Here is a 62,511-nt window from a genome sequence, read left to right on the forward strand (position 1 = left end):
ATCTCATAAGCTCGTAACCTTGGTGTTATCCTTGACCCCACTCTCTCAACCCACATATCCAATCTGTCACCAATTCCTGTCTGTCTCACCTTCACGACATCAGCAAGATCTGCCTATTCCTCTCCATCTAAACCGCTACCATGTTAGTACAGTCACTTATCCTATCCCGCTAGATTACTGCATCAGCCTCCTTTCTGACCGCTCAACCTCCTGCCTCTCCCCACTCCAGTCCATACTTCAATCCACTGCCCGGATTATCTTTTTACAGAAACATTCAGGGCATGCCACCCATCTCCTCAAAAATCCTCAGAGGTTATCTGTCCAACTCCTTATCAAACAAAAACTCCTCACTATTGACTTCAAAGCTCTCCATCACCTTACCTCCTCCTACTTCACCTCCCTTCTCTCCTTCTACAACCCAGCCTGAACAATTCACTCTTCTGGTGCTCCAATGTGCCTCAGTCTCACCTGCATCACTGCCAACCTTTGGCCCACATCCTATCTCTAGCCTGGAATGCCCTTCCTCCTCATATTCGCCAATGACTCTCCCCTCACTTCAAAGCCTTACTGAAGACACATCTCCTCCAAGACTTCCTAGACTTAAATGCATTTTTTCTCATCTCCCACTCCCTTCTGCGTTACCCTGACTTGTTCCCTTTACTCTTCACCCCTCTCCCCACACCCCAGCACTTATGTATATATCTGTAATTTCATTTATTTATATTGATGCCTGTTTACTTGTACTGATGTCTGTCTCCCCCTCTCTAGACTGTGAGCTTGTTGTGGGCAGAGATTGTCTCTCTTTATTGCTATATTGTACTTTCCCAAGCGCTCAGTAGTGCTCTGAACACAGTGAGCACTCAGTAAACATGACTGAATGAATGAATGAATTTTAGGATCATAGTCCCAAATGTGCCCTGGGGCGAGGCTGGCCTGAGAGGGGAAGTGGGAGGAGGGGGACTGAACACGCTCTCTGTGACCTGTCATTACTGTCTGGTGGCTGTTTCATAATTCTCTGTCCACAGCCCACAAGTCTCAAAGGGTGGATGGAGCCAACCACAGGATGTAAGGAGATGTCCCAAACCTCCGGAGATGAAGAATTGGATAAATTCATATTAACCTGAAAAGCTTATATCAACCTGATAAGCCTATATCAACCCCAGTGCTTAGTGCAGTACCTGGAACAGAGTAAGTGTTTAAGAAATACCATAAAGAAAAAATGAAATGAAAGTAAAAATAAACTGGAGGTTCTCACAGGTAGGGGTAGCTGTGTCCTGTAACCTGAGCTCAGATATCAGTTCCCTGGAGCGCAGAGGATCGTCAGAGAGCATAGCTTGGGCCATCAGAGTCGGGGATGGATGTCCAAGGGGGAAGTGGTCTTACAGTTCCGCTAAGGGCTTTTGGAGCTGGACTGGAGAGAGAACACTGAACTGATTGGATGCTTGGTCTGACTCAAGATGTCATTGCAGCATGGCGTAGTGGATAGAGCATGGGCTGGGACTCAGAAAGTCATGGATTCTAATCCTGACTCTGCCACTTGTCTGCTGTGTGACTTGGAGCAAGTCATTTCACTTCTCTGGGCCTCAGTTACCTCATCTGTAAAATGGGGATTGAGACTGTGAGCCCCACGTGGGGCAGGGACTACATTCAACCCGATTTGCTTGTATCCACACCAGTGCTTAGCATGGTCCCTGGCACATAGTAAGCTTAACAAATACCACTATTGTTATTATTTTCATTATTACTGCTGTCCTTATTTTACTAGGAAGGGATCCCAACAGATGCCACCCCCAATCTGTAACCCCCAAAAAATAGGTTACAGTGATCATACGTCTTGCAGAACTGCGCAAAACACAAAGGATTTTTTTATTTTTAATGCCCTGTCAAATCTGTGGGATGCACATGACAGAGAGGTAGATAGATATATGATCTAAAAATGTCCTCTCCTTCTTGCTGTATTACTGTGCATTTATTTTCTGCTGTTTTCACTCATCCATCTGTAGGCTATCCCTCCTCCCTTTTCTTATTCTTATACAGTGAGCCCCTTGAGAGCCAGAAATTTTGTCTAATTTTCACCTACACAATTTTCCCAGACACTTAGTGCAATGTTCAACATTCCATTAAGGGCTCATTCAGTACCATTTCTATGACTAGTCCTATGACGATGTTGACTAAATGCTTTCTCTCTCTTTATCACACCCTCTCCAACTCCTCCTTTACACTCCCCTTCCTCTATCACTCTCCGCCTCCACTTTGTTCTATAAGTTATTGCCACCGGTTTTAACTGAATATTGAAGCCAATGAATTCCACTGAACTCTCTTTTGGGATGGTGATTCTCTTGCAATTCAGCCTTGGGCTATCGGTGAACGTCTTCCTCCTCCTGTTCTATATCCGTGTGGTCTCCACCAGCCACAAGCCCAACTCCTCTGACCTGATCCTGGCCCACCTGGCCTTGGCTAACACCATCATCCTCCTCACTGGTGGAATCTTAGAGACCTTGTCAGCTTGGGGCCTAAGAAATTTCCTGGACGATGTTGGATGTAAAATCCTTATTTATCTCTACCGAGTAGCCCGGGGTCTTTGCATCTGCACCACCTGCCTCCTGAGCATCTTCCAGGCCATCACCATCAGCCCCGGCACCTTCTGGTGGGCAGGAATCAAAGCCAAATTGCCCAAGTGCATCCTCCCCTCCTGTGCTCTCTCTTGGGTCATCAATCTGCTCATAGACTTGGATATACCCATATACATGAGAAGCCCTCAGAACAACAGTGGCAATGTTCGAACCATATTAGATCTCAAATACTGCTGTGAAATCATCGAAAGTGCAGAAACCACCTTGGCCATTACAGTCATGCTCTCTTTCCGGGATCTGTTCTTCATGGGGCTCATGAGCACGGCCAGCAGTTACATGGTGTTTGTCCTGCACAGACACCACCGGCAGGTTCAGCACCTCCATGGGCCCGGACACTCCCCCAGGGCGATGCCCGAGGTCAGAGCGGCCAAGAGAGTCATCGCCCTGGTCACTGCCTACGTCCTCCTCTACGGAAGACAGACCATCATGCTGAGTGTTTTAGTCAACATGAAAGAAAAGTCACCTCTGCTCGTGAAGAGCCACTTGGTATTTCTACTCACCTTCTCTGCCTTCAGTCCCTTCCTGATTATTCAAAGCGACAGGAGAATAAGGACATTCTGGAAAAGGGAATCACCTGCTCCCAACCCGGATCCCTCCTAGCTTTCGAGGATAGTTGCCTGCCCTCCCCTAGGTCCCCCTGTGAGCAACATGGATGAGTGGGTAGGGCATGGGCCTGGGAGTCATAAGAGCCTGGGTTCTAATCCCAGCTCTGCTACATGCCTGTTATGTGACCTTGGGCAAGTCACTTCACTTCTCTGGGCCTCAGTTATCTCATCTGAAAAATGGGGATTAAGACTGTGAGCTCCATGTGGGACAGGGACTCTGTCCAAACTGATTAACTTGTATCTAGCCCAGCACTTAGAACAGTGCTTGGCATATAGCAAACACTTAACAAGTACCATAATTACAATTATTAATTTAGTGGATGTGAGAATCATATCATCCTTGGTTGCGGGTATCACTTATTCCATGTGTTTATTGGTATATAAAATAGCAATTTTTAAATGAGTGACTGGTCTGAACTTTTGTGCTCCTCTTCCTGGCCAAATTCCAAACCCATCTACCCGATCAGTGCATGGATCTCTGTGGATGACGGCTCCCCAAGTTCTTCAGCCTGGAGACATCCTCCAGGACCAGATTCCCCCATGAAAAAGATGGCAGTAGAGACAGCAGGAGTCAAGGCATCATAGGTGATAGGAAGGCTGACCAGAGGTTATGGAGTTTCAAATCACTCACTGGCTCTTTGCAAATGGTTCAGAGCTCTCCTTTGCAGATAAAGGACGTTGTGGAACTTCCCTGAGGGGCTCCAGCTTCCCCACATTCAGTCAACAGTGGAACGTACTACCCAATTTCCCTGGAGACGTCTCAGCCTACCTGAAATCTCTTTTATCTCTTTTATTGTCTGTCCCTCCCAGCTAGAATGCAAGCTCCTTGATGGCTGGGGTCATGCCTACAAAATCTAATGTGCTCACCCAAGTGCTTAGTGCTTTTCACACAGTCAATAGTATTAGGATGTAATAATAATGTTGGTATTTGTTAAGCACTTACTATGTGCAGAGCACCAGAGATCCTTTAAAACCACTCTAGTAGAAACTCCCAAATGCTTAATACGGTGCTCTGCACATATAAAATACTCATTCAGTACCCTTACATTATAAGCTTTTTGTGGGCAGGGATTGCATCTCCCAACTCTATTGTACTTGCCCAACCACATAATCAAGAATTTAGCACATACAGTGGGCATTCAGTCAAATATGATCAGTTGGTTGACTCACATAGCTTAGTGCAATATCCTGAGCACTTGGAAGAGAACAGAAGAAGTATCTCCTTTCCTCATGGGTCTTAAAATTTAAAAGGAGAGTCAATTTGTAAACTCATTTGCAAATTGCGGGAACACAAACTTGAATAAATAGGAACAGATAGTAAGGTAAATATATCAGGATAAACAAATGTTGGAATATACAAAAATGACTAAAAGTACTCGAGTGCTTAGGACTGTATTCTGCACATAGTAGGTGTCCAATAAATGTTATTGTCTGACAGTTTAATTTAGCTCATGAGTATTTTCTTTTAATATGTACTGTATCATTTTACACTTCCTCTAAATTTCCTAACGGCTTACCTCAGCATTCAATTAGTATTTTTGATGGAGATAATGAGTAGGAGGGCGAGTGAAGTGATGATGATGATGGAGGGGAGTGGAGCCAAGAAATAGCATGTAAGAAAGTTGCTGATTCTTGCCACTAGCCTGAGGAGCGGCTTAAAAAAGGGCATCCCTTGAGGAGTGACACAGACACATGAATGAGACACTGCCTTAGTTTCTGGTAGCCACAGATCCAAATTTTTAAAACTTTGAATTTCACATTTCTTCTCTCCTTCTCCATCCCTACATCGATCCTCAGGAACTTCAATATCCACATTGAGTTTCCCGACAACCTTCCCTTGGCCTGCCTTCTCTTACTCCTCAGCTCCAACGACCTCCAGCTCCACCCCACCTCACCCATTCATCAACCTGGACACACTCTCGGTTTCATCATCTCTAGTTATCATACAATCCCTAACCTTGCTAATTCTGAAATGCCACTTGCCAACCACGACCTCCTCTCCTGAATTCCCTCCCACACATCCACTCCCCATAAATCTTACATCTTCCTACACAGAGAAGGCCATTTTCCTGACTCCCTACAATGTTCCAACATTATCATGCCCCATTTCGTCTCCATTCCCACCTACTCTCCCTTGACAAACAAATCAATGTGCACCAACAACTTAAACATAACTTGTCCTAAACAGGAACCCCTCATATTCCCAATCAAACCCTGTTCTCCACAAGACAGACTCATAACTGAGACTACATCACTATCCTCTCTGCCTAATTACCAGTAAACGTGGCATTATCCTCAACTCATCTTTCTCACTCAACCCACGTTTGGTGTGTCACTAAATCCTGTTGCTTTTATGTCACAACATCTCTAAAATGTATTCCTTTCTCTTCATCCAAACTGTTACTAAGCTGATCCAAGCATTTATCATATTCCTGCATTGACCATTCATTCAATAGTATTTATTGAGAGCTTACTATGTGCAGAGCACTGTTCTAAGCACTTGGAATGTACAATGCGGCAACAGATAGAGACAATCCCTGCCCAATAAGGGGCTCACAGTCTAAACCGGGGAGTCAGACAGCAAAGCAAAACAGAACATAACAAAACAAGACAACATCATCAATATAAATAGAATCAAGGAGATACACACCTCATTAACAAAATAAATAGGGTAATAAATAATATATACAAATGAGCACAGTGCTGAGGGGAGGGAAAGTGGGAAGAGCAGAGAGTGGTGGGGAGGGGAGGAGAGGAGGAGCAGAGGGAAAGGGGAGCTTAATCTGGGAAGGCCTCCTGGCGGAGAGGAGCTCTTAGTAGGGCTTTGAAGAGGAGAAGAGTTAGTTTGGCGGATGTGAGGAGGAAGGGACAGCAGTAGGACGTGGGCCAAGGGTCGACGGCGGGACAGGCATGAACGGGGGACCGTGAGGAGGTGGGTGGCAGAGGAGCAGAGCATACGGGGTGGGCGGTAGAAAAAAGAGAAGGGAGGTGAGGTACGAGGGGGCAAGGTAATGGAGAGCTTTGAAGCAAAGAGTGAGGAGTTTTTGTTTCGTGCAAATGTAGATAGGCAACAACTGGAGGTTTTTGAGGAGTGGAGTGACATGCCCAGAGTGTTTCTGTAGGAAGATGATCCGAGCAGCAGAATGAAGAATAGACTGGATTGGGGAGGGACAGGAGGAAGGGAGATCAGACAGGAGGGTGACACAATAATCCAGTAAGGAGATTATGAGAGCTTGTACCAGCAAGATAGCCGTTTGGATGGAGAGGAAAGGGTGGATCCTGGTGATATTGTGAAGGTGAGACCAGCAGATGTTGGTGACGGGTTGGTTGTTTGGGGTGAATGAGAGACTACTTCTGCATCAACCTCTTATATGACCTTCCTGCCTCCCGTCTCTCCCCACATCAGGCCTTACTTCAGTTCTCAACTTCTTACAACTCAAAATCTCTACTGGCTGCTCTTCCACCTCCACCTGAAGCTAAGTTCAGCCCCTCAGCACCTGACCTTCTCCTTTAAGACCCTAAATCTCTCTTCCTCCTACTTTTCCTCACTAATCTTCCACTACAGCCCAGCCCACACACTTTACTCCTGTAATGTCACTGTTCTTCAATTTTGACTTTCTCACCCTGACGTTTTGCCCACTTCCTCCCTCTGGCTTGGAACTCTTTACCTCTTCATATCCAACAGGCTACTCTCCCCACATTCAAAACCAAACTAAAATCACAGTTGCTCCCAAAGACCTCCCCTGACTATACCCTCAAGGGCTTGGGAATCAGAAGGATCTGGGTTCTAATCCAGATTCCACCACTTATTTGCTGTTGACCTTGGGCAAGTCACTTAGCTTCTCTGTGCATCAGTTTCCTTATCTTTAGAATGGGGATATAGACTGTGGGCCCCACGAGAGACAGGGACTGTGTCCAACCTAATTGAATTGTATCTACACCAATGCGTAGAACAGTGCTGGACACATCCTAATACCTCATACCATCATCATCATTAACATTATTATTACCCTGACTTCTAAGTCATTTGAGTCTGTACCCTTGAACACTTCATTTTCACCCTATGTAAATATCCTCCTGCCACTTTTTTTTTTCTCCCCTTATAGTCTGTAAGGTTCTTGTTGGCAGGGATCATGTCTACCAACTCTATTGAACTGACCTCTCACTCTCTTAAGCACAGTGCTCTGCATATACTACAAGCAAAATAAATATCACTGGTATGCTGACTGATGTAAGAGGATTGGAAATATGAACCAAGGAAACAACATCACGGAAGACACAGACTTGGGTCCTGGTAAAGGTGTGGGTTGTCCCCTGGACTGCTGAATATGACCCTGGGACTGCAATATCTTTCCATGGATATCTCTGATGGTCAATTAACAGCAGGTAATTAAGGGGAGAGATCTAGGCTCATCATCTCCCAGCTCTGGGGGCAACAAGGAGGGGGAGGCTGAGTGTTTCCAAATGTCCCAGAGAGTGCCAGAGTGGATTAATGCTCAGGGAGTCACACAAACACACACACACACACACAAACACACTAATCACTCCCTGAGGGAAGGGAGAGGTGAGGAAAGCAGATGATAAATGCTGCCTCAACTGTGTCCTGCTAGAGTCTGACTGCCCATGAGCTGCCCTCCCAGCCAGCAGGACCAAAGGATAAGGGGTGAGTAGGATAAGGCTATCTCTCTGTCAATGTGATTTCATGCTTTCCATAGGAACTCTGCAACTTTGGACTGGAGCTCTGGAGAAGCAGCCAGGGCTGGTACCTTTGAAGAACCTACTCCCAGGGTTCCTACTTTCCCATTTCCAGAACTTTTGGAGCAGAAGTCCCTCAGTATTAGACTGGATGCCCTCCTGGCCAAGGTCTAGATAAAAAATCAGTTTTAATCTCGATACGTAGAAGTCAAAATGTTGCCATATAGATAATAATAATAATGTTGGTATTTGTTAAGTGCTTACTATGTTCTAAGCGCTGGGGTAGATACAGGGTAATCAGGTTGTCCCATGTGAGGCTCACAGTTAATCCCCATTTCACAGATGAGGAACTGAGGCACAGAGAAGTGAAGTGACTTGCCCACAGTCACACAGCTGACAAGTGGTAGAGCCGGAAGTCAAACCCAAGATCTCTGACTCTGAGGCCCAGGATCTTTCCACTGAGCCACGCTGCTTCCCAATAGATGGGAAGCCAATAGATGGGCATTACAAGTTCAGAAGAGCTCCCGGTTAACCCTCAGATGTCAGTTGGCTGAGAGGACTGGGGCTGAGAGAGGTGACTACAAAGGACTCATCTCCCTGTGCCCCACGGTTTCCCTCCCTCCTTCTACAGCTGTGTTTTTCCACGTAGCAGGGCTGCGGTGACCATGGCCTGGGAGAACCTGGTCCTTGACCCCTCTCAGACACATTCCAGGACACCCCTGACCGAGCATCGATTCCAGCTCCCATTGAAACAGAAGAGGTGGTTGCGGGGAGATATGTCAGGGTTGCAGAGATCTCTTCAGCCCGGGGGTGCCACATTGGAGGTGGAGGCAGCAGAGAACAATCACTCATCCTATCTGACCGGATTACTACATCAGCCTCCTTTCTGACCTCCCAACCTCCTGTCTCTCCCCACTTCAATTCATACTTCAGTCTGCTGCCCCGATTATCCTTCTACAGAAACGTTCAGGGCATGTCACCCCCCTCTTCAAAAATCTCCAGTGGTTGTCTATTAACCTCTGGATCAAACAAAAATTCCTCACTATTGGCTTCAGAGCTCTCTATCCCCTTGCCCCTTCTTACCTCTCCTCCCTTCTCTCCTTCTACATCCCAGTCCTCACATTCCACCTCTCTGGTGCTAACCTTCTCACAGTGCCTCGATCTTGCCTGTCTCGCCACCGACCCCTGGCTCACTTCCTACCTCTGGCCTGGAGCACCCTCCCTCCTGAAATCCACCAAACAATCATTCTTCCCCACTTCAAAGTCCTACTGAAGACACACCTCCTCCAAGAGGCCTTCCCAGACTAAGTCCCCTCTTCCTCAGTTCCCCTTCCTTCTGTGTCACCTCAACTCACTCCTTTTGCCCTTCCTCCCTTTCCCCACCCCACAGCACTTACATATATAAGTTTATATCTATGATTCTATTTATTTATACTGATGGCTGTTTATTTGCTTTGATATCTGTCTCCTCCCCTCTAGATTGTGAATCTGTTGTGGGCAGGGATTGTCTCTCTTTATTGCTGTATTGTACTTTCCAAGCATTTAGTACAGTGCTCTGCACATGGTAATTGCTCAATAAATATGATTCAGGGAGTCACACAGACACACAAAAACACGCTAATCACTGCCCACGAACTGTCCTCCCAGCCAGCAGGACTAATGGATTAGGGGTGAGTAGGATAAGGCCGTCTCTCTGTCAGTGAGATTTCAGGCTTTCCATAGGAACTCTGCTGCTTTGGACTGAAGTAAATGAACAGAGCAATTAACCCCAGTGTGTTGCCTGTTCTCTTGTTTCCTGTGTGTTTCCACCTCTCTCTCCTAACTGAGCACCAGCCTCTCACTCCATCATCCTTTCATGCTCCAAACATCCCCACTCTGCCCTCCATCACTTGTCTATTCCTTCCCTGGAGAAGCAGCATGGTGACGTGGATAAAGTCCTGGCTTAGGAGTCAAAGATTCATGGGATCTAATCCTGGCTCTGCCACTTGTCTGCTCTGCGACATTGAGCAAGTGATTTGACTTGTTTGGGTCTCAGTTACCTCATCTGTATAATGGGGATTGAGACAGTGAGCCCTATGTGGGACAGGGACCATACCCAACCCAATTTGCTCGTATCCATCCCAGTGCTTAATATAGTGCCTGGTACCTAGTAAGAGCTTAACAAATACCACAATTATTATTATTATTACTATTCCCTCATGTTGTTCTTAAGTAACAGAATCAGCTGAGCCTGTCCCCCTTGACTATACATCCCAGTGAGTGTGATAATCCCACATCTCAGACCTGTGCCTTTCTCTTAGAGTGCGGTGCAGAGAGGGAGAGTCTAGCAGGGGCATCCTCACCAAAGGGGTAGTGTAGAGGAGGAAGGGTCTTTCCTCTAGCATTAAAGTCCCAACTGTGGCCTGGGGCAAGGTTGGCCTTATGGGGAACTGAGCATGTGCAGCTTAGTGGAGAGAACCCGGGCCTGGGAGTCATAAGGACCTGGGTTCTCATCCTGGCTCCGCCTCATGTCTGCTGTGTGACCTTGGGTAAGGCACTCCACTTCTCTGACCCCTTGGTTTTCTCATCTGTAAAATGGGGATTAAGATTGCGAGCCCCCTGTGGGACAGGAACTGTGTCCAACCTGGTCAACTTGTTTGTACCAAGAGTTTAGAACACTGCTTGGGAAAAGTAAGCACTTAAAAAGTACCATAATTAGTTAATTATGATTAATGCTCAGAGTGCTCCGTAACCTGACATTACTGTCCAGTGGCTGTTTTTTGTGCTTAACCGTCCACATCCCACAAGCCACAAAGGATGGATGGAGCCTACACAACTGCAAGGAAAGCTCCCAACTCCCCGGAGAGGAGGAACTAGATAGATTGATATCAGCCTGATTGGCTTATATTAACCTGATCAGCTTATATCAACACCAGAACTTAGTTCAGAACCTGGAGCATAGTAAGCTCTTAAGTATCATAAAGGAAAAATTAAATTATATTTTAAAAATATACACTTCCAGTTCTCACTGGTGCGGCTAGTTGTGCCCTGTGACTTTTCGGGTAGAAAAGCAGCGTGGCTCAGTGTGGAAAGAGACTAGAGCTCAGATATCAGTCCCTCTGACGGTAGTGGATTGTCAGAGGGCATTGGTTGGGTCATACACTCTGGGATGGATGGCCAAGAGAGAATGGTCTCACTGTTCCTCTAAGGGTCTTTGGAGCTGGATTGGAGAGAGAGCCGTGGGCTGGTCTGATGCTTGGTCTGACCCAGGATGTCATTGCCGCATGATTGAGTGGATAGGACACGGACCTGAGAGTCAGAAAGTCATGGGTTCTAATCCCTGCTTTGCCAATTGCTGTGGGACCTTGCATAAGTCACTTCACCTCTCTGGGTCTCAGTTATCTCATCTGTAAAAGGGGATAGAGACTGTGATCATCAAGTAGGACAAGCACTGTGTCCAAAGTGATTTGCTTTTATCCATCCCAGTGCTTAGTATAGTGCCTGGCACATATTAAGCCTAAGAAATACCACATCTATCATTATTAAGTATATATGTATATATATATATCTGTATATGTATATACAGATATATATATATATACAGTTGAACAGTAAAAACTGAAAAACCGGAGGAAAGAAATGTGTGTACATAAAGATGCTTTAACAGATGTCCTACCCGTCTTGCTGTAAATATCGCTGTGGATTTCTTTCCTGTGGTTTTTCAGTTTTTACTGTTTAACTGTCATCCATCTGTAGGTTATCCCTTCTCTCTTTCCTGATTCTGAGATTGTGAGCCCCTTGAGGGCCAAGAACTGTGTGCATTTTTCACCTGTGCAATTCTTCCAGACATTTAGTACAATGCTCTACATTCCATTAAGGGCTAAATCAATACCATTTCTATGACTACTTCAAATACGATGATGACTAAATGCTCTCTCTCTTTATCTCACTCTCTCCATCTCCTCCTTTACACTCCTCTTCATTTATAACTCTCCTCCTCCATGTCGCTCTACAAATTGTTGCTACTAGTTTGAACTGAATATTCAAGCCAATGAATTCCAATGAGCTCTCTTTTGGGTTGGGGATTCTCTTGCAATTTAGCTTAGGTTTCTTGCGGAACATCTTCCTTCTCCTGTGTCATATCCATGTGGTCTCCACCAGCCACAAGCCCAGCTCTTCTGACCCGATATTCACCCACCTGGCCTTGATTAACACCATCCTCGTCTTCACCAGTGGAGTCTTAGAGAGCTTGTCAGCTTTGGGGCTGAGAAATTTCCTGGTTGACGTTGGATATAAAAATCCTTATTTACCTTTACCGAGTAGCCCGGGGTCTTTGCATCTGTACCACCTGCCTCCTGAGTGTCTTCCAGGCCATCACCATCAGTCCCAGCACCTCCTGGTGGGCAAGATTCAAAGCCAAATTGCCCAAGTGCATCCTCCCCTCCTGTGCCCTCGCCTGGGTCATCAATCTGCTCATAGAATTGAATGCACCACTATACAAGAGAAGCCCCAAGAACAGCCGTGGCAATGTTCAAACCATATTGGATCTCAAATGCTGCATCAAAGTCATCGAAAGTGCAGAAACTAACTTTGCCATTACAGTCATGCTCTCTTTCAGGGATCTGTTCTTCGTGAGTCTCATGAGCGTGGCCAGCAGCTACATGGTGTTTGTCCTACATAGACACCACTGGCAGGTTCAGCACCTATATGAACCCAGACGCTCCCCCAGGATGATGCCTGAAGTCAAAGCAGCCAAGAGAGTCATCACTCTGGTCTCCCTCTTCGTCCTTCTATATGGAAGACAGACCATCATGCTGAGCGTTCTAGTCAACATGAAAGAAAAGTCACCTCTGCTCGTGAAGAGCCTCCTCACTCAACTTCTCCAACGTCAGTTCACTCCTGATCGTTCAGAGTGACAGAAGAATTCGGACATTCTGGACAAGGGAATCACCTGGCCCCAACACGGATCCCTCTTAAGATTCTAGGATAGTTGCCTGCCCTCCCGTGGGTCCCACTGGGATAGGGTGACCAGATGGCCTGATTTGGGCAGCACTGTTCAGATGTTGGGGTATCTGTTCTGAGTCCCCCATGGGCTAAGGGGAGTCCAATTAAGGGTGATGATAATGGTTGCTTCCCTCTCTTAAAATCCTTCCTTGCCTTCAAGGGAGCCCTGAACCTAGCCACCTCTGCCCATTCCCCACAAAAGCTCTGGGATAGCTGTGAGACAATGCAGATTGGTGGTATTTGTTAAGTGCTTACTACATGCCAGGTACTGTACTAACCGCTGGAGTGGATACAACCAAATCATGGCTGGACGCAGTCCCTGTCCCACATGAGGCTCACAGTCTTAATCCCCATTTCACAGATGAGGTAACTGAGGCACAGAGAAGTGAAGTGACTTGTCCAAGGTCACTCAGCTGACAAGCGAAGGAGCGAGATTAGAACCCAGGACCTTCTGACTCCCAGGCCCATGTTCTATCAACTAGGCCAAGCTGTTTCTCTGTTGCCACTGCCCAGATCTGGCTAGATAAACTTCATGTGTCCTAGCTGTGGTGGTCCCTACCTAGAACACTGTTGAGTCTGGGCCCCTGATTGCCCTAGGCCTAATGAAGAGATCACGTACCTGGGATTCAGGAGTGCTAGGTTCTAATCTTCAGTCTGCCACTTGCCTGTTATGTGATTTTGGGCAAGCCATTAAACTTCTCTGTGCTGTAGTTTCATCTTCTGGCAAAGGGGGATTCAATATGTGTTCTCTGTCCTTCTTTCACTGTCCACACTGAATGGGGATTGAACACCATCTGATGATCTCATATATCCTCCAGTGCTCAATCCAGGGCTTGGCACAGAGTAAGCACTCATCAATTATCATTATCATCATTATTATTATCACTGTTACTACTATTATTGTTATTATTACTGCCAGAATGAGTACAGGGTTTTTGATTATCAATAAATTATTTCAAGGAATGTGTCTTGTGCCTTCCCCAGTGTGACTTAACAGCTGTACATATTATCAATTACCTGTGATTTGTTTCGTAGTCTGCCTTCCTGGCTAGAGTGTGAGCTTCTTGAGGAAGAGGGATCATGTCTATGAATCCTATTGTATTCACCCAAACACTTACTACAGTGTTCTGCACAAAACAGGTCATCAACCAATACTTCTAGAAGATTAGTTTCTTGAAGGCAGGGATTGTGTTTCTTATCCCTCTTGTACTCGCCCAAATGCACACAGTAAACACTCTATAAATAAGGCCGACTGACTGATTGGTATTTGCTGAGCATCTACTCTGTACAGTGTTGTACTAAGCATTTATAAAAGTATATATAAGTTTACTTATAAAAGTATTTTGATTTCATCTATCTCACTGATGACCTCTCACCCACATCCTGCATCCGGCCTATGCTATTGATGCCTGTCTACTTGTTTAGTTTTGTTGTCTGTCTCCCTCTTTCTAGACTGTGAGCTGTTGCCAAATTGTACTTTTCCAGTACTTAGTACAATGCTCTGCACACAATAAGCACTCGATAAATACGATTGATTGAATGAATGAACGTCTTCCCTTTCCATATCTGACAAATACCCTCCGCATCTTCAAAACCTTATTGAAAGCACATCTTCTCCAAGAGGCCTTCCCTTACTAAGCCCTCATTTCTTTTTCTTCTCTCTTCTGCATCGCCCTGACTTGCTCCCTTTATTCATTACCCCTCCCACCTTAACAGCACCTATGTACATATCCATAATTTTATTTATATTGAAGTAGGTCTCCTCCTCTAGACTGTAAACTCGTTGTTGGCAAGGAATGTGTCTGTTATACTGTACTCCCCTAAACACTTAATATATTGCTCTGTACACAGTAAGTGCTCAATAACCATAATCAGTTGATTACTAAGTCATTATTTTCTGTCCTCGAAAACAAAGCAATCTGATAGGGGAGACACTCAGACAGAACTGATGTAGAGTTTTAGAACAAGTAGTTTTATAAAAATCGATTGCTATGTGACATTGGGCAAATCACTTTCTTCATCTATAAAATGGGCATTAAATTACTACCTGTTCTACCTCCTATTTAGGACTATAAACCCCATGTGGAACAGGAACTGCGTCCATCCTGATCATCCTGTACCTACTCTTTAGTGTTTAGCACACAGTCAGCATTTGACACATAACACAATTACTTTATTTTCATCTCTGAGAACTCCACGGTTGTGGCAGGCACTGCTGTGCCCTTGCTCTTTTGGTAAATTGGGATAGGAATCCAGGTTTTCTGACTGCCAGTGCAGTGTTCTTTCCTTTGAACCACCCCGCTTCCTCCGCCCCCCCATCTCCATGGAAACGCCCAGGGGTGGGGTAGGGAAAATAACCTCAGCCCAGCTCCGGAACCCACTCCGGGCTCGGAAGTGGATTCCAATCCCAGCTCCGCTGTATGTCTGCTGTGTGACCTTGGGCCAGTCACTTAACTTGTCCGGGCCTCAGTTTCCTCATCTGTAAAAATAGACTGAGTGTGACCCCATGTGGGACAGGGACTGTGTCCAGTCTGATTGACTTGTATCTACTGCAGTGTTTACAACAGTGTTTTTGGGACCTTGAAGGTTGGGCCTGGCGGTGACATCATAAAGAGGGAAGAGTGGGCACAAGAAAACATTAGCCCCCCTGGTCCATCCATTCGCCCTAAGGGATAAGTCGACTGAGCATCCTGTGGGCTCAGTCCAGCCCCACCCCTGCCCCTCACCCCATCCCACACCTCTGTCAGGAGTGCGGGAGTGAGTGGCCACTGAGTTGGAGAAGCCTCTGGAAACCTAGAGAAAACACAGAAATTGACAGGACCCACTTCCAGTCATTATGGGTCAGTCTGAAACCGCAAGTCCATCCCAGGAATCACTGAATCAGCCCTGGCTCTGGAGTGGGATGGGGGCTTCACCCAAGGGAGCTTCCGGGAGGGACTTAGCCAGAGTGGGAAAGGGGAGGGGGCTTCAGTGTGGGCTCCCAAAGGGATACCTTCCACAGCCAAGGGAATTCAGATATGGGGGAGACTCAATCCCTGACCCCGACTCCGACCCCGGCCCGGCTCCTGTCTGGGCAGCGATGCTCCTGGTCAGACCTGGGTCTTTCTCTACAACCGGGGCTCCTTCCCCGGGAGTCCAGGTTGGGAATTCTCTCAGAAGGGATTGGGGGTAGGGATGCTGTCAAGTCAACATTTGTTTCCTTGGATCTCCAGCACAAGGAAGAAATTCCTAATTGTGCTATTGGAAAACCCTGACTTCTAGTGATCCCCCTTGCAGCCATTCAAGGCCTTCACCCCTCCACCTTTCCCAACCCCCTTCCCCAACCTCTGCTACCTCCACGGACAGTCTGAATTACCCCCTTTTTCTTAGTGTTGTGTCCTCGCTTAGCTCTCACCCTCCAACTGAGTGTGGTAGGATAGATGTGGGAGCTCTGAGCCACCATAATAATAATAATAGCATTTGTTAAGCACTTACTAAGTGTCAAGCACTATTCTAAGCACTTATCTAAGATAATCAGATAAAACACTGTCCCTGACCCACATTAGGTTCACAATCTTAATCCCCATTTTACAGATGAGGTAACTGAGGCCCAAAGAAATTAAGTAACTTGCCCAGATCACCCAGCAGACAAGTGGCGGAGCCTGGAATAGAACCCAGGTGCTTCTGGCTCCCAGGCTGATCCTCTATCCACTTGGCCAAGCTACTTTTTTCTGTCTCTGTGATTATTAATACTTCTGGTGGAAATATCACAGGCTTGGGAGACCTGGGACCTGGATTCTAATCCCTGTGTTTCCACCTGCCTGCTTTGTGACCTTAAGCAAGTCAAATAACATCTTAGTTTCCTCATTTATGCCATGGGGATTCAATATGTGTTTGTTTTTCCCCATAGACAGTGAACTCCATGTAGGATGGGGATTGGGGCAGATTTCAATCAATCAATTAATCTTGTTGATTGAGTTCTTACTGTAACAGGCACATTCCTTTCCCACCACAAGCTGACAGTCTAGATATGATTTAGCTTTATCAACCCAAAGGAATATTACAGTGCTTGATACATAGTAAACACTTAATTAATACCACTCTCATAATTATTATCATTATTCATTCATTCATTCAATCATATTTATTTAGTGCTTACTGTGTAGAGAGCACACTCTACTAAGCACTTGGTAAAGTATAATACAGCAATTAAGAGAGACAATCCCTGCCCACAACGAGCTCACAGTTTAGAGCCAGCTCTACCAGTTGTCTGCTGAATGACCTTGGACAAGTCACTTAACTTCTCCATGCCTCATTTCCCTCATCTGCAAAATAAGGATTCGATCCCTGTTCTCCCTCTTATCCAGACTGTAAGTCCCATGTGGGATCTCATTTTCTTCCATATACTCCAGTGCTTAGTACAATACTTAGTACATAGTAAGCGCTTAAATACCATAATTGTTATTATTATTATTATTCTCTCCTGAACACCTTAGAAACCAACTTAACAGGGATTTCTAGAGCAGATGGACTTGTGACCCACACAGAGCACAGCCAAGCTGGAATGACCCATCCATTGTGTGGGGACAATGACTGCAACATAATGATGATGATGATGGTATTTGTTAAACACTTACTATGTTCCAAGCACTGTTCTAAGCTCTGGGGTAGATACAGGATAATTAGATTGCCCCACGTGGGGCTCACAGTCTTAATCCCCATTTTACAGATGAGGTAACTGAGGCCCAGAGAAGTTAAGTGATTTGCTCAAGGTCACTCAGCAGAGTTGGGATTAGAACCCAGTTCCTTCCGACTCCCGGGCCCATGCTCTATTCACTAGACCACATTGATTAGACTGCAAGCCCGTCAAACGGCAGGGACTGTCTCTATATGTTGCCGACTTGTACATTCCAAGTGCTTTGTACACTGCTCTGCACATAGTAAGCGCTCAATAAATACTATTGAATGAGTATGTACCGACTGCCAACATGTGCCATGTCAAAGAAGCAGAGTGGCCTAGCAGATACAGCACGGGCATGAGAGTATAAAGGACCTGGATTCTAATACTGACTCCACCATAAATCTGCTGTGTGACCTTGGATAAATCACTTTACTTCTCTGTGTCTCAGTTCCCTCATCTGTTAATGGGGATTAAGACTGTGACCCCCATGTGGGACTTGGACTGTATCCATCCTGATGAGTTTGTATCTCCCCAAGCACTTAGTACAGCGCCTGACACATAGTAAGTCAGCATGGCTCAGTGGAAAGAGCACGGGCTTTGGAGTCAGAGGTCATGAGTTCGAATCCCGGCTCTGCCACTTGTCAGCTGTGTGACTGTGGGCAAGTCACTTAACTTCTCTGGGCCTCAGTTACCTCATCTGTAAAATGGGGATTAAGACAGTGAGCCCCATGTGGGACAACCTGATTCCCCTATGTCTACCCCAGCGCTTAGAACTGTGCTCTGCACATAGTAAGCGCTTAACAAATACCAACATTATTATTATTATTATTAAGTGTTAAAGAAATACCATAAAAAATAAAGCTCAGAGAAACCTGCCAGACAATGAGCCCTCCCAGACAGTTCCCAACGCTCCAGCCAATCTGTCCTGCAGGAGGGGCAAATCCATGGAAGTCAGGTCAGACTGGCCAGATGCACAAAGACTGCAGAGGATGACCAGGAATTGTCCCCCTTGCCTCGCGACCAGCCCACCCTCCTCCCACCACAGCATTCTCCTCTACTTCATGAGTAGCAGAGCAGCATGGCTTAGTGGATAGAGCAGGGACCTGAGAGTCAGGAGAATCTTGGTTCTAATCCCGGCTCCACCACATGTCTGCTGTGGACAAGTCACTTAACTTCTCTGGTCCTCAATTACCCTCATCTGTAAAATGGGGATAAAGACAGGGACAGTGTCCAACCTGTTTAACTTGTATCGAACCCAGAGCTTAGAAGAGTGACTGGCACGCAGTAAGCGATTAAGAAATGCAGTTATTATTTTATTTTAACCTAGTGGGGAGAGCTCAGCACCCGGAGTCGAGAAACCCAGGTTCTAGCCACTGGCTCTCCCCAGTGTGTCAGTTTATTGTTATATCGCACTACCCGAAGCGCTTAGTACAGTGATCTGCACACAGTAATTCCTCCACAAATGCATATGACTGACTGATTGACCTGCTCTCCAGTCCCGTCCTGCTCCCTCTCCGACTCTCCACGACATCTACCTCCTCCTCCTCACTCTCTGGGCACTGGATTCGCACTCAGGCCTGGTTGTCGGGGAGCAGGATGGTGAGGAACTGGTCCCACCCCATCAGATCCAGGATGTGCTCCTTGGTGGGCCGGCCCGGCCTCAGCCAAAGAGGGCACAGCTCCTGCAGACGACCCGGAGTCTCGCGGGGACTGGACACCACCTGCTACTGGATCTGCGGGAAGCATGGGTTGAAGTCTGCCTCCTACATGCAGTGGTCGCCCTCCTCCTTTGCCACTTTCAGGAACCCCTTTGCTCTTGACTAACGGTGTGAGATTGCAGCAACCCTCAAATGAGCAATCAATCAATCAACTGTATTTATTGAGTGCTTATTGCATGCACTGTACTAAGCTCAAGGGAGAATACAGTACAAGAGAGATGATATTCATTCATTTGTTCAATCATATTTATTGAATAATAATAATAATAATGATGGCATTTGTTAAGCACTTACTAGAATAAAGGAGGCTTTGCTGTCTTGATGATGTCTTTGCTCCCACCCCTCCACTCCCCTACTGCCCACTCGTACCCCAGGAGCACCTCTTCCCGCCCCACTTCTATGCTCCCCCAGGAATTGGAGAGAGTCAGACAATGGAGAGACAGAGAGGGAGGGAGGGGGGAGAGAGATAGAGACAGAAAGGGACAGACAGAGAGAAAGATTGAGCCCCCAGGGAATCATTATTGGATTGTCCCCCCTCTAGACTGTAAACTCTTTATGGAAAGGGAATATGTCTGCTAATTCTGTTCCACTGTACTCCCCCAAGCACTTAGTACAGGGCTCTTCATGGAGTAAGTGTTCAATAAATGCAATTGATTATTCATTTTTGTCTTTTGCTCCTTGAGAGCAGGAGTAGTGTCTGCTCCTTATCTTGCACTCTCCCAACCATTAGAGACAGTGCTCTGCACACAGCAAATGTCCTATAAATATATTGATATACTTGAAATTTGTCAGTGTATGTCGTTTGACAGAGTGGATGGGGATTGTGGGGGAGAACCCCGGAGTCGTAAGATTCAGATTTAAACAAAAGACCAAAAAGAAGCCATAGAGACCTCGAACCCTTAACCTTCAGATTTGGAATCAGAGGTTTTATCCATCAGCCCACATGCTCTCCTGCTACCTGGGTTTCTTGAAGAAGCCCATGAAAGGGCTAATTTGTCTCTGTTTAGTTTACAAACTGGAAAAAAGGCAGAGTTGGGACTCCAGGGTTCTGATTCCACTTTCACCACTGGCCTTGGATAACTCAACCTCTCAGCCCCTTCTGTTTCTTCTTCTGTAGAATGGGGATGAGGCATCAATTCACCCTCCTTCTTTGACAGCAATAATGTCTGTTCTAATTGCCCGACAGTACAGTGTTCTGCACATAGTAAGCGCTCAATAAATATGATTGATTGATTGATTGACTTGTCCCTGCCCCAGTGTTTAGCACAGTCCTTAATAAGCATGATTATTATTACAATTTATTGATTGCTGTCCCTTCCTCCAGCCACAGAGATCTCTGGCCTGGGAAATTGAATTAACCCTGGGAGGAAACCAAAAAAATGAAACCCTTCAAACCAGCAACCTAAAAATGAGCAGGAACAAAAGCCCCTACAATTGTCAGCTTTAACAACTGAGCTATCATAAGTACCATCTGGAGATTTATTGTTCCATATGGAAATACACGTTTTTTCCTCTAACCTGAAACCTTCCCAATCACGCCTCGGCCATAACATGTCATAAGGTTTTACAATGTGTGATGGTTTCGAGGATCATTTCAAGATCTCTGCAATAATAATAATAATAATAATGATAGTAATAAGGTGCTTACTGTATGTCAAGCCCAGTACTAGCAAACAAAATCCTGCCTCCCTCTCCCTCCTCTCCTTCTTTTGTCTCTTCTCCCCTCCCCCTTCAACCATCCCCTTATTGTTTCCGCATTTCCTGCTTGCTCCCCTCTTTCTTCATCTTCTCCTTTCTCCCTCTTCCCCTTCTCCATGCTCTTCTTCCACCCTCCCTCCTTACATGCGGAGCTCTCTCCCTTTCCGGTTAACAGGCCCACCTTCAAAAGAATGGCCCTATCTCTGCTGCTGTGGTGCCCCCTAACCCCATCATTCAATGTCAATCAATTTTACTTATTGAGTGCTTAATGTGTGCAGAACTCTGCACTAAGCACTTAGGAGAGTACAGTGTAACAGAGTTGGTAGACACTTTCCCTGCCCACAACAAGCTTACGGTACCAGAGAAGCAGCGTAGCTCAGTGGAAAGAGCTCAGGCTTGGGAGTCAGAGGTCATGGTCCGAATCCCAGCTCTGCCACTTGGCAGCTATGTTACTGTGGGCAAGTCACTTAACTTCTCTGGGCCTCAGTTACCTCATCTGTAAAATGGGGATGAAGACTGTGAGCCTCACGTGGGACAACCTGATTACCTTGTATTTACCCAGCGCTTAGAACAGTGCTCCGCACATAGTAAGTGCTTAATAAATACCAACATTATTATTATTATTACTTGATCTTTTACTTCTTTTATTTTTAGTCTTGCCCCAACCCATCCCCGTACTTCGCTCCCTACCCTTCGGATTCCACAGTGCCTCATGGAAAAAGAAACACAACTCAGGGTGGTGGGGGACACATGAGTTAAAAGCCAAGGCCAGGGCAGGTGGAGTTGACCCCTATGACCCCTAAGGACTTCAGGGAGATTTAAAGTGTCCATAGTATGCAGTCAGTCAATCATATTTATGGAGTGCTTACTGTGTGCAGAGCACTATATTAAACGCCTAGAAGGTTAAACTACAAAAATATATCAGATACATTCCCTATGCCCAACGAGCTTACAGTCTAGAGGGGAAGATAGACATTAATATAAATAAACTGGCACTAAGTTACACCATTTATTGATTGTGTTGGCAAATGAGGCCAGAAAAGTTTATCTGCTTTTTGGGAGAAACTCGTAATAAGTAATAATAAGTTGGTATTTGTTAAGCACTTACTATGTGCCGAGCACTGTTCTAAGCGCTGGGATAGACATAGGGGAATCAGGTTGTCCCACGTGGGGCTCACAGTCTTAATCCCCATTTTACAGATGAACTCGTGCCTTAGGTCGCTGCAGACTTAGATAACACTAACCCCCAGATCGCCCTCTTTCTCCCCCCCACACCTATTGTGCCTTTCAATCACCTACAGAGTACAATATCCCCTCTGCTCGCAGGTGTTTTAACTCAAGGATGCTGCACTTAGCTCCTGTTATCTTCTCTCAGAAGAGCTGGGCCTCGTGCTAACCCCTGAGCTCTGGGGTCCAATGGGGGTCATTTTAGGACCTTAGTGCTTTCTACCACCTTCTCCTCTCTTCTGTATCATTGGTTGCATACTCAATCCCACCGATAGCACTTCTGAACAGAGCCAACATGCCCTATTACCTATCAGTCATTGGTATCTATTACTGTGTAATTTAACTGTGTGCTCCATGTGGGACGGGGACTTTGTCATATCTTAGTACCTACCTAAGCATTTAGAACAGTGTTTGACACATAGTAAGCTTAACAAATATCATAAGAAAAAGCCCTGTACTCAGTGCAATGGAGTTGATAGACAAGATTCCTGCCCACCCCACTTATCTACTTTCTCGCCTACAGCTCCACTTTCATCATCTTCCCTGTACATTACTTTCATGTCTTTATGTGTGCACACACCCGTGTCCAACACTAGATTATAAATCCCCTAACAGCAGGGGTTCTTTTTATTCACTTCTTCTCTTGTCCTCTTCCAATCAATCAATCAATCAATCATTCATTCAATTCATTCAGTCATATTTACTGAGCACTTATAGTGTGCAGAGCACTGTACTAAACACTTGGAAAGTACAATTCGGCAACAAATAGAGACAATCCTAACCCCACAGTGGGCTCACAGTCTAGAAGTGGGGAGACAGACAACCAAACAAAGCAAAACAAGTGGACAGGCATCAATAGCATCAACATAAATAAATAGAATCAAAGATATATACAAATCAATCAATCCTAAACATTCCTTACAGTATATCCAGCCCTAGCAAGCTCTCCTGAATGTATTTATAGCTATCCTCAGATTTTATTCAGTCATACATTCACATATGTACGACCAAATAGCATCTAACTCTCAGACACTTCTAATGAGGTAAACAAGAAACCATTATCTTTTTGGACTTCGGTTTCCTCATCCGTCAAGTAAGGATTAACATAACTGCTCTCCTTTTCTCTTCAGTGCTAAGAAATGATAATTGGATGATTATCTTGGGTCTATCAATCTATGTATTTATTGAGAACTTGCTCAGTGTAGAGTATTGTACTAAGCGATTGGGAGAGTAGAGGGAGACTGACCTAGTAGAAAGGGGGCAGGCTTGGGAGTGAGAAGGCCTTGGTTCTAACCCTGAAGGTCTGGGTTCTAATCCTGACTCCACCACTTGCATGCTGAATGATCTTGGACAACTTCTTTGTGCTTTAGTTTCCTTGTCTGTAAAATGGAGATTCAATCCCCGTTCTCCCTCTTATTTAGACTGTGAGCCCCTTGAAAGGCAGGGACTCTGTCCAACCTGATTATCCTGTATTTACCCCAGTGCTTATAGCAGTACTTGACACATAGTAAGTGCTTAACAAATACCAAAATCATAATTATTATTGTAATAAAACTTTGTTGTATTTATTGAGTGCTTGCTATAACAGAGTTGGTAGATGTCTTCCCTGCCCACAAGAAGCTTACAGGCTAGAGGCAAAACACACATTAAAGTAAAATAGAGCTATGCACATAAATGCTGTGAGGCTGAGGGTATTTAAAGACTTCAATTCCACGTGCAAGGATGATATGAAGGGAGGAACAGGGGAAATGAACGCTTAGTTGGAGGAAGGCCTCTTGGAGGAGATGTGATTATAAAGATTAACACCGTAAGCCCTGTGTGGGACAGGAACTGTGTCCAACCTGAGTAACTTGCATCTACCCCTCTGCTTAGAACGGAGCTCGACTTTTTAATAAACACTTAATAAATTCCACAATGCTAGTCTCCATTTGGCAGGTAGGGGCAAATCATGAGAACCTGGAGTGGATTAATCTTAGAGCTGAAATTGTGGTTGTCTCTGTGGTAGAGTTTGTTACTGTGTGCACTGGCAACCCAAAGATTGGTTGTTCAAGCCCACTCGTGGGTAATTTTATTGCCTAGACAAAAGTCCCAAACCAAATTTAATCCCAACCAGTTGAGGGTTTACTGCATGAAGAACACAGGTCTAAATGTTTGGCTTTCGCTCTCCCTTGCCATCCTCAACCCAAACTTCTGGATTCTTGCAGTTCTGTCCTCTGTACAGTCTCAGGAGGGAAAGGAGCCCGAGTGTTGGGGATGGATGGGAATGGAGGAGGGAGATAGAGAGGACCTCAAGGGCTCTGGACAGTGCTGCTGAGACCGGTGAGGATTATCATTTCCTCAATTCACTGGGGATCTCTGAGATGAGGGGAAAAAAAGAGTTGATTTCACACGCTTCCAGGAAAGAAAGTAAATTAGGCCCCACGGAGGTTTATACTCATGTCCACTGTTTTATAAGATCCGTGTACTAACCACTAAGCAACAGAGCCACTGGTACTTAGTTTTGAAAATATGTACTAGACTACCGAGGTAATGCTTCTGCAGTTAGTGCCCTGAGGATTATAGAATACACTCAAGAGTTTGTTTATTCTGGTTTCTCAGAAATAAATAATTTGTATAATTTGGTATTTGTTAAATGCTTACTATGTGCAATGTACTGCTCTAAGCGCTGGGGTAGACACAAGGTGGGGCTCACAGTCTTCATCCCCTTTTTACAGATGAGATAACTGAGGCACAGAGAAGTTAAGTGACTTGCCCAAGGTCACACAGATGACAAGTGGCAGAGCTGGGATTAGAACCTATGACCTCTGACTCCCAAGATCTCTTTCCAGTAAGCCATGCGGCAAAATGGTTGAGGATAAAATAATTCCATGTTCAGAGATCTCTTGTACTGTGCCACCTCTGACTTTCAAAGGTTCTCTTTTCCTCTCCCCATCAGATCTTCAAACAAGTCAATCCATCAATAGTAGTTATTCATTTATTCAGTGGTATTTATTAAGTCCTTACTGCGTGCAGGGCATTGCACAAAATGCTTGGAAGAGTACAACATAACAACTAACAGATATGTTCCCTGCCCACAATGAGCTTACAGTGTAGAGGGGGAGACAGACAATTAATAATATAAACTATAAATATAAACAACTAGGTTATTGAACATGGCCTGAGTGCAGGGGATTCAACTAAGCCCTTGAAGAATGCAATAATGTTATTAATTAACATGATCCCTGTCCTCAAGAGTTTTGCAATGTAGCAGGATAAATCAATCAATCCATCAGTGGTATTTACTGGATGCTTACTGAGTGCAGAGAACAGTACTTACTAAATGGGAGAGTACCGTAAAGCAGTGTTGATAGAAATGTTTCCTGCCCACAATGAACTTTCATACTAGCAGATGAATTTACAGTCTAGAGATGCAGGTGCTAAAAGAAATTACCAATACGAGAGAGCAACAGAGTAGAAGGCTCTGCAATTGATTGATTAATCATATAGATTAGTGCCCTGGAATGATCTATCAACATTGGGAGAAGTTTTTATAAACCTCTTACATAGCTCTGCTGGCCTAATGGATAAAACAGTGGCCTCCTAAGCCAGAGATGGTGCATTTGATTTCCCTTTGGGGATAAAAGGGATTTCTTTTAATTGAGAAAATAATGAAGGTATTTTTGTTGGATTTTTGCTATTTTAATAAATAGGAATGCGGATGTCCATTTGCAGGTTGTAAGTAATTTGAGTTTAAGGATCATGTCTAGTAAATCTATTGTACTCTACCAAGTGCTTAATAGAGTGGGTGCTCATCAACATGACTGATTGACTGATTGATTAGTTAATTGATTGATTATTGATTGGAAGAGCGGGGAGAGACAGGAGGATGTTCAGAGCCTGCTAATTTCCAGGCCCTTGGGTTAGGAGGGAGGGCCCAAAGTGGGACCCGGTACCTCAGCTCCCTCATCTGTAAAATGGGGATTAAAACTGTGAGCCCCATGTGGGACAGGGATAGTACAACCTGGTTAGCTTCTCTCTACGCCAGTACTTAAAACAGTGTCTGACAGAAACAGCAAGGCTAATGGAACGAGCATGGGCTTGGGATTCAGAGGTCACAGGTTCTAATCCTCGCTCTGCCACTTGTCTGCTGTGCGTCCTTGTGCCAGCCACTTAACTACTCTGTGCCTCAGCTACCTCATCTGTAAAATGGAGATTAAGACTGTGAGCCCCTCGTGGGACAACCTGAAATCTTGTACCTACCCCAATGCTTAGAACAGTGCTTGGCACATAGTAAGCCCTTAAAGACTACCATAATTATAATTATTATATAGTAATCATTTAACAAATATAATAATGATGAAAAACACTCTCCCCTCTTTTGGGCCTCATTCTCCTCTTTACTGGGGACCCAAATGGGCTTTTTGAGTTTGGGTCCACCAGAAACTCATCCTAAACTTGGCTGAGGAGAATGAGGGGTTTCTTACCATTCCCCAAAAACAAACACCAAACTCATGAAGCAGATGTACAAGTACACCAAAAACCACTTACCAAGCTAATGAAAGACAAAGAGCTTTGTCAAAACTCTCCAGAGACCCCACAGTGCTAATGTTCATATCCAGAATTCATTTATTTATGTTCATATCTGTCTGTCCCTCTAGACTGTAAGCTTGCTGTGGGCAGGGAATATGTCTATCAATTCTGTTATATTGTACTCTGCCAAGAGCTTAGTACAGAGCTCGGCACACAGTAAGCACTCAATAAACACAATGGATTGATTGATTGATTAAAGTGGGATGTGCCAAGAGGTGGAGAGGTTCTGGGTAGGGACTCAAAACTGAAAAACTTCAGAAGGAGCAATAGTAAGTGGAAGGGAGGATTCAGCGATTTGTATATTGATCTGAAGAAGAGGGATGTGTTAGTGGAGGAGGTGTCCCAGTGGTGTGCTGTGATCGTACAGTGGTTAATATTCTGTGTGGTGGTCACAGCAACCTCTGTTCAAATCCGAGTCATGGCAGGCAAACACGGGAATTGTTTTCTTTTTTCTTTATTTTTATTCCCACGGTGTGTGTGGGAATTAAGCCACAGTATTTAATGCCCCTGCCCCCATTACGGGAAGCTAAACTGGACAAAGCTCTGAGTTTGATAACACAGTAAGACCAAAAGCCCAACTCAGGTCCTTCTGCCACCAGAGAGGGAATGAAATAAGGCAACAACCCCCACTGCTGGACTGTAAACTCAATGTGGGCAGGGAACCTGTCTACCAACTCTCGTTACATTGTAATCTGCAAACTGTAAGTGCTCTGCAAACTGTAAGCACCCCATAAATACCACCGATTGAATGTTTGTGGGGAGGAAACATGTTTACCAACTGTGTTGTAGTGTACAAAAGCTTGGTACAGTGCTCTGCACACAGTAAGGTCTCAATAAGTATTTAGTATATTGGTTAATTGGCTCAGATCTCACCGTGCCTTCCTGGGACTTTTATCTAGCCCAAAAACAGGGTTTCAGGAAAATTGGAGAATACGGGCATTGATCCTGCCACCTCCCACATGCTAGGCAAGTGTTCTACCATCTGAGCTAATTCCCCAACACACTTATTACTTTAGGGGAACACTTATAGAACAAGATCACAGGTCTGCTGTATTCACTAATATTTGTAGTTATCTGTCCAATTGAAATGAGGGTCAGTGTGAATGGATGGGCACATTCTCCAAAGAGTCACCCAACTGGCTGGACCTCCCTAAGTAATATGGTGTGGGGAAGGCTCCCTAAGCAATATCGGGTGGGAAAGGAGAAGACCCCAAGCCTCAGGTCCATGGAGTCACCAAAATCCTTGTGCACTCAAGTCTCCAAGAATACTTCTGTGCAGTGTAGTGCTTTGCTCACAGTAGGCCCTCAATAAATACGATTGATTGACTGATTAAATAATAATAATAATAATGTTGGTATTTGTTAAGCGCTTACTATGTGCAGAGCACTGTTCTAAGCACTGGGGTAGATAATCAGGTTGTCCCACGTGAGGCTCACAGTTAATCCCCATTTTTACAGATGAGGTAATTGAGGCACAGAGAAGTTAAGTGACTTGCCCACAGTCACACTGCTGACAAGTGGCCGAGCTGGGATTCTAACCCATGACCTCTGACTTCCAAGCCCAGGCTCTTTCCACTGAGCCACGCTGGGGATGTGCTAAGAGGTGAAGAGGTTCTGCGTCAGGAACTTGAAACTGAAAACTTCGGAGAGAATGATAGTAAGCGGAAAGAGCAGGATTCAGTGATTTATAGATCTATCTAAAGAAGAGAGGGCTACTAGAGTAAGATATGTTCCGGTGGTGCCCTGTGATTGTATAGTGGTTAGTATTCTGTGTTGTGTCTGCATCAACCTCGGTTCAAATCTGAGCCATAGCATATGGGCACTGGAAAGATTTTCTCTTTGCTTTCCTTTTATTCCTGGAATGTCTGTGGGAACTAAGCCACAGTATTTGATGCTCCCAGTTCTGGGATGCTAAACTGGAACCAGGCTCTCAGCTTGATTACGCTTAACAGAAAAAGACCAACTCAGGTCCTTCGGCTGCCAGACTGGGAATGAAATAAAGCGGCAACTTCCACCTCGAGAGTGTACCAACTCGTGATATTGTAAACTCCCAAGCAAGTTAGTATAGTGCTCTGCACACTGTAAGCTCCCAATAAATATCATTGATTGAATGTTCATGGGGAGGAAACGTATCTACCAACTCTCTTGCGGTGTATATTCTCACTCACTTAGTTCAGTGCTCTGCACTCAGGAAGCTCTCAATAAATAACACTGGCTCATATCCCACCATGTCTTCATGAGATCTTTATAATAATAATAATGGTATTTGTTAAGCGCTTACTGTGTGCCAAGCACTGTTCTTTAGCTAAAAAAAAAAGGGAGGGGTTCAAGAAATTTGGAGAATGTGGGCATCAATTCCACCACCTATCGCATGCTAAGCAAACACTCTACCATCTGAGCTAATTCCCCAACACATTTATTGTAAACACTCACAGAACAAGATCACAGGACTCTTGTATTCAGTAATATCTGTAGTTATCTTTCCAATCGAAACGAGTGTCAGTGTGAATGGATGGGCACATCCTCCAAAGAGTCATCAAACTGGCTGGACCTCCTTAAGTAATCCAGGGTGGGGAAGGAGAAGACCCTGAGCCTCAGGTCAGTGGAGTCACCAAAACCCTTGCGGACTCACATCTCCAAGAATACTTCTGCACAGTATAGTACTTTGCTCACTATTGATTGATTGATTAAAAGGAGATGTGCTAAGAGGTGAAGAAGTTCTGGGGCAGAAACTCGAAATTGAAAAACTTCAAAGGAATGATAGTAAGTGGAAGGAGCGGGATTCGGCGATGTATAGATCGATCTGAAGAAGAGGAGTCTGGGAGAGTAGGAGCTGACCTGGTGGTGTGCCGTGATCATATAATGGTTAGTATTCTGCGTTGTGGCCGCAACAACCTCAGTTCAAATCCGAGTCATGGCATGTGGGGACTGGGATGGTTTTCTTTTTGCTTTTCTTTTATTCCTGGAATGTATGTGGGAATTGAGCCAGAATATCTGATGCCCCCGGTTCTGGGAATCTATACTGGACCAGGCTCTGAGCTTGATTACACTTAAGAGAAAAAGCCCAATTTAGTTCCTTCTGCTGCCATAGTGGGAATGAAATAAAGCAACAACTCCCACCTCTAGACTGTATCAACTCTTGCTATATTATAAACTCCCATACACTTAATACAGTGGTCTGCACACTATAAATGCCCAATAAATACCATCAGTTGAATGTTCGTGGGGAGGAAACATATCTACCAACTCTCTTGCAGTGTATACTCTCACTCTTTTAGTACAGTGCTCTGCACTTGGAAAGCTCTCAATAAATACCACTGCCTCAGACCCACCATGTCTCCCTGGGACATTAATCTATCCAAAAAACAGGGGTTTCAAGAAAATTGGAGAATGCGGGTATCAATCCCACCGCCTCTCACATACTAAGAGAAGGCTCTACCCTCTGAGCTAATTCCCTGACACAATTATTGCTTGCGAGTAACACTCAAAGAACAAGATTCCAGGTCTGCCGTATTCACTAATATTTGTATTTAACTGTTCAGTGGAAATGAGGAACAGAGGGAAAGAGTGGGCACTTTCTCCAAAGACATCAGACTGCTTGGACTTCCCTAAGTAATACGAAGTGGGGAAGGAGAGGACTTTGAGCCTCAAGGCCATGGAGTCACCTAAGCTTCTGTGCGCTCGATCTCTGAAAATACTTTCACACATATCTTATACAGTCTGTTATTTAAGAATGAACTCATTTCTGCAAACCCTTTTTCTCTTGGTATCAGTCCTCCCCTGCGTTAGATTGAAAGCTTTTCGAGGGGAGGGATTCTTCAGTCATTCAATCGTATTTATTGGGCACGTACCTTGGGCAGAGCAGTTACTAAGCGCTTGAGAGAGTACAACACAACTTGTTCCCTGACCACAGGGAGCTTAAAGTCTACATCCTGCCTATTAATTGTACTATACTCTCCTAGAAATGCTTGCGAGTAACACTCAAAGAACAAGATTCCAGGTCTGCCGTATTCACTAATATTTGTATTTAACTGTTCAGTGGAAATGAGGAACAGAGGGAAAGAGTGGGCACTTTCTCCAAAGACATCAGACTGCTTGGACTTCCCTAAGTAATACGAAGTGGGGAAGGAGAGGACTTTGAGCCTCAAGGCCATGGAGTCACCTAAGCTTCTGTGCGCTCGATCTCTGAAAATACTTTCACACATATCTTATACAGTCTGTTATTTAAGAATGAACTCATTTCTGCAAACCCTTTTTCTCTTGGTATCAGTCCTCCCCTGCGTTAGATTGAAAGCTTTTCGAGGGGAGGGATTCTTCAGTCATTCAATCGTATTTATTGGGCACGTACCTTGGGCAGAGCAGTTACTAAGCGCTTGAGAGAGTACAACACAACTTGTTCCCTGACCACAGGGAGCTTAAAGTCTACATCCTGCCTATTAATTGTACTATACTCTCCTAGAAACCCAGTAGTAATAATAATGATAATGGGATTTGTTAAACTCTTACTATGTGCAAGACACTTTATTAAGCTCTGGAGTGAGTAAAAGGAAATCAGGTTGGATACAGCCCCGTCCCAAATGGGGCTCAAATTCTTCATCCCTTTTTACAGATGAGATAACTGAGGTGAAGAGAAGTGAAGCTACTCCCCCAAGATCACATAGCAGACAAGACAAGTGGTGGAGCTAGGATTAGAAATCCTATCCTTCTAAATTTCAGGCCATCATTACTATTTGACTGTATAATGTTTTGCATCAGGTTTGCTCAACTTGGGGTAATGGAAATTAATTCAGGAATTAGTATGAGTAGTATTTATTAAGTGCCCACCTGAAGCAGATGCCTGGAAAATAAAGAATAAATAGAATAAAGAAGTGATGTTTCCTGTCTAAAAGGAATTTAAACTGTAATGGAAGAGACTAACAAAAACATTTACAACTAGAACAGTCAAAAGAAGTAAAAGAGTACACATACCTATGTGAGAACTGAGGAAGGTATAAATAAGTTCATAAAATATGGGGGAAAGCTTCCAGGAGGAGGTGGGATTTTAGGAGCACTTTGAAGGTAAGGAGAACTATGATATGATGGATTTGTTTAATATAATAATAACTGTGGTATTTGTTAAATGTTTACTATGTACCAAGCCCTAGGGTAGCTATAGGATAAGTAGATTGGGCACCATCTCTATCCTGCATGGGGTCATCATCTATGTAGGAAGGAGAACAGGTATTTCAGCTTCTTCCTCTCCCCTGAAACAGGCAATGACTCTCCCCAAATTCAAAGTCTCATTTGAAGGCACATCTCCTCCAGTAGGCCTTCCCTGACTAAGCCTTCCTTTACTCTTTTCCCACTCCCTTATGCAATGCCCAACTTAATTATTTAATTCATTCCCCTTCCCAGCCCCACAGCACTTATTGATCTAACAATCTATCAATTGATCTATCAATATTTTAGGAATATAGACTCCTGCTACAGGACCATGGTGGTCTAATGGATAAAGACTGCCCTGCTAAAGACAGAGATTGTGGCTTTGAGTCCCATTTTGAGTGCAAATAGCTTTGTGTGAATTAAGAAAAAGATGAATTTTGGGGGTTTGATATTTGTGATCTTAATAAATAGGAGTGCACTTCTGTTTTCCCAACAGATTGTAATCAACTTGAGGTTAAGGATCATGTCTGTTAATTCTATTTTCCTCTCCCAGGTGCTTAATACAGTGCTGGGCACTCAGAAGGAGCCCATTAAAATGTTTGATTGATTGTTCGATTGATTGGAAGAACAGACAGGGACGGGTGAGTGTTCAGAGTCTGCTGACTTCCAGGCCCTTCGAGGGGTACGGAGGACCCTTAGTGGACCCAAATGCCTCAGTTACCTGATCTGTAAAATGAGGATTAAGACAGTGAGCCCCTGTGGGAAAGGTGCTATGTCCAACTTGATTATATAGTATCGACCCCAGTATTTATAACAGTTTCTGGTGTATATAGTAAGTGGTAAATAATTACCATAATAATAAAAGCCTGCTCCCCTCTTCTGGGCCTCATTCTCCTCTCTCCTGGGTAGATTGGCAAGAGAGGGGACCAACTGGCCCATTTGAGTTCACGTCCAGTGGAACCTCAGCCCGATCTGGGCTGGGGAGAGGTAGAGGTTTTCCGCAATCCCCAAACAACAATCAAAGTCATGCAACCCAATGCTCATGCACACCAAAAACCACTTGCCAAGCCAGTAAGCCACAAACAGTGTAGTTGAAACTCTCCAGAGACCTCACAACGTTAATGTCCATAACTGTAATTCATTTTTTTATATTGATGTATATCTCCCCCTCTAGACTGTAAGCTCATTGTGGGCAGGAACAGTGTCTACCAACTGTTGTATTGCCCTCTCCCAAGTGCTAGCTATAGTATCATGCCCACAGAAAGTGCTCAATAAATCCAACTGATTGATTGATTGATTAAAGGTAAATGCCCTAAGAGGTGGAGAGGTTCTGGGGCAGGAATTTGGAATTGAAAAGCTTCAGCGAAAATGAGCGCAAGTAAAAGGAGCAGGGTGCAGCAATTTATAGAACTATCTGTGGGTTCAAGTAATTTAATACTTGATGAGCTGTGATCTTATAGTGGTTAGTACTCCGTGTTGTGGTCACAGCAACCTCGGTTTGAGTCTGGGTTGTGGCATGTGAGCACTTGCATTTTTTTTTCTTCTGCCTCTTTTACTTTTCTTTCATGACCAGAATGTATGGGGACTTTTTCCAAAGGGTCACCAAACTGGCTGAACTGACCTAAGGGGTCCGGGGTGGGGTAGGAGAGGACTCTGAGCCTCCAGGTCATGGAATCACCTAGGCTTTTGTGCATAGTCTTCGGCTATACTTCTATACAGAACTTAACAGTCTGTTATTTAAGTACAAACACATTTCCACAACCTATTTTTTCTCTTAATATCAGTCCTACCCCACCTTAAATTGAAACCTTCTCGAGGGGAGGGATCCTTCATTCATTCAATCCTATTTATTGAGCACTCTCTACCCAAACAGACAATTACTCTCTTCTCCCGCCCTTCAAAGCTTTAATAAAGGCACATCTCCTCCAAGAGACCTTTCCTGACCAAACCCTCCTTTTCTCTTCTCCCATTCCCTTCTGCGTCACCCTGACTTGGTCCCTGTATTTGTTCCTCCTCCCAGCCCCACAGTTCTTATGTACTTATTTGCAATTTCATTTATTTATATTAATATTTATATGAATGTTTGTCTCCCCCTCTAGTTTATAAACTCATTGTGCCCAGGTAATGTGTCTGTTTTCTTTTTATATGGTACTCTCCCAAACTCATAGTACAATGCTCTGCATATACTAAGTGCTCAATAAATATGACTGACTGACTGATTGACCCAAACAACCACCACCAAGTTGCAGGTCTTCATCACCTCCCACCTGGACTGGTGCCTCAGCCTCTCCCCGTGGCATCTGTCTTCTTCAGTTCTCAATCAATCGATCCATCATATTTGTTAAGCACTTACTGCTTGCAGAGCACTGTATTAAGAACTTAAGAGAGTACGAAATAACAGTTGGTAGACATGTTCCAACAATGAGTATTCAATAGGCATTCGATCAATACTAGTAACTGACTGAATGATTCATCCTGGGCCTGTTGATAGAGGAAGGTTCCTGCTGTGAGAGGTCCCTGAGAGGAAGCTCCTTGGGTTCCCACAGGGAAGGACTCATTTCTGGGCCCAGGAATCTGGAATAAGGCTGAGCAGCTTCCAATCAGTCCACCGACTCCCCCACCAAATTTTCCCTCCCTCCGGTTGAGCAGATCAATGACAATAAGACACAAAGACAGGTAAGAGAGTGATGGGGGCTGGGGCAAGTAGCACTTGTGACCCTGAGTGACCCTGCAAGGGAAACTGTCAGACACCCACTAGAGACCCAGGCTTGGCTCCTGGCAGAACTGGGCTGCAGGTGGGAACTGGGATGTCTCGGGGCTGCGGGATACAACCCTGATGCTGCCTTATCTCTCCATGGACATCTCTGATGGTCAATTCACGGCAGGTAATTGGGGAGAGAGATCCGGGCTCGTCTTGCCCCTGAGGCAGCAGGGAGGGGAGTCTGAGCATTTCCAGGGAAGTCTCAGTTGGAGTGTCAGAGCGAACTAGTGCTCAGCGAGTCACTCATTCAGAACACACATTAATCACTTCCCGAGGGAGGGGAGAGCAGCTGATAAATGCTGCCTCAACCTCGTTCTGCTGGACTCTGACTGTCCGTGAACCGCCCACCCAGCCAGCACAAGCGATGGAGATGGGTGAGTAGGATGAAGCCGTCTCTCTGTCAGTGATTTTTCAGGTCTTTCCTTCGGGATTCTGCAGCTCCAGCCTGGAGCTCTGGGCTGGGAATCAAGGCTGAAGGACATTTTCCCAGGGCTCCCACCTTTCCATTACCAGGACCTTTGGAGCAGAGACCCCTCATTATTACACTGGATCCCTCCCTGTCAGGATCTCAGCTATCTAATATCTAATCCCTAATATCTAAGATATCTAACTTCTATATGAAGGAGACAAAGGTTTGCCATTCAGGTGGCTACTACTAGCTCAGAATGGCTCCCAGATGGCCCTCAGGTGTCGGCTGGTGGGGAGAACCAGGGCAGAGAGAGGCAGTTGCAAAATCCACATCTCCCCGTGCCCCACGGTTCCCCCTCCCTTCTTCCACAGCCTTATCTCTCAAAGAAGCGAGGCTGCAGTGACCGGGGTCCAGATGAAGATAGTTCCTGTCCCTCTCAGCCACCATTTGGGGCCCCATTGACACAGCAGCAGTTCCACAGCCCCAGAGGAAGAGGATGGGTGGTGGGCAGAGATTGCAGGACCACAGAGGTCTGGGAGCCATGATAATAATGATAATAATGGTGGTATTTGTTAAGCACTTACTATGTGCCAAGCACCGTTCTAAGCACTGGGGTAGATCCAAGGTAATCGGGTTGTTCCACGTGGGGCTCACAGTCTTACTCTCCAGTTTTTAGATGAGGTAACTGAGGCACACTGAGGTTGTGACTTATCCCAAGTCACACAGTTGACAAGTGGCAGATTAGGATTAGAACCCATGGCCTCTGACTCCCAAGTCTGAGCTCTTTCCACTAAACTACGCTGCTTCTCTTGTAAGTCAGTCAGTGTTCAGTGGTCCTTCCTCTCTTCCCGACTTCATCCACCTCCTTTTAGTCTACCTTCTACCGTCCCAATCTCTGTCTCCTTTCTTCCCTCCATTCTCTTTTTATAATGAGATTTGTTAAAACCTCACTGTGTGTTAAGCAGTGTTCTAAGCACTAAGATACCAGTGCTAATCAATGAATCAATGTCTTGATTGTCCACTCTGTGGACAGGACTGTACTAAGTGCTTTGGAGAGTATAGTAGAACAGAGGTGGTAGACATGCACCCAATCGATCAGCTTGAACACAGTCCCTGTCCCACATAGGACTCATAATTTGACTAAGAGAGGGAACGGGTATTGAATCCCTTTTTTACAGTTGAGGAAACTATGCCACTGAGAAGTTCTGTGACGTGTCCAAGGTCACACAGCAGGTAAGTAGCAGAGCCAGGATTAGAACACATGCCCCCTCTGAGGCCTAGACTCTTGCTCTTTCCATTAAGTCATGCTTTTTCCTTCTCCTCTCAACCTATTCCTTCCTTCATTGCTGTTCTTTCATTGCGAAACTAGCTGACTCGATACCCTTTCTGCCTCATTCTTGTCTCCCATCTCAGACCCGTGGACTTCTCTCCAAGCGCAGTGCAGAGAAGGACGTTCACACAGATGGGCAGGAGTGTGAATACTTTGTTGTCTAAGCTAAATGCACCAGAACGGCACTCAAAAATGTTATAGGAAACAATATACAGTGTGCAATAAACATGATCCATTTACGTTTAAGTAAGCCAAGATAGAATAGCAGTGGTTTATTAAAAACTGTAAAGGAATATGATAATCTATGTTTTAATGACAGGAAAAGAATTTCGACAAATCTGGTATCCTTCATGTCTCTCTGTTCTGCTAGACTGTAAGGTTCTTGAGAGCTATCGATTCTATTTTATGCAGTTAGATGGTTAGCACAGTACTCTCTGCATTCAGTGAGTGATGAGGCACTTCTATTTGGTGTTAAATGTTTGATGGTGAGGATCCTCTCAACTAATCGCTTGTCCTCTCCCAAACGCTCTCTGCAACCGGCAGACACTCAATCAGTCATGTTAAATTAAAAACTCTGTGAAGAAGGGGATGGAGAAGCAGCGTGGCTCAATAGAAAGATCCTGCGCTTGGGAGTCAGAGGTCATGGGTTCTAATCCCAGCTCTGCCCCTTGTCAGCTGTGTGACCTTGGGCAAGTCACTTAACTTCTCTGTGCCTCAGTTACCTCATCTGGAAAATGGGGATGAAGACCGTGAGCCCTTCGTGGGACAACCTGATTACCTTGTATTTATTTGTTAAGCCCAGTAAGCACTTAATAAATACTAACACCATTATTATTATCACATTTATGAATTCTATTGATAATTTCTACCTACTTAGTACAGGGCTATGAACATTATAGATGCTCAATAAATCCTGTTGATTGTCACTTAATATTCTTTAAAGTGTCTCAGGAGGAATGCTCTACCGATAAGTTCACTGAGGGCACAGAAAGTGTCTACCTACTCTGTTATATTGTACTGTCATGGGCACCTAGTGTACTGAACTGCACACAGTAATAATAATAGTAGTATTTGTTAAACACCGACTGTGTGCCAAGCACTGTTCTAAGCGCTGGGGGAGATACAAGGTAATCAAACTGTCCTACAAGGGGCTCACAGTCTTAATCCCCATTTTCCAGATCAGGTAACTTAGGCACAGAGAAGTTAAGTGACTTACCCAAGATCACACAGCAGACAAGTGTCAGAGCCGGGATTAGAACACACGACCTCTGACTCCCAAGCCCGGGCTCTTTCTATTTAGCCACGGTGCTCAAGTGCTCACTAAATTGATTTATTGATTGATTGAATTCCATATCGCTGTTCTTGGGGAGAGAGACGGGTCCCCTATTCTTCCAACAAGTTCCCTCTAATTTCCCCCAAAACTCCAAAGTCTCTCCTTGCCCTTCCCAACTTTTCACTGGGTGCTTTGGAGCAAAAACAAGAGAGGAATTTAAGGAAGAGGGAGTTCCAGGTCAGAGCAGGGACATGGACAAGGAGACTCCATCAAGGAGGACAAAATAGAGGTACAGTGAATAGGTTGGTGATAGAGGAATGAAATATATGGGTCGGGTTATGGTAGGAGATCAGCGAAGTAGGTAGGAGAGCTGATTGAGGGCTTTAAAGCCGAGAGTAAGAAGTTACTGTTTGATGTGGAAGTGGATGAGCAACACTGGAGGCTCTTGAGGAGTGGGGGGAAGACTGAACGGGTTGGTTTTTTTTTGGAAAAATGATGAGGACATCAGAATGAAGAAATGCCTAGGGTGGGGAGAGACTGTAAGCAAGTAAATCTGCAAGGAAGTTGATCTAGTAGTCAGGTTGGGATACAATAAATGATTGGATCCGCATAGTAGTGGTTTGGATGGAGAGGAAAGGGCAGATTCTAGAGATGTTTTGATCCTTGGGCCTTTAGCCTGGTACATGCCAAGTCGTGTTGTCCGGCTGGGCCAGGTTGGAATTTTCTATATGATATTTGTCATGCACTTTATTATGCATCAAACACGGCTCTAAGCACTGGGGTAGGTACATCTTAGGTTGGACACAGTCCCTGTCCCGCATGGGGTTCACAGTCTAGGAAAGAGGGAGAACAGGTACTGATTCTCCATTTTAAAATTGAGGAAACTGAGGCACAGGGAAGTTAAAAAACTTGCCCTTGGCCACACAGCAAGCAATTGGCAGGACCTGGATTAGAGAGTACAGGTCCTCCATCAGTCGGTCATTCAGACGATCATTTTTATTGAGCGGTTATCACGTGCAGAGCACTGTACTAGGCACTTGTGAGAATATAGTGACTCCAAGCCCCATGGTCTTTCCAGTGGATAGAACACGGGCCTCCCTATTTACCGGTTTTGACATTTGTCTCCCCCTTTCTAGACTGTGAGCCCATCGTGGGAGGGGATTGTCTCCATTTGTTGCTGAATTGGGCTTTCCAAGTGCTTAGTACCGTGCTCTGCACACAGTAAGTGCTCAATAAATTTGACTGACTGAATGAATGAAGGATCTGAATTCTACACCCAGCTCTGCCATCGGTCACTGTGTGACCTTGGGCAAATTGCTTAACTTCTCTGGACTTCAGTTAGCTCAACTGTAAAATGGGGATTAAGACTGGGAGCCCTGTGTGGGACAGGGACTGTGCCCAAGCCGATCTGCTTGCATCCACCCTAGTGCTTAGGACAGTGCCTGACACAGAGAAAGCACTTAACAAATACAATTATTAGCAATAGTAGACAATGCTGCAGTTATTGTGTGGACTCACCACGTCCCCAAGGCAGGCCCAGGCTGCGGGGACCGAGGATGCTCAGAGTGCTCTCTCTGACTTCTTGTATTCTCTCTCTCTCGTTCCCCACCCTAGGTCACTCTGCTGGAGCCCTCTTTCACTTCTAACTGAGCTTTGGAGAGGATGGATGGCACGGAGGTCTCCTTTGGCATTGTGATTCTGTTGCAGATCAGCATTGGATCCGTAGCAAACGTCTTCCTCCTGTTGTTCTATACAAGCGTCATCTCCGCCAGCCCCAAGCCCAGCTCCTCCGACCTGATCCTTGCTCATCTGGCCTTGGCCAACACCATCATCCTCCTCACCTATGGAATCCCGGAAGCCTTGTCGGCTTGGGGCTGGAGAAACTTCCTGGACGTGGTTGGATGTAAAATCCTCATTTACTTCTACCGGGTGTCCCGGGGCCTCTCCATCTGCTCCACCTGCCTCCTGAGCGTCTTCCAGGCCGTCACCATCAGCCCCGGCACCTCTCGGTGGGTGGGAGCAAAGGCCAAGTTACCCCAGCGCATCATCCCCTTTTGTGTCCTCTCCTGGCTCCTCAACATGTTGATTGAGGTTTCTGTCCTGATCTACATGACCGGTGCCCAGAACAGCAGCAGCGTCCGACTCATACTGGACCTCAAGTACTGCTCGACCATCAGTGCCAGTGAAGCGAGTGTCCTGGCCGTCGCAATCGCCTTGGCCCTCCGTGACCTGTTCTTCGTGGGGCTCATGTCCCTGGCCAGCGGCTACATGGTGCTCGTTCTCTACAGGCACCACCGGCAGGTCCGACACATCCACGGGACCGGCCGCTCCTCCACGGCGATGCCCGAGGTCACGGCGGCCAAGAGGGTCGTCGCCCTGGTCATCGTCTACGTTCTCCTCTACGGGCGGCAGGCGGTCACGCTGAGCATTTTGATGAACATGAAGGGGACCTCTCCCCTGCTGATGAACAGCCACATGGTGCTGAGGTTTACCTTCTGGGTCATCAGTCCGTTCCTGATGATCGTGAGCGACCGGCGGATGAGAACGTTCTGGAGAAGGGGATCTCCTGGGTCTGAAGCAGATCCCTCCTAGGATTCCAGGGATACCACCGCCCTCCCACTACGTCCCACTGGAGTGACCATAAGGCCCTGTTATGACAGGGCTGCATCCAGGATGGTGCCCTGCCCTGAAACCCAACGTGCCTAAGGTGGGATGGATTAAGAGCGACTTGGTGGCCAACAGGAGTTGCTTCCCCAGCTTGGAAAATCCATTCCTTCATTCACTCAAGCACTTCCTGTGCACAGCACACTGTAGTAAGCACTTGAGAGAGTACGGTTCAACAATCTAACAGACACATTCCCTACCCACAGTGAGCCTACAGTCTACAGGGAGAGACATTGCTATACTAAAATAAATTACTGAGTACTGTGGGTCTGGGAGGAGGGATGAATAAAGGGAGCAAGTCGGGGTGATGCAGAAGGGAGTGAGAGAAGAGGAAAGGAGGGCTTAGGAATGGAAGGCCTCTTGGAGGAGATGTGCCTTCAATAAGGCTTTGAAGGTGGGGAGAACCATTATCTGTAGGATATGAGGAGGAAAGGTTTTCCAGGCCAGAGGAAGGACGTGGGCGAGATGGCAGCGGCTAGATGAAGGAGACTGAGGCACCGTGAGAAGGTTAGCATTAAAAGAGTGAGGTGTGCGGGCCGGGTTGTCATAGGAGAGAAGCTCGAACTGAGTTGCAACAAATGGGAATGAGGAAGCTGAGATCGTTGCTGATGAAAATGAATGGATTAATCAAAAGATAGCATCAACTGAGTACTCGTTTTTTTGCAGAGCTGTGTATTAAGCACTTGGGAGAGTTCAGTACAGTTAGAAAATCTAATCAGTGTCCTTAAGGAACTTGCGGTCCTGGCAGGGAGACAGAGCCAAGATGAATACAGATGAAAGACCCCAGCTCAAACCCTAACCCTAAGTGGGATATGTGAGGGAGTAAGCATTTAAATAGAAGGGTGTGGTAGTCTACGTGTGCAGAAATGGCAAGGTGTCACATCCCGCCTACACAAAATAGTTGCTTTTGGCAATTAGGGATGATATTCTGGGATACTAGGTTTTCTACAAAACAGTAGCAGTGCTTTTCACTAGACCATACACTCCTTGAGGGCAGAGGGAAGATCTACATAATTTTATCATTCCCTCCCCAGTATTTAGTACATTACTGTGCTCTCAATAAGTGCTCACGAAAAACTATTGATTGATTCAGTACAGTGCTACCAAAGGTTTATTAGCATTCGGGTCTCTGGAGGAGAAGAGGAGGAGAGAGGGAGAGGAGAAGAAGAGAATAAGAGGAGGTGAGAAGAGAGAAGCAGCATGATTTAATGGAAAGAGCACGGCCCTAGACTCAGAGGACCTGGGTTCCAATTCCAGCTCCACCACCATCTACTGTGTGACTTGGAGCATGTCACTTCATTTCTCGTTGCCTCAGTGACCTCATCTGTAAAATGGGGATTGAGACTCTGAGCCCCACCTGGGACAGGGACTGTGTTCAACCCGATTTGCTTGGATCCACCTCAGCGCTTAGTACAGTGCCTGGAGTGTAGTAAGCGCTTAACAAATACCATAGTTATTATTATTATATAATTACTTAACTTCTCTATGCCTTAGTTACCTTGATGGAGATTAAATTGGGATTAAAATGGTGAATAAAACTGTGAGCCCCACTTGACATATGGACGATGTCCAACCTGATCGGCTTCTATCTACTCCAGGGCTTAGTACAGTGCATGGCACATTGTAAGCACTTAACAAATACCTTTAAAAAAAAAGGAGGTCCAACAAGAACACTAATGGCTCCTCTTTCCCAGCTACTGAGTTACTGGGAAAGCTCCTCGGCTTCATGGACCTTAATTCTCATTCATTCATTCAATTATATTCACTGAATGCTTCCACTATGCAGAACACTGTACTAAGTGCTTGGGAGAATACAAAGGGCCATAAACAGACACAGTTCCTGGCCACAACGAACTTTCAGTCTACTGGATCCCCAAAATGTGGCTGGGGGAGACTTGTCTCAATTTCTGAGAACTGAGTTCCGAGCTGTGGGGTAGAGAGGCCTGGGCTGATGAGATGGTCACCAGATTAACCGCCCAAAGCCTGGTGAACCATCATGACTTCCCCACACCTGATTCTGGAAGGAGGAAGGAAACAGTGTGCTGTACTGAAGAGAGAATTCATTCATTCATTCATTCAATAGTATTTATTGAGCGCTTACTATGTGCAGAGCACTGTACTAAATGCTTGGAATGTACAAATTGGTAACAGATAGAGACAGTTCCTGCCCTTTGATGGGCTTACAGTCTATTTGGGGGAGACAGACAGAGAAAAACAATAGCAATAAATAGAATCAAGGGGAAGAACATCTCATTAAAACAATAGCAAATAAATAGAATCAAGGTGATGTACATCTCATTAACAAAATAAATAGGGTAATGAAAATAGATACAATTGAGCGGATGAGCACAGTGCTGAGGGGAGGGGAAGGGAGAGGGGAAGGAGCAGAGGGAAAGGGGGGAAGAGAGGGCTTAGCTGAGGAGAGGTGAAGGGGAGGGTAGATGGGGAGCAGAGGGAACAGAGGGAGAATGGGGAGCTCAGTCTGGGAAGGCCTCTTGGAGGAGGTGAGCTTTAAGTAGGGTTTTGAAGAGGGGAAGGGAATTAGTTTAGCGGAGGTGAGGAGGGAGGGCATTCCAGGACCGCGGAAGGACGTGGCCCAGGGGTCGACGGCGGGATAGGCGAGAACGGGGGACAGTGAGGAGGTGAGAGGCAGAGGAGTGGAGGGTAATAATAACAATAATGTTGGTATTTGTTAAGCACTTACTATGTGCAGAGCACTGTTCTAAGCGCTGGGGTAGACACAAGGGAATCAAGTTGTCCCACGTGAGGCTCACAGTCTTAATCTCCATTTTACAGATGAGGTAACTGAGGCACAGAGAAGTGAAGTGACTAGCCCACAGTTACACAGCTGACAAGTGGCAGAGCCATGACCTCTGACTCCAAAGCCCGTGCTCTTTCTGCTGAGCCACGCTGGGTGCGGGGTGGGCAGTGGAAAGAGAGAAAGGAGAAGGGGTAGGAGGGGGCAAAGTGATGGAGAGCCTTGAAGCCTAGAGTGAGAAGTGTTTTGTTTCGTGCGGAGGTCGATAGGCAACCAATGGAGGTTTTAAGAAGGGGAGTGACTTGCCCAGAGTGTTTCTGCAGGAAGAGGAGCCGGGCAGTGGAGTGAAGAATAGACTGGAGTGAGGGGAGGCAGGAGGAAGGGAGATCAGAGAGCAGGCTGATACAATAATCCAGCCGGGATATTACGAGAGCCTGTACCAGTAAGATAGCCGTTTGGGTGGAGAGGAAAGGGTGGATCTTGGCGATATTATAAAGGTGAGACCGGCAGGTTTGGCTGACGGATTGGATGTGCGGGGTGAACGAGAGAGCTGAGTCAAAGATGACACTAAGGTTGCGGGCCTGAGAGACAGGAAGGATGGTTGTACCATCCACAGTGATAGGGAAGTCAGGAAGAGGACAGGGCTTGGGAGGGAAGATGAGAAGCTCAGTTTTGGACATGTTGAGTTTTAGGTGGCAGGCAGACATCCAGGTAGAGATGTCTTGGAGGCAGGAGGAGATACGAGCCTGAAGGGAGGGGGAGAGGACAGGGGCAGAGATGTAGATCTGTGTGTCATCTGCATAGAGATGATAGTTGAAGCCATGAGAGCGAATGAGTTCGCCAAGGGAGTGAGTGTAGATGGAGAACAGAAGAGGGCCAAGAACTGACCCTTGAGAAACCCCAACAGAGGATGGGAGGGGGAGGAGGAGCATGCAAAAGAGCCCGAGAATGAAAGGCCAGAGAGATAAGAGGAGAACCAGGAGAGGACACAGTCTGTGAAGCCAAGGTGAGATAAGGTGTGGAGGAGAAGGGAATAGTCGACAGTGTCAAAGGCAACTGAGAGGTCAAGGAGGATTAGGATAGAGTAGGAGCCATTGGATTTGGCAAGAAGGAGATCGTGGGTGACCTTAGAGAGAGCAGTCTCGGTAGAGTGGAGGGGATGGAAGCCAGATTGGAGGGGGTCCAGGAGCCTGGGAGTCAGAAGACCTGTCTTCTAATCCTTCCTCTTCCACTTGTCTATTGAACAAGTCAACTTAACTTCTCTGGGCCTCAGTCGCCTCATCTGTAAAACGGGGATTAAAACTGAGACCCCCCGGAGGGATACAGAGTATATCCAACCTGATTATTTCGTATCTACTCCTGGACTTAGAACAGTGTCTGGCGCATAGTAAGTGCTTTACAAATACCATAAAAAAGGGAAGGCCCAGGATGGATGAACAAGGATGCCGAGGTTGTCTGTCCCTGTAAGGATCAGTGCCTTCTCCCACAGCCTGCTTGTGGAATGGCTGACGTGAGGGAGGGGGAGGAGAAGGAAGGGGGCCAGCTTCACTCCGACCTTTTAGTGATGTCACTCCCTCCCTGAAGAAAGCTAGCAGGAAGAGATGTGCAGAATGGCAGGGGGCTGATGGGCAGTTATAACAGGAGCATCTGTGGCCATTCTTAATCATGATAATGAGGGAGTCAGACACATACTCGAGACCCAGGCTTGGATCCTAGCAGAGCTGGGCTGTGGGTGGGAACTGGCATGTTCCAGGTACTGCAGAATATGGCACTGAGCCTGCCGTGTCTCTCCATAGGCATTTCTGATGGGTCAATTACCAGAGGATAATTATGGGGAGAGATCAGGGAGGGAATTTGAGATTTTCTAGAAAGGTTCCAGTTCAAGTGTCAGAGTGGATTAGTGCTCCCTTGAGTCACTCATTCACACACACACTAACCACTCCCTGAGGGAGGAGAGAGAAGTGGAAAGCAGCTGATAAATGTTTCCTCGGACTTGTTCTGACAGAGTCTGACTACCTGAGAGCTGTCATCCCTGCCAGCAGGATTTATGGAGACTTGTGAGTAGGATAAGGTCGTCTCTCTCGTCAGTGCGGTTTCAGGCTTTCTGCAGGAATTCCTTTCCAATCCCCAGACTCTTGAAGCAAAGGTCCCTCAGCATTAGGCTAGATCCCCTCCTGTCTGAGATCTCAGGGAAAGAAAATCGGTTTTAATCTTGATATATAGGAGATTAAGTGTAGGTCAGATGGCTCCCACGTGGCAGCCAGGTTTGATTGGAAGGAAGAACCGGAGCAGAGAGATGGCTGCATAGTACACATCTTCCTGTGCCCCGCAGTTCCCTCTCCCTTTTCCTGCAGCCTTGTCATTGGAGGGGAGCGAGACTGTGGTGACCTTGGCCTGGTAGAAACCAGTCCGTACCCCCTCTCGGTCACGTTCCAAGTCACCACTGGTCAGAAACAATCCCATGACCCCCTAGGAGCAAGAAGGGTATTTGTAACTAAAGAGAAGAGAGCATCAAAAGGTAGTGTCCTGACCTTCCTCCCTCTACCCATCTCCCCTCCTTTTGTCCCCTCCTTCCAGTCCCCATCTCCTTTGGTTCCCTACTCCTCCTTTCCCTCCACTCTGTGCTTACCCTTTTCCTTCCCCCATTCTTCATCGTAGATGACACAATTGCCCTCTAAACTCCTTATCCAGGAGTCTTCAATCAATCAGTCAATCATATTCCCTAAGCACTTATTGGGTACAGAGCACTGTACTGTTTGGAATAGTACTCTATAACGGAATTGGTATATAAATTCCCTGCTCACAGTGAGCTTACATGCTTAGGGGAGAGACAGGCATCAATATAAATCATTAAATTGCAAATATATACATAAGTGCTATGGGGCTGAGGTGGGGGTGGTGAATAAAGGGAGCAAAATAAAAAGATTTTCAGTTTTCTGACTCAACCTGTTCCCACAGACCACCCCTAAATCTGCAGATCTAACAAGATCATATTCATGGCAATTGCCTACTGATCTAACAGTCTATACAGAGTCAAGATACGCCCTATTACTTTGTCCATAAGTAGCCTTTAAAAATAAAACTCTTACATGTATTGTGTACTCTGCTGCGTTCTTGCCCGGCATACCTGCCGTCCCAGGAGGAACACAGTTGGTATAGGGAGTGTAAGGGGCTGGAGAAACCATTAGCAATCGAATCAACTCCTTCCTGCATGTTCTCAGGCCCACAGTGTTTTGACTGGACTGAGTTTCACTGGTCATTTCCCATAGGAGACTCATTCACTTAGCTGAAAAGTTGCCCATATCTTTAGCACTGCCCCCGTTTATAAAGAGGTTTTATTTTGGCTGTATAGATTGGACTGGGGGGCTTATATAAAATTGGTTATTTTGGTTGTATAGTCTGGCTTGTTTTTATTTCTCCATGACTCCTCATTATCTGAGTCTGCATAGAAGTGGAACCCTATTTTGGTGGGAGTCACTAGACAGTAATTGATCTGTTTCAGATGGTTTTGGAAGTAAAATCTCTTTGGTGTCATTAGTTCAGTTAGACCCCATTCTGAGGTGGAACATTACAAACACAACATTACAACATTACAACACAATGTCTTCACAAACATTAGAGACAATTCCAAGAGCTTAGTACAGTGCTCTGCACTTAGTAAGTGCTCAATAAATATGATTGAATGAATGAATTAGAGAGCTGTTGCAGCACATTAGTTGGGCTGATGGGAAGGAAACCAGATCTTCCTCCATCATAGGAGAGTCCTCCTCTAGAAGCCTCTGAAGTTGTGTTCAACCCCCTTTCCCGTCCAGCTACATAAAGGTTGCCCCGTCCCAACACCATTAGAGGTCATGTAAGTCTTGTGTCTCCCAGGAATTCTGTGGCTTCTAGCTTTCTTGACTTCTCTCCCTACATCATATACGCACCCTCATATCGTTCACCTTCCATTTCCCCCTCTCCCAGTCCTGCTGCCATCACTTTTTGAGCTCATCACTGCCTTCTGCCCCCTTCCCCTGGGCTTGACACATTAGGGAGTTGAAACCAGAGTGGGATGGGGGAAGAGGAAGGCAGAGGTGGAGGAGAAAGAGCTTTCTTCATCATACCAAAGCTTCCTCTCCATCTCTGCATGCCCACCTTCTCTAAGGCATCCCTCCTTTATGCTCCCCATCATCCAAAATCTCGACCCCCACTAACCTTGGGTTTTCTCCAACTTTCTCCCTTGCCCAACTCTCTCTTTCTTAAATAACCCCCACCCCCTAAACCTCTCTTCTCCCCCAAGTGTTGCTTCCCGGCCATTGACCCTCCTCATCTTTTTAACTCTGGAGGGTGAAGACTGCTGGGTGTGGAAGAGGTTGGAGAGTGGCCAAAGCAAGGTCAACTCATTAAGATCCTCCATGAGACCTTCCCTGATAAAGCCTCTTTTCTCCAGCTCCCTCTCCTTCCAGTGTTATCTATGCACTTGGCTTTTTTGACCTTTGGGAATTTAATATTCACCCCACCCTGAGCCCCACACCACTTATGTACATATATAAAGTTATGTATTATAAATTATTCGTTTATACTGTCTGTTGTCCACTACAGAATGTAAACTCATTGTGGGCAGGGAATGTGGTTATGAACTCTATTGTATTGTACTCTCCCAAGGGCTTAGTATAGTGCTCTGCACAGAGTAAGTGCTCAGTAAATCTACTGATTGATTGTTGGATCAGCACGACAAATACTTGCAAAAATAAATTTAGCACAGAAAGAGTTTTCAGGAACTGGGGAGAAAGGAAGGCAATTCAGGAGTGCAGAAGAAGGGCCAAGAAAACTGAGAGAATAGGGATAAGCCAACTAGGAAGAACAGTGTAGATCTACTTTTCTGATGAATTCACTCAAGCTGTGACCAAGGTTTAATCACTTAATAAAGCAATTATCTCTATCTGACTGTTATGGAACTGTTTTACAGGAGACAGGACTATTGCAGGGACAAATAGTAGACCTGAATTTGTAGAATGAAAAAGGAAACTGCCTCCATAAGCTTGAATTAATGGAGAGATACCCAAGTAAAATATTAGGTATGCAGGATACTCTTTTTCAGTCATTTAAAGAAAAAAAATCGGGAGTAAAACGCAAGACCATAAAACTTTAGCTGGGTTGTTTTTGGGGTTGTTTTTCTATTAATTTCTCTCAAGCTGCAGGTGAAAGATTGATTCTGAGGAGGTAGATGGTAAGAGTCAGGTTGGCTCTTTTCTGTGCTCATCCTCGAAACCCATAATGACATCTTTCTTAGCACAGGAAATTGTGCCCTGAACAGCTTCACCCCAGGATAGGGCCCGAACTCTGGAGACTGGTGACATCACAATTCCATGTGTTCTACAACAGAACAGGTTGTGGGGGCCATCACTGGGCAACGGCGTGCCCTCGGCTGAGACTCGATAAAGTTTCCCAGGTGGAAGATGTAGAATCGATGGGCTCCCACTTTCACTGGAAAATGCTCTGTGGACAGAGCAGCATTAGCTCAGCTCTTCTTTGTTCTCACCCAGCTTTACAGTTGGAGGGCGGCACGACCTCCTCAAATGCCTCACCATCCAGGTAGGATGAGAACTGAGGGAAAGGGGATTGGGCACTGGGAAGGTGTTATCACGTCCTCCAGACCTTCTGTGCAGGAGGAAGGGAGATACTGATATCTCCCTTTGGGTTGTATTGGTGAGCCATGGGGCCGGTGGAGGAGAGATGAAAAGGACAGGCATATGGCATTTCAACTCTCTCACGTTTAAGGTGATAGAAAAGGTGGGTCCTCTATTATGGCCTAATTGGCTGTGGGATGTGAATTTTCAGGAGCCATTTCAAGTGGTGCAGCTGGGGACAGAGGGGTGATTTATCCACAACCCAGTGGAAGACTTTGTGTTGGCTCCGCACCCCAAAATCTTAAGCTTGTCCAACGTGTTGTGTTTGTTAAACATGTGTCACTCTGCTCAGGCTCTGTTGTCTTGAGAAGCACGAACTGGATTGGAACTGAATGGGGAAGGGTTGAGCAGAGGTTTAGGTTTCAGAAAATCTGGAGGGGTTGTGGCAGGGGAAGGAGTCATGCCTGGGGAAGGTGGAGTTGGAGATGACATGAGAGTGGTGGAGCCGAAGTAATGAAAGAGGCATACAAATGTGTCGGAAGATTTGTGCTGTGTAGCTGGTGACAGGCAGCAAATATGTCCAACTGGTGTGGAGCTACATAAAACAGCCAGCCAGCTGGTACCAGAATTGCCAGATGCGTGGCCCCGGTGGCCTGGATGGGATCAGCCTAGAGTCTTTCCATCCACATTCACAACCTGGCAAACCTCAGCCCAACCCAGAATGCTCCGTGCACAGCCCCTTCAATCCCTCTTTACATAAATGAGACCCAGGCTCTAATACTTATCTTATCCTGTCTTGACTCCTTCATCAGCCTCCTTGCTGACAGCCCGGACTCCTGCCTCTCCTCATTTCAATCCAATCAATCAATCAGTTATTTCCTGAGCATTTACTATGTTCAGAGCATGATACTAAGCACTTGGGAGAGGACATTACAAAAGAGTTGTTTAAACATCCCCCTCCCCAAACGCTCAGAGTCTAGAGGGGGAGACAGACATTGATATACATAAATAAATTATGGATAAGTGAATAAGTGCTGTGGGGCTGAGGGAAGGGGTGTAAAGAGAGAGATCAAGGTGGCACCAAGGGAAGTGGGAAAAGAGGAAAGGAGGGCTTAGGCAGGGAAGGCCTCTTGGAGGAGATGTATCTTCAATAAGGGTCTGAAGGTGGGGAGAGTAGAATATGTAGGATATGGAGTGAAAGGACCTTCCAGGCCAGAGGCAGGATATGTTTGAAAGGTCAGCTGTGAGATAGGTGGGATCGAGGTACAGTGAGAAGGATGGCATTAGAAAAGCCAAGTGTGTGGGCTGGGTTGTGGTAGGAAAGCAGCAAGGTGAGCTAGGAGGGGGCTAGGTGATTGAATGCTTTAAAGCCAATGGCAAGGAGTTTCTGTTGATGTGGAGGAGAATGGGCAATCACTGGAGATTCTTAAAGGGTGAGGAAACATGGAGGAAGGTTTTTGTAAAACAACTGATCCAGACAGCAGAGTGAAGTATGTACTGTAGTGGGGAGAGACAGGAGGCTGGCAGGTCAGCAAGGGGGCTGATATAGTAATCATTCAGTACATACTTCACTCTGCTTCTCAGATTATTTTTCTAAAAAAAAAGTCTGTCCAAGAACATGAACTTCCACATCAAACAGAAAATTCTTCCTATCAGATTTAAAGTATTCAGTCATTTTGCCCTATCCTATCTTTCCTCACTGATTTCCTACTACAACCTAACCCCCACACTCTGCTTATCTCATGCCAACCTACTCAACAGTATCTCAATCTTGCCTATCAACCTGGTGCCTCTTGTTGACATTCAAACTCTGGCCTGGAACTCTCTCCTGCTTTATAAATGCCACTGATGGTGGCCAATCCAATTCTCTATCAAACACAAAGTCACTATCAGATTCAAGGCTTTCAATCAATCCTCTCCACTTTACCTATCCTCGCTTGTCTCTCACTAGAACCCAGCCCACACACTTCATTCCTCCAATACCTATCTACTCACTGTTCCTGGTTCTCGACTCACCAGCCATTGACCATTTCCTCACCTTCCCTCCTGCCTGGACTACCTCCTTTTATGAATCTTATAGACCAAAACTTTCCCCAGCTACAAAGTCTTACTGAAATCATACCTCCACCAGGAAGTCCCCCTAGGCTAAGCCGTCAACCCCCACCTTATTTTCTTTCTGTACAGCTTCATCCATCCCACTTTCATTCATTCATTCATATTTATTGAACTCTTGCTGTGTGCAAAGCACTTTATTAAGCGCTTGGGCAAGTACACTATAACAACAGACACCTTCCTGCCCACAACAAGCTCACAATTTAGAGGAAGAGACAGACATTAATATAAATAAACAAATAAATAAATTACAGATATATACATATGTGCTGTGGGGATGGGAGGGAAAATGAATGAAGGAGCAAGTAAGAGCAACTCAAGAGGCAGTGGGATAAGAGGAGAGGAGGGCTTAGTCAGGGAAGGCTTCTTGGAGAAGATGTGCTTTCAGTAAGGCTTTGAAGTGGGGGAGAGCAATAATCTGTCTGATATGAGGAGGAAGGGCATTCCAGGCCAGAGGCAGGACATGGCCGAGAGATCAGTGGTGTGATAGACGACACTGAGGTACTGTGAGAAGGTTAGCATTAGAGAAAACAATTGTCTAGGCTGGGTTGTAGTAGGAAAGTAGCCTGGTGAGATAGGAGGGGGCAAGATAATTAAGTGGTTTATAGCCAATGGTTCTTTAAAATGCTTTAAAGCCAATCATTATGCACTTAAATACTCATGCCATCCTGAACCCAAAGCACTCATGTACCTACCCCTATCCTTATTGCTTTCCTAACCTGTTTTTTGTTTCATTATCTGTCTCCCCATAAGTTTCTTGAGGACAGGGATCATGTCTAGCAACCCCATCATACTGTCCTGAAGAATTAATACAGAGATTTCCTCAAAGTAAACATCTAACAAATTCTATCGATCAATTCATTTGATGAAATCACTTAATGTGAACTGGCCTCCAGATCCCCTAAATACTCGCCCCCATGGCTTTTGAGCAATACAAGATGGCTCTCTGGGCCATCCTGTTTTGAAAGAGAACTGCATCACCACGTGGTGTGAGGAATCCTAGAATCTGTGCCTCATTACTCTAGGCCAAGTCTAGGGTCAGAGCTGAAGGGGATCAGAGGAAAAACAGCACGTTGAGTTTATTATGAGCAGATTGTCTTTGGTCTCCTCTCTTCAAGTATTCAGAATTATTCTTTTGCTGCCTGCAAAGCTCATGTCAGAACCTTAGCAGGGTTAGGTTGGGCCCACCTACTCTGGCATCAAGCTGGGCATGATGGGAAGGGGCTTTACAGACACTCATGGCTTGGGAGTCAGAGATCATGGGTTCTAATCCCGGCTCCGCTGCTTGCCAGCTGTGTGACTTTGGGCAAGTCACTTAACTTCTCTGTGCCTCAGTTACCTCATCTATAAAATGGGGATTAAAACTGTGAGCCCCATGTGTGACAACCTGATCACCTTGTATCCCCCCAGTGCTTAGAACAGTGTTTTGCATATAGTAAGCCCTTAACAAATACCACTATTATTATTATTGTTATTGTCCTCCATGACCAGACTCCTCCCTCCAGCCTCACACTCATTCTCATGTCTTCTCTCTTTTTCATGGCCATACTCCTCCACCCTTTGGACATAAGGATTGGTTCAATAGGAGGAAGGGAGCACAGCTTTCTATTACTGCTCCTAGTTTGACTTCTCCCATGCTCTCATACCGGCTTCCAGGCCAAATCCACTAAGAAAGCCAGTTAGACCTTCTCCCATGGTGCAGTGTGGAAAGGGTGGACCCTTTGCCATTTTTAAAAGGTCCCCTACAACCAATTACTTTGTGAGGAACAATCACACAGTCCTACTCAAATTTGCTGCCATAACCCTTTCTGCATGATGACCTCCAGGGTGCTTCTCTCAAAGATGGCGGTGGTAACACCCATCCCAAATATTGAGTTGTTGAGTTTACGAGGTGTTGTTTTGAGAGATACATAACTCTTTTCATGCGAAAGCACACCATGGTGTTGCATATGCTTCAATATCTGAATACCTTTTCCCAGTGCTTAGTATAGTGCTTGTCATAAAGTCACCATCTACCAAATGACAGGAATAATGATAATTATTACAGTGTTAGCAACAATCTTGATAAATGATATATTGGTGCTTTCCTGCAATCCCAATTATGATCTATTTTGCTCTTCTTCACAACTGAAGATGCAGTTTTTGACAATGCCTTGTCAGACATGGGGTCAATGATACTGCAATGGACACTGTGTGGTTTGAGGTTCACTTGGTCATGGTGCTGGAGCAGAGCTGGGTTTTACAATGAAATGAGTGTCCCATTGGCCTGCACAGTAATTGGACAACTGTATTTGACTCCATAGTCTGTTAAGATCTTCGAAATGCTTCAGGTCTGTAAAGCATTGCATAAACCCTGCCTCTGTAAAAAGTTATGCATTCATTTTCACTCACTCACTTAGAGTCCCTATCCCACATGAGGTTTACAGTCTGTCTGACCTGTTCATGTTTTTTTCTATGCCAGTGATTATTACAGGGCTTACAACACAGTAAGTGCATAACAAATACCATAATGATGATGTGGGCTTTTAGAAGGTTAGGAGATCAGTTTCTGGATCAGCCCAGGGCCAATTTTGCAGGCATTACCTCATCCCTCCTTTTTATCTCGAGATATTTTCTGAGAATTCCACGCCTTCTTCTGCTCACATCCTCCAAAGTGCTTTTTCGTTGATGTGCAGGCTTGAAAAACAAAACTTGAACAAGGAGGATCCAATAGAGTGTGATGAAGGAAGGAGGCAAAGCAGAGTAGGGTCTGCCCATTACATTTCAAGTTATCCAGTTCCGATCTGGTCCTTCAGGAAACTGAGGGTCAGCCAGTGGGGGAGGTCAATGGAGAGAGTGAGGTGGGGAGAGGAGGACCTTTGATATCCACAAAGTATGGGGAAATGATGCAAAGGCTCACAATCCTATAACGATACTGGGATATTCATTTCAGTGACTACCGAGTTAATAATGATAATAATGTTGGTATTTGTTAAGCGCTTACTATGTGCACAGCACTGTTCTAAGCGCTGGGGTAGACACAGGGGAATTAGGTTGTCCCACATGGGGCTCACAGTCTTAATCCCCATTTTACAGATGAGGTAACTGAGGCACAGAGAAGTTAAGTGACTTGCCCACAGTCACACAGCTGACAAGTGGCAGAGTCGGGATTCGAACCCATGACCTCTGAGTCCAAAGCCCGTGCTATTTTAACTGAGCCACGCTGCTTCTCAGTTGCACGTTTGGGTCTCATAGATTTTCTATGAAAATATTTACCCATTAGTGTTCAGAGTAGTAGTGATTATGACTACTGGCTTTGCCAAAGGGAAAGACCTTGGCACCATTCTTTACGTTAGCAGCATTTATTGGACACTGCCTAAAAGCCACATTTGCACCGTGGTTGCAGGGGTGAGAAGGAGGCAGGTACATTAGGGGAGGTGGAGTATGGGAGGGTGCAGGTTTAGGACAAAGACACCACTTGAACCTAAGTAGCCCCTACTGACAAACTCACAGGTCTTATAAGAGACTGGTATGAGATAGATAGGGAAATAGATGGGTGGCCATCTCCCAGATCTTCCCCGTTGAGTTTCCATTAATCAACCAACCTATCGATGGTATTTATTGAGTGCTTACTGTGTATAGAGCCCTCTATCGAGTGCTTGGGAGATTTCAGTTCCACAGAGCTGGTAGACACGTTCCCGGCCCATGAAGAGCTTATGATCTAGAGACAGAGAAAGACATTAATGGATATAAATAAATATGGATAAATATAGAAGTCTTTTAGGGCTGGTATGGCTATCAAATGCTTACATAGCACAGATACAAGTACAGAGGCAATGCAGAAGTGAGAGGGAGTAGGGGAGAAGAGAGCTTAGTTAGGAAACGTATCTTGGAGATGTGATTTTAATGAGACTTTAAAAGTCAAGAGAATGGTGGTCTGTCATATATGGAGAGGGTGGGAGTTCCAGGTCTGAAGGAGGAGGTAGGCAAGGGGTCAGTAGTGAGATAGATGAGAGTGAGGTAGAGTGAGTATATTAATGTTAGAGAAGAGAAGTGTCCAGACTGATTTGTAGTCAGAAAGTAGCCAGGTAAAGTTCGACAAGGCAAGCTGATTGAATGCTTTAAAGTTACTGTCCATCGATGAACGTATCCTATTTGAAGGGCTCTGAAATAGAATCCTGGGGAACCGACAGGAAGAAATTAGAAAAACTTTCATATGAAAACAGCTTGCAATATTATTGTGTGACAATTGAATGCAACCATTTGTAGCATTTTTGATTCAAGAACCTAGTAGCACAGATTCATCAGGGAATTTGTTGTACCTCCAGAAAATCCCCAAAGTTCTATCACCATAAATAATAGCATTTCCAGAGTACCTAAGGCACTTGGTATTTACTGGGTGTGGAGCCTTAAGGTAGGATCTTGGGAGGAGTAAATGGAGAAGAACGAGTTTCTTTCTCCAAATAGCATTTGCCTGAACCTTGACAGAGAATTGATGTGGGTGTTGGAGGGGCATACTAATACCATATTCTAGTTGGCGACTCAGGGGCCCTCACAGCTAGAAGGAGAGCCAACTATGAGGTGGTGGGCAGCATTGCCTTCTGAAAAGGGGATGTACTTTCCCCCTCCAGGGCTTCCACTAGTTTGTGAGGGAGGATACAGTTCTGGTCCTCAGGCATTCTCAAAGAGGGAACTCCACAAGTTGACACTGGACCAATAGGATCCTGGGAAAATCCTTTGGTCCAGTACCTCAAGTGCTGATGGAGGTTACCTATGGCTCAAAGCAGTTAGGAGAGAGTTTCAATGGTCAGAAGGAAAGGAGATTCCTTATCAGCCTGCTACCCTAATCAAAACTATTTTATCTAGTCAACAATTTGAAGTTAGCCTGGTCCTGGGCCCCAAAATTCCTATTCTGTCCCACAGGCATGAGTTGACTCTCTGGGGAATATTATTTTGAAAGAGAATTAAATCTCTAGGAAGTTTAAGTATTCCTGGAATATGGCTGAACCACTGGAGCAGGGCCCTGTTACTCAGAGTTGAAAGGAAGAGCACCCTAAATAGCATAATGAGTTTTTAATGGTCGAAGTGACTTCTGCCATCTTCACATTGATCATTTAGAGTTACTCCTCTGCTGCCTGCAGAACTCTTTTCAGGTGACTTAAAAGAGTTGGATTGGCCCTGCTGCTCAACCAGATAAGGCAACTCTGGACTGCCAGAAGCTGTCTGGCATGGAGAGGACATGACTCCTCTCTCATCCTTGATCCTCTCTCTCTCAGTCAACCCACATATTCAATCCATCACTAAATCCTGTCGGTCCCACCTTCACAACACTGCTAAAATCCACCCTTTCCTCTCCATCCAAAATGCTACCACGTTAACACAGTCACTCATCCTACCCTGCCTCAATTACTATATCACCCTCCTTGCTGATGTCCCAGCCTCCTGCCTCTCCCCACACCAGTCCATACTTACTCTGCTGCCTGGATCATTTTTCTACAAAACATTCAGGATGTGTCTTCCTACTCCTCAAAATATTCCAGTGGTTGCTCATTCACTGCCACATCAAACAAAAACTCTGCACCATTGGCTTGAAAGCACTCAATCACCTTGTACTCTCCTACATCACCTTGCTTCTCTCCTACTACAACCCAGCCCACACACCTCACTTCTCTAATGCTAACCTTCTCAATGTACCTCGATCTCATCTATCTTGATTTCGACCTCTTGCCCACATCCTGCTTCTGCCCTGGAAAGTCCTCCTTCCTCAAATTCGACAAGCAATTACTCTCCCCCACTCCAGAACCTTCTTGAGGGCACTTCTCCAGGTGGACTTCTCTAATTTAGCTCCTAACCCTTTCCTCTCTTCCCACTCTCTTCTGCATTACCCTGACTTGAAGTGCAGTCTGTAAGCTCGTTGTGGTCAGGGAATGAGTCTGTTGATTGTTATACTGTACTATCTCAAGTGTTTAGTACAGTGTCTGCACACTAAGCTCAATAAATCCTCCTGGACTAGGCTTCTGCTTCTCAAGAACAAATTAGTGAAGCCCTTTAGATTTCCACTCAATCTCATTCTTTTTCCATAATCTAGGACTGTTTTCCCTGCCTTCTGTTGATGTGGAAGGGTATGATGCAGGAGTGAAGCTAAATCTTCGGTTGCTCCTCCTCGGCTGCCTCCAGCAAATACTCCTACACTGAATGCCAGAGCACTTCCTGCCTGTAAGCAAAGCAAATCCCGCCTATCTAGACTGTGTCTGTCTCCCCCTTTAGACCGTGAGCTCGCTGTAGGCAGGAAAGTGTCTGTTTGTTGATCTATTGTACTCTCCCAAGCATTTGTTTCTTACTACAGTGCTTTGCACACAGTAAGCACTCAATAAATATGATTCATTGAATGAATAAATGAATGATGATTCCCCCAAAATGAGCTGCCGAAGAGGAATTTTTAAAGATGGTAATCATCCAGCCCTTCCCATAATGGCTACTATGCCACTTTTCTTCACAAATGGCCACGTGATGGTAGGTACCCTTTGGTGAAAATGCTACCAGGTTCCTTCTCTCAAAGATGGTACTGCCAATAGCTATTTCATAGGAGGACTTCCTGTTGTTGTCTTATGCTGTTGAGTTGTGTCCGACACAAAGCAATGCCATGGACACATCTCTCCCAGAATGCCCCACCTCCATCTATAATTGTTCTGGTAGTGTATCCATAGAGTTTTCTTGGTAAAAATACGGAAGTGGTTTACCATTGCCTTCTTTTGCACGGTAAATCTGAGTCTCCACCCTCAACACCCCCTCCCCCCATGCTGCTGCTGCCCAGGATGGGTGAGTTTAGACTTATAGCAGATTGCCTTACACTTGCTAGCCACTGCCCAAGCTAAGAATGGAATGGGTAGGCCTCTGCTTGACTCTCCTTCCCATAGTCGATACTGGTAGAGTACTGGAAACTCTCCAGGTGCGACCCTGAGAGGTGCACAGGTGGGGTACTTGTGGTTTATTTGTTGGGTGTGAGGTTGGGTCTCTGAGTCAAGATGTTGAGGAGCTTTTTTGAGGAAGCAGCATGACATTTTTAGACTAGGAGCATCTTTTGGACATCCCACCCCACCCTATGTAGGTCTACATTTCCTTTGTCATGGTTCTATAGGCAAACTCTGCTTTATTACATATTTGCTGCACCATTTGACCTCCTCAGTGATTACAAGGAAATATGGATTGCCTCACTTCCAAAAGCCTCAAAATATTAGAAAATCATGATCAGCAGAGGGGGTGATTTTCAGGTTTTAGCCTTTCTCCCTTTAATATTTTGAGAGATTTTCTGAAATTGCCCCTTGCTTCAACCCCTCCCCAGAAAGCCTTCCTCAACGAAAGGCAAGCTTGAAACAAACAACTTGCAGACAAGAGGATGCAGCAGAGGGTGGTGATGTAAGCAGAGATGAAAGGACAGGGACTGCTGGTAACTTGCCCAAGGTCAAAAAGCAGAAAAGGGGCAGAGGAGGGATTAGAACTCAGGACTTCCTCTGACTCCCAGGCCTGGGATCTTTCCACTAGGCAATGCTGCTTCTTTAATGGAGCATCAATCCCAGGGCAGCAGAAAGGCACAGCCAAGCAAACAAAAACTTGAAAGAACATTATAGAGCTACAGGACATGATGCTTGTTTTCTAGGAGTATAGAGTGTACTGGAGACAAAGGTTCAATGAATGGTAATTACTGAGTACCTATTGAATGCAGAGCACTGAACTAAGCACTTGAGAGAGGGCAGCCGGGGTAGGAATGATGGTCCTTGCTCTCAGGGAATGTGGGAAAGGGCTTGAGTTACTTCCCTCACTAGTTCTGCTACTAAATCCCATGCCTGATCCTGGTCTTTAGGGGCATTTTATCCCTGAGCCTTTCCCCATTTCAGGACTTTGAATCCTGTTCTATCCTCCAGCCCCTGAGAGCAATATCCCATCTGTCTTCCCCACTGCTGCTGCTGAGCTGTAACTGGGAGTCACAAACATCAAGCATCTCTCCCCTGCAGACTTTGAATGGTTCATTCTCATTGTCTCCCAACCCCACACTGCCCCATTTTGGATGTATTGTCTGTCCCATCATATCTGATGGATCAATGATAAAGTGGTCTTTGTGAAAGGTTGGAATCTGGGGACTCAGATCATTCCCCCCCTGCCCCAGACTGGAATGGGTGTCTTGAGAAGAGCCTTGAATACTGAGATCAGAGGTCTCTCAAGGCTGGGAGGTCTCTCAGCGAACTCATCTCTAGGAAGCCAAGGGGCAGTGAGACTGTGACCCCATTCACAGTTCCATGTGGATCCCTCAATCCCAAGTATCACATCTCATCATTCCTCCATATCTGGGATCCCTGGGCAGTGAGTGTTCGAGCCCACTGGGGTGTGGGGCTCCACGTCTCTCCATATGAAGAAGCTGTGTAGCCTAGTGGATAGAGCATGGGCCTGGAAGTCAGAAGACTCTGCCACTGTTTGCTGTGTAACCATGGGCAAGTCACTTCACTTCTCTGTGCCTCAGCTACCTCATCTATAAAATGGGGATTAAGATTGTGAGCCCTATGTGGGGCAGGGACTGTGTCCAATTCAATTACCTTGTATCTACCCCACTGCTTAGTACAATTCTGGCATATACTAAATGCTTAAAAACCCCACAGTTATTGTTCTTATTGTTATTACATCCCACCCCTTCTCCTTTTCCCTCTCTGTTGATGTCATTGTGGAACATCCATCCAGGACATACAACTTCCTTAGGAGCTGGTGTGGAATCTGAGTTGGAAATGGGAGATGTCCTTCTCCCAAACATTCTCATCCTCTGGTTACTGTGAATGATCAGAAATGGACTGATGGCCAAGAAGGTGAAGGACAATATCTTGGAGTGAGTCACCAGGTGAGGAGATCTTTCCCTCATGTTGACTAAAATGCTCAGCATGACAGTCCCTTGTCCATAAAGGAGAACGTAGAGAGTGACCAAGGTGACTACATTCTTGGCCGCCCTGACCTCGGGCATCACCCTGGGGGAGCAACCAGATCCACTGAGGTGTTGGACCTGTGGGTGGTGTCTGTGAAGGACAAACACCATGTAGCCGCTGGCCGTGCTCATGAGCCCCACAAAAAAGAGGTCCGCAGGGAGAAGACCACCATGTTTACCAGAGTGGTGACTGTAACTGGACTGTTGGAGGAACAATATTTAATAATAAATGTCATTTGAATATTGGTTAGGTTGTGGGGTCTCTCCAAGTATATCAGTGTAGTTACCTCTATCAGCAGACTGAGGACCCAAGAGAAGAGGCAGGAGGGAAGGATGTTTCTGGGTGATTTGGCTTTGACCTCGGCCCACCGGGATGTGCTGGGGCTGATGGTGATGGCCTGGAAGATGCTCAGAAGGCAGGTGGTGGAGATGACAAAGCCCCAGCCCACTCGGTAGAGGTATAAGAGGATTTTACATCCAACCGAATCCAGAAAGTTCTTCAGCCCCCAAGCTGACATGGTCTCTGGGATTTCAAGAGTGAGAGGGTCGATGGTATTAGCCAGTGCCAGCTGTGCGAGGATCAAATCTGAAGGGTATATCTTGTGGCTGGTAAAGACCACACGAGCACAAACCAGGAGAAGGAAGACATTCCTCCAGAAGCCAATAATGATCTGTAGCAGAAGGAGAATGCCATAAGACATCTCGCTAACAACCATTCTCTGGGATTCACAGCAGGAACTTTGTTAGACTTCATCCAAAGGAATGTGGTCTGCAGGATGGGGAGGTTAGAAGTTGCAGTGGCAAGACAAACAAACATTCCCACATAAACACACCACAAAACACAGAAAGACCAGTAGCTCAGGATAATAATAGTCATAATTATAATTTTGGTAGTTGTTGAGCACTAACTATGTGCCCGACACTGTGCCAAGTGCTGGGGTGGTACAAGCAAATCATGCAGTATATGTGTTTGTATCTATTGGACCTGATATCAAATTGTAAAAATGAACAAATCCCACATTTATTCCAATTGTATTCACATAACCCACCTCTTTGTCAAACTAAAGAAAGAAGGGATCCTATTGGGGACCCACAAAATATTTATCGAATACGGTGGCTGATTGAAAACCACTGGTAATAGAACAAGAGGCCCTGGTGTTTGTCCAAGGAGAAGAACCCATCTTAGAGGATAGGGAGGTCTGAGTTCCAGACCTAGACCTGCCTGCCAGTGCCAAAGGTCTAGGATTCTGACTGGAGAATCAGGCATTCCACCAAAGCATTCCAAGAGTTGGACATGTATCGTGGATTATGAGAACAATAGCGAGTAGAGTTGGGCGACAAAGAGGTTCACTGGCTCCAAAGGCTGCTGGGTCACAGAACTATAGCCCAGAATTGGCACTGTGCTGCAGTTAACAGATCCTGAATGTCAATCACCTTTCCATGCCCTTCAGTGAATCATATTGTAGGTACATGAATTGATCACTTTGTGTTTTCTGAAACTCAGCCTCAACATGTATGGGTATTGGTTTATTATTCCGTTAATAATTCCCTTTAAATTGTTTTCTCTGTAAATTAGGCATATTTTTTCATAGGAGAATTTTACCACCAGTGATATAGTCTCTCTTTCCTATAATCAATACCTTACCGTGGCAGGGGAGTTTACAGATGCCAATGAAGCTTAGCGCTATTCCATTGAGAGATACTCTCACTAGGGTTACCCATAATGGAAAGGTCTAAGCTGAAGCATTCGACAAAATGGATTCACCTCTGTTAGGCAGCAGTGATATGGGAAAGAGTCCAAGGTGGATGAGCAAATGATTAAATTGTTGATCAAAGAAAATGGAAGAGACTCAAGTTTTTGCTGAGCAGAAGCAATGTTAAAACAGGTCTGTATTTTTACCAAGGCAACTCTAAGGATACACATACCAGAATGACTGCAGATATAGTGCGGGAAGATGAGCCCCCTCAGGTCAGAAGGCACTCAGCTAGCTACTGGGGTTGAGCAGACGAAGTCTCAGAATATCATGGGTATTTATGACGTGGCCAGAATAGAGCCTTCGGGACCTTCAGTTGCTGATGTTGCTGTACAAGAAATAGGTATCTGAAGCTGTAAAGATACCCTGAATATTGGAACATGGAGTATGAACCAAGGAAAGCTGGAAATACTCAAGAATGAAATGACCCAGTTGAAGATTGACATCCTAGGAATAAGCAAACTGAAATGGACTGGTATTGAGTATTTCCATTCAAATGAGCACAGTGTCTACTAATCTGCTCATGCTGAAAAAAAGAAATGGTGTAGTGGTAAATTTGACATAGAACTTGCTATGACAGTTATTGGGTATAATGATGTCAATGATATCTGTTAGATTCAGAGGAAAACAATTCAGTATAGCAATACTTGAGGAGTATGCCCCAACAACAGGTGCAGAGCAAGAAGTAGATTTTACAGTGAAGTCCAGAGATAAAAACTGCAAGCAAGATGTGTTGGTGATCACTGGGGATTGGAATGCAAAAGTTAGTAATGGAATGGAAATGAAGGTTGTTGGAAAATATGGCCTTGGAAATAAGAATCAAGCCGGAAACCGACTTAATGATTTCTGTGAATCAAATGACTTTTTTACTGCCAATACCTTCTCATCCAGATTGGCCCCCACCAATGGCTTCAGGGTCCCAAAGAGACTGAGGCTGTGGCCCCCAGCCCCCTGCCCTCCATTCTCT

At 45.5% G+C, this 62,511-nt stretch overlaps 1 protein-coding gene, 1 non-coding gene and 3 pseudogenes across 2 annotated transcripts; 3 read left to right on the plus strand and 2 right to left on the minus strand.

The window, feature by feature from the left end:
- The first annotated feature begins 2,300 nt into the window (after positions 1–2,300).
- On the plus strand, positions 2,301–3,350 carry ORNANAV1R3281 (vomeronasal 1 receptor ornAnaV1R3281). Its single transcript, XM_029056679.1, is given in 2 exon segments — positions 2,301–3,203; positions 3,206–3,350. Coding segments are annotated over 2 exon segments (987 nt in total). The 3' UTR covers positions 3,290–3,350.
- Positions 3,351–11,963: 8,613 nt separating this feature from the next.
- ORNANAV1R-PS3058 lies at positions 11,964–12,973 on the plus strand (annotated as a pseudogene).
- Positions 12,974–39,365: 26,392 nt separating this feature from the next.
- On the plus strand, positions 39,366–40,295 carry ORNANAV1R-PS3904 (annotated as a pseudogene).
- Positions 40,296–57,654: 17,359 nt separating this feature from the next.
- Positions 57,655–57,792, minus strand: LOC114808796. Its single transcript, XR_003756566.1, has one exon. It is a non-coding gene; the product is annotated as a small nucleolar RNA SNORA7 (small nucleolar RNA).
- A 686-nt stretch (positions 57,793–58,478) lies between these two features.
- ORNANAV1R-PS4032 lies at positions 58,479–60,506 on the minus strand (annotated as a pseudogene).
- Between the last annotated feature and the right edge of the window lie 2,005 nt (positions 60,507–62,511).

Source organism: Ornithorhynchus anatinus, unplaced genomic scaffold, assembly GCF_004115215.2.
Source record: "Ornithorhynchus anatinus isolate Pmale09 unplaced genomic scaffold, mOrnAna1.pri.v4 scaffold_224_arrow_ctg1, whole genome shotgun sequence".
NCBI lineage: Eukaryota > Metazoa > Chordata > Mammalia > Monotremata > Ornithorhynchidae > Ornithorhynchus > Ornithorhynchus anatinus.